The 56,374-nt window shown below is 41.8% G+C and overlaps 1 protein-coding gene and 1 long non-coding RNA gene across 4 annotated transcripts; one reads left to right on the top strand and one right to left on the bottom strand.

The window, feature by feature from the left end:
• Nucleotides 1-561: 561 nt before the first annotated feature.
• Nucleotides 562-19,310, bottom strand: nabp1a (nucleic acid binding protein 1a). 3 transcript variants are annotated; one of them, XM_052029740.1, is made up of 6 exons: nucleotides 18,582-19,310; nucleotides 18,102-18,240; nucleotides 12,169-12,240; nucleotides 9,650-9,734; nucleotides 9,445-9,511; nucleotides 562-2,728 (listed from the first exon to the last, which is right to left on the bottom strand). In XM_052029740.1, the coding sequence occupies exons 1-6, from the start codon at nucleotides 18,670-18,672 to the stop codon at nucleotides 2,700-2,702; spliced, it is 483 nt and encodes a 160-aa protein (XP_051885700.1). In that variant the 5' UTR covers nucleotides 18,673-19,310; the 3' UTR covers nucleotides 562-2,699. The 3 variants fall into 3 exon arrangements, with proteins under 3 accessions (XP_051885700.1, XP_051885698.1, XP_051885699.1); XM_052029738.1 differs by lacking the exon at nucleotides 562-2,728 and adding an exon at nucleotides 4,435-6,717; XM_052029739.1 differs by lacking the exons at nucleotides 562-2,728; nucleotides 9,445-9,511 and adding an exon at nucleotides 4,435-6,717.
• A 106-nt stretch (nucleotides 19,311-19,416) lies between these two features.
• On the top strand, nucleotides 19,417-52,601 carry LOC127574053 (uncharacterized). Its single transcript, XR_007956858.1, has 4 exons — nucleotides 19,417-19,441; nucleotides 40,436-40,525; nucleotides 42,085-42,255; nucleotides 48,863-52,601. It is a non-coding gene; the product is annotated as an uncharacterized LOC127574053 (long non-coding RNA).
• The last annotated feature ends 3,773 nt before the right edge of the window (nucleotides 52,602-56,374 follow it).

The following is a 56,374-nucleotide window of genomic DNA, read 5'->3' as shown; positions in this document are numbered from 1 at the left end:
ATATTGTGGGCAGTTCTGGTCACCATACTAAAGAAAGTGATTAAGCTACAGGGAGTGCAGAAGAGATTCACAAGGATGTTGCTGGGACTGTAGGGCTTGAGTTATGAGGAGAGAATGGATAGGCTGGGACTATTTTCCCTTGAGACCAAGGGGTGACCTTATAGAGGTCTGTAAAATCTGAGGGGTATAGACAAGTTAAATAGCCGCAGTCTTTTTCCCAGGGTAGGGGAGTCGAAAACTAGAGGCCATATGTTTAAGGTGAGATGGGAAAGATTTAAAGGGGACCTGAAGGGCAAGTCTTTTGCACAGAGGGTGGTGGGTATATGGAACAAGCTGCCAGAGGAAGTGGTGGAGGTGGGTACAATTACAACATTTAAAAGACATTTGAACAGGTTCGTGGATAGGAAAGGATTAGGGGGATGAGGGCCAAATGCAGGCAAATGGGACTGGCTCAGGAAGGTACCTTGGTCGGCATGGACGAGTTGAGCCGAAAGCCTGCTTCCGCGCTGTATGACTCTGTAATCAGACAACTTTATTTGTACTTGGAGAACACGATTTACTTTTATTGATCGAAAGCATAAGGGTTTCAGTGAATTAAAGTCTATATGTCTGCAAACTCGAACTCTGCGGAAGAAAATATTTCAGATACGAAATACTGTGGATGGTGGAATTTCAAAAACCTAAAAAAAATACATAAAAACAGAACGGTGGAAATACCCGTCCGGGGGCATCTGTGGAGAAACATTTCGGATTGCTGATCCTTCATCAGAACTGGGGAAAGGCGAGGGACCTTAACGATGGCTGAAAGTTTTGAAGAAAGGTTTCCAGTTCTGATGAACAGTCTTCAGCCCGAAACGTGAGCATTGTACCTCTTTCCACAGAGTGCCTGACTTTATCTCCCAGGTTTCCCACATCCATGGCACTTTATTTGGCAGCAGCCCCTGGTTAACCTGGGGAGAGTGGAATGTTAAGTGCAAAACTTTTGGATGCCATTGGTATCAATACACCGGGGACTGATAATATAAGCAATGTTTCTGGCCCTGGCGGCAGCAACTGTTCCCAGCAGAAAACGTTTTGTTTTAATACGTTTCTTGTCCTGCGCATTATCACTGTTTAAGAACTCTTGTATGCAGCTGTCAAGTCTTGAATTGAGACGGAATGAGTCAGTTGCAATGCAAAGTATTTGGCGGCTTGCTGCCCTCCAGCGATGTGTAACAAATCAACAGCATCGCCCAGACTGTACTCAATCCGCACTCCTTTCATTTTAGGGGAAAGCAGCCCCGCCTCGAATTCTCCATGAATTAATCACGCCGGGAGAAATGTCGTATTTCATTTAACGGACTCTCTTATCCCATGGGAAGTTATTAGGAGAGTCCCAAGGACCCCAACGGGGAAAACGGTTACGTTTGACTCCTACCTAGAAAGGTTAATGCGGTGCGCGGGGTTAAGCTTGTTACTTGCGCCGATGTGAAGCCCATATTGTGTGTGTAGTGCAAAATTCGGTTCCATCCAAAGTACTTCCTTGAATATTGAGCCCTTCAAGTAAAAACGCCCGAGGGGCTTGCCACCATGGAGAGCTGGGTAGCAGTCAGAAAAAAAGCTTTATCGTATAGACAAGTATGGTGTCAAACAAAATGAGTTTGAGAGAGTGGCAGAGAGGGGGAAGGATGGGTCGGGAGGATCAGGCGCTGACCTCTCAATTAGATCCTTTGCACTGTAATTTTACGTCCCTTTCTTAACTCCATGTCCTATAACCTTTACCTGATTAACAAAAACACTTGGAAATAGATCCCAATGAATCCTCTTCCATTGGTGAAGCGATTATTACCCTCAAAATAAGATGTTATTTCAAAACTGGCCTGTCCTGTCAAATCAGAGCTAATTATCCAGCCCCTTAGAAGTTAGTTCATTGAAGTCATTAGATTAACATATCGCCAATGAAAGCGACGTCATGCATGAACAAAGGACTAGAAGAAAAATAGAGATCCCCTCTCTCATTGGTTTAGAATGACTCCTAGGGTACGTACAGATTTCTTCATACACTTGCAGTCCATTGGTTTAATCTTAGCAAGACTGGATATATGGCCTGTACAGACTACATAAATTATATCAACATGCCTTACCCCCTTCCTCATTACAGCCTCCACCAGGCAACTCTACACTCCTCCAAATCTGATCTATTATGCATCTCTGAATGCGGGAAACCGGCCTCCGGCTACCTCACTCCTGGGTTGTGGAATATGCTCCGCACCCACACCTCACCACGTCACACCTCTCCCTTTGATGTGTGCCCTTTCCTGTGATACTGTGCCTTTTCCTTATGTGTCCCTTTTCCTGTGATACTGTGCCTTTTCCTGTGATATTATAATCTACCCCACCACCTCCTTCAGCCGTATTTTGGCTCATAGCATCGCGGGACAATCTATCACAAAGATGCTCCAGTAATGCAAGTGTGCGTGTGTATAAAGATCCAGTTTCTGACAGAATAACATGTTAGTTGTTGTGGACTGTAAAAATATTGCCACTATAAAGGAGCATGAACCGGCAATAAAATCATCAGCCTTGAGTTCAGCTTGTCACATCTTGAACACCAGGTTGAAAAGTTGTACTCTACTTTAAGAATGATGAAGCAGCGTGCCTGCCGATCCATCAAACATATTTTGGATGAACTGTGCCTCGTGTTTAAGGAATAACGGTCTCTATAGCAATTTCTTAATAGCACGTCCAACTGTAAAGAAGAAAAACACAGGTTAAATATTCCAGAAGGAAACACAAGGCGACAGTAAACAGTTTGTATGCTGGACAAGCAGTGAGATGCACGGCACATGCAGTGTGGCTCCTGTATTCAGTGCATTACTGTAGCTGCAACGTTATTTACAGGAATTGCCACACCTGGACCACAAGGTAACTTCCGCAATTGCCTTGTCGGGGGAAACTAATGAAAGCTGAGAAACAATAGCCTGCCATTAGCCTGAGCCAGTTGTCATCTTTCGGTGTGAAGACTGCCCCGCATCCATGTACTATTATTAAGGACATTTCCAGCATTTACTAGTTATGTTTGAAATTGACATCTTTTTTAAATAAAAAAAAATAAGAGCTGCTATTCTGTGTCTGATAACTTGGTCAGATAATTGTTGGGAGAAATTCCTGCATTAATTTATCTGCAAAGTTGCTGCATACATTGTGCACAGAGGCTGGAGAAGGGAGAGTCACTTACACATCCACAAATCACTTGGGGATTTCATTGTTGTGGGGGGGGGGAGAAGAGAAGGCAGGGGTAAAGCAAAGATGGGCTGGCAAAGAAAACTTACATCATGTGTTCATGTATCCTTTCAAGGTCACTTTCTCCGAGTGCATTCCTTTCCCCATTAATAGCCCAACACCAAAAGGTTCTAGAGAAACAAAGGACTGCAGATGCTGGAACTTAGATGAAAAACACGAGGATCCTGACCTGAAATGTTGATCACCTGCTTTTCTCCACAGCTGCTGCCTGGCCTGCTGAGTTCCTCCAGTACTAAAAAGGTTCTTATGCAAACTAAAAACCTAAAGTGTGCAAAAAGGGTTTTCATTTCTTGTAGAAGACAGGGAGTTGAACGTTTAAATTTATACTCTGGGCAGTAGAGTCTTCACTGTTTTAAATATTTAAGTATTTTCCCCTAATTCACTGCATCATCCAGCACACCCTACCTCACTCTCTGCCTTCCCCCTTCCCAGGTTATTAGATACCACAGTACACCAATGGATCTATCAATGAAAAGTATTCATAAGATCAAGTACAGAAACAAAATGCAATCAGTCTTCAATCTTTTTCAAAACGCACGATGGAAATATCATGCCAGAGGGCAGCAGTTCTGGTAGCTACAGCCATCAGCTGCTGTAATGGGTTCCAAGGGTGAACGAAAGCACTCAGCCATCTAATAGATGACAAAAACTTAGTTTGGGTATGAAAATCAACTTAAACAGTACAGGCCCTTCTGCCCATGATGTTGTGCTGACGTTTTATCCTGCTCTAAGATCCACCTAACCCTTCCCTCCCAAATAGCCCTCCACTTCTCTACCATTCATATGATCATTAGATTCAGGAGCATTCAAATAGAGTTCAGCAGTTTGTGGCGAGAGCCCCACTGCACTCATTCATGTTTTTACTGCTCTGTTACATCAAGAATATGAATAAGCGAAGTGTTCCAAATGACTCTTCAGCTTAAGCAACATTTTGAGGATTGCCTGTTCAGTTGTACATGGCATAGTAATTAACATTTATCTTGTAGCATTTAAGCCAATGATTTGTACAAATGATTTTGCTAATTCCTAGGAAAAGCATCTCCAAGGTACACAACAGTAAACTTTGCCTGTTGCCCCAGTGAGATGCAAGGACTTGGCCTTGGCACCCATTCAAATGGAGAGCAGGTTTCAGCCATGACAAGAATGCTCTCAGCAGATTGACTGTGGAATGAAGGGTAATTTAGAGGGGCAAATCCTAATTTGTTACTGCACAAAGAACCAAGCTGCTGCTGGCATTGCCAAATAATGTACATGGAGAAGTCACTTGAGTGAGGCACCAAATATAATGCTGTCAGGTAGAAATAGAAAAACAAATTTATCTCCCCATGTTCCTACAGAAGCTAATTTGATAACTCCAAACCGACTGATCACAATTCAGGTACTTGGACTGGTTTCTTTAAAACTAACTTTGGCATAATATAGATATTAAGAATGAGGCAGGTACCAAAATTTAAATCTATGTCTATCTGCCAGGCAGTTAAGTTTTTTTTTGATACTTGGGGTTTGAATTTTCATTCCTGGTTAGTTTAAACAGTTTATGGCAAATATTCATATTGCTCTATTTGCAGTACTTAGTGGACTAAAATCACTAAATTTAAGCTAAATTGAGCCAAATAAAGCTAGATCCATTATTCCAATTTCAACCTCACTAGTTTTTCCATGTTCCACAGAAGCTGATTTATTCCAGCATTGCAATAGTCTTTCACTGTTCTAGATTTATTATTTGATACTAATCTGAGGTAAGAGTTTGCACATCATAATAGGCACTTCTGGGTTAATTAAAAAAAACAAGCAAACTATTTGTACTTTGTGTTGTCTGTGTACCTTTGCAGAGGTAGGTATATTTTAGTTTCAGCTCCTTCTTGGTGGTGTTCCTCAGCCAATGAAATATCTTTGGACTGTAGTCACAGTTGTGTTGTGGGCAAATAGAGCTGAGGTGCATTCAAACTTTCAGACAATGAAAACAATGGTCAACTGAAATGCTGGACAGAACGCTACAAAGACAAGTATGCTACTCTCCAATTGGTGCTCTACATTCAGTGGAGACAGGAGCTTCAGTTTAACTGAAAGACAACAGCTCTCAGAGGAGCTTTCAGTACAGTAGTACTGATAGTGTTAGCTTGCAAAGATGCAGAGCAGGGTTTGAACACCATTCACATTCAAATGAATCAGAACAGTTTTTTTTCCAAACAAAAAAATCTTTGAACTTTAAGGGGTAAAGCACAAGTTACCTCGACTACTTTTTCTGCTTTGTATACAGAGATTGGCACTTGTATATAAACACATACATCTGACTTGTGTAATACCACTTACACACATCAGGCAGTAACATTTATTGCACAAGTATGTTTAAATGTCCTTGATGTATGCAGAGCCAAAATGTCAGCCTGTATTGGTGTGTATACATTTATTGCAGCCAAGTGGTGCACTGCTTTTGTTCAGAACTCCAGCTGATTGTTTTTAAAGAGCACTGATATTTTCACTTCATTACCCCAAGCCCTGGTACATTAGGGGCTTATGTTATGGGACAGTGGCAGATTTGAGCCATATTGTGCTTGTGTGGACATTTCTCAATGTATTTTACAGGCTGTTCAATTAAGCCTGGCAGGATGCACCTTCCAATCATCATGCATTCTGTTGGCACAAGTCATTGCTTAGACAAGTTCAGGGTCATTCACTTCCTCCAAGGGATACAAGTTGCATCATATTGCCACACTGGCAATGGCGTCTAGATTAAACCCAAACTCTTCAATCTGTACAGTTCATTGCCAATAAACTTTCCACTGTCACCTGCCAATGCCATAGCAACCTGAAGGAATAAATCTTTTGTATAAATTTAGTACTTGTTCAAGATTCAATCCATCAATACTGCTGATCACAGTATAGGTGACATAATACCCTTCACTGCACACTATCGTAATTTAATTGCATTTTATTGATATTTTAAACCTAAAATTAACTTTTTCCCCCTGCTGCTCTCAACACAAGCACCTCTACTTTGGCAACTCATTTCCAGACCACGAAGGTATGAAGTCCTGTGCAGCTCCAATACTGCAAGACACTTCAATAGTTAAAGAGTCAGATGTTCTGCAGTTCAAACCCCCACCTCAAACGATGGAGAGTTAAAACAAACACACAAACAAGTTATATAAAAAAATAAAAGTGCATCAAGTGGGTTCAAGTAGGGTGCAGAAGTGAACAAGGTTGTATATACATATGGCACAGGTCATCTTTTAAATGCTCTGCGTGGGTCTCTTCCATTGCTAACAGTGGCGACAGCTGTAGATCCTTGAGCTAGAGTCATCTGTGGCTGAGCTATTGGTCCCCGTCCATTGTTTCTTCCACCACCTGCAAAGTTAGGATTCTGTTGCTGCTGGTGGCTATTGCTTGATGGGGGATGTCCCCCCAGCAATGGCGCACTTTGTGGGCCATTCCCTAAACAAAAATGATTGAAACCTTTGACATTAATGTTTTTCTATATCAAGCAAAATACTGTAGATTAAACCATTCAAGTCACATTAAGATTTACAAGCTTTAAGTAAAAACTATAAAATGCACATTGCATTCAGCTTGGTCACAAGCCATACCAATTAATTCTTAAAATGAAATGCAAATCATTTACGACCAGTTTAACATTAAGTTAGGAAGCAACAGCAAGAAAGTGTTCACTCATTTGAGTAGCTAACCACATTTAACCGAATGAAATGTGGTATAAAACTAACATTACACAGTTTAAAACCATAGGTGAATAAATTACCTGCCATAGCTCACCCGCTTCAAGTTAAACAAATTGGTGAGCAGGAAACCCAAGATGCAAGGATTTTCCAAAAGGGGCCAGTGATTCACTAGCAATAATATGGCACAGAATCTGAATATTGGTTTGGTGGTGAGCAATGCTTTACAAAACATGGTAAAAGTATGAGGGGTCCCTAAGTACAACCATACATTCAATTGTTCTGCGTGGCCAATACTGTCAGTTTGAATCAAGTAAATTTACAGACGTTTCTACTTGAGTTTAACAGAGACCCAGTCCTAGGACTTGGTTTGCCTCCCAACTCCCATTTAAGAGAAATTGCCACATTTTTGCTCACCACACCCCCCCCCCCCCCACCACCTTCTGCAACAGGAAAACTAAAGATTGCTCAATTCTGCTTGCTTTGGCATTTTCAAAAATGATCAACCTTGCTATTTTCATCAAGGATCATTTGCTCAACTCCTTCAAAATAGTCAAAAAACATTTACTGAAATGCTAGGTTAGTCTTCAATCTACTGAGCAGTGAATTCTGACCAGACTCCAAGATTCAAGTGGGTGGAACCAGTCTGAAGCCTCAAAATAATCAGTCGACATTACCATGCAACAAAAATTGTGGTAGAATTTCCAGTTATTCCTGCTGTGATTTTGGTGGAAGCCAAAGAAATTATTTGCCTTTGGGCCTTCTGCAAGGTTTACAATAGGAGCCTGGAACAACTCTGCAGCTCTATCATTCAAAATTTAACTGAGTTCTGGAGGCAGAGTGCAAAGTGGAAACAGGAATGAGATTTTAAAGATATGCATTTTATACAGTGGCTTTGTCAATGTCCCAAAGGACTCTACAACTAATCAAATACTTGTGTTGTAATGTAGGAAATGGCACCAATTTATAGGTACAGGAACATGCATCAAATTTCCACACCATGATTTGGCAACAATGTCATTCTTGCTTATTATGTCACAGGAAGGCATTTAACCCATTGGGCCTGTACCAGCTCACAGCAGAGCAATCCTCAGTCTCCTTCCCCTTCATTTCCCCACAGCCTTGCAGTTTATTCCCAACACCCCTTTGATTCTTGCGCCACCTACATTAAGGGATAATTTATAGTCAGTAATTAACATACAAGCACACCTTTGAGATGTAGGAGCAAATTAGAGCACATCCAGCAGAAACCCACACAATCACAGGGAAAACATGCAAACTCCACAGAAACTGTACTCAGGGTCAGGTTTGATGCTAGGTCCCATGAGCTGTGAGATGACAGCACTAAATGTTGTGCTGCCATGCCATCTTTCACTCAGCCTATCCTCTCTGATTACATGACAGCTTGAGTAAAATCAGTTACCAACACACTGGAGCAAAGCAGCCATAACTACTCTGATCCCTCTACCCTCAAAAGAACCTATTAGCACAGAATGCTATTTGACCATTCTTTGACAAGGTTGCCCAATTAAACCTATGCTTTGTAAAATTTAGTCTTCAAAGAGCTCTAAACAATTCCTACAGATCCTAACAATCCTCAGTGCTCCAAATCATAATCATTTAATGAAGTTTCTCATCTACACTAATTCTTCAGCCAATTGCTAATTACTCCAGCTATTTGCCAGATGCACACTCTTTAGTAACGGCACCAATTCTGAAGACCCCTCTTTAACCTTCTCAGCTGCAAGGATAACCACCCTGGCATCTTCGATTTCTCTCCATAATTGAATTTCCCCATCCCCAGCAACTTCCAAGTGTTCCCTTGATGGCCTTCTTCAGGTGTGATGGCACGAACTGTGGACAGCACTCCAGCTGAGGTCTGGCATAGTTTTTGTAATGAACATGCTCTATGCTTTACCACTACATCCAACGCATTACTCTCATCAACTCTCCAATACAAAGAATTCCATTTAGTCAGATAAAATTTGCCTTAAAACATTTTTTGGCTGATCCCATATTTCTGTGAGGAGTAATTTTGGCCTGGATGTGTCTTTAGTAGTTTTGTTTTCTCCAGTACTAAAGATTTATTTGGCATGTTCTTGCACCCACAGCAGGGTTTATGAAGTTTTGTACTGCCACCCAGCACTATCTTCAGGATCTGAGTTAGGACAGATGAAGTATTTAAGCTGAGAATGTCTAATCATTAAAACTGAATCATACTGGTCTCAATTCAGAAAGCCCTTTCCTGACAGCTCAATATTGACAGTGAACAAAATAGGTATTATAGTTAAGCAGAAGATGGAATAATTTGTTAGAAAAAGCCACGTTAAAAAAGCACACTTTGTTTAGCCCAGGTGTATCTTTTGGGCAAACAAAATAATTCAATGCAAATGACCAGTTTTCCTGTATAAACTCTCATACAGTGAACAGTTACCAAATGGAATTGCAAGCACAAGGGAAACAAGATTGATCTGCATTACCAGCTTACCTGTTTGCATTTGTCCATTTGTAGCCAGCTGACTAGGAGGAGAATTGTTTCTATGTTCACTTTGTGCCTTGATAAAACAGTTAAATATCAAATGATAGAACCACATGTCAATGAGGAATAAAACCTCCATAGCAAAATAAATTGAATTAAACAAGTTAAGATCATGGCAATATGACATGCTATCAGCTGTCCCAACAACACTTACAACTTTGTTTGTTTGGTTCATCTGGTTGAGGTAATCTGGATTTGGTTCACTAAAGTTGGGTACTTCTGAATATACCATACAAAACCTAACAGCAAAGAGAAAATATTAAAATGTTAAACACTGCTCATTTGAACACCTTTAACATTTATTGCATAAAGAATTAGGGAAGTGCAAGGAATCGCAAAGCCATTACCACCACTCCAGAGCCCTATCTGGAATAACAAAAGCAGCTAATTGTCAACTCCATGCTCAGGTTAGACATACTCTCACTAATATAGCTAGGTATACACAACCCTCCCTGCCATTGAGGATATCTTCAAGAGGCAGTGTGCCTCAGGGCAGCAGCATCCATCATTAAGGACCCTCACCACCCAGGACATGCCCTCTTCATGTTACTACCATCAGGGAGGAAGTACAGGAGCCTGAAGACCTACACTCAACGTTCCAGGAACACCTTTCTCTCCATTGGATTTCTGAATGGTCCATGAAAACTACCTCATTTTTCCTCTTTTGCACTATTTTTAAGTTATTTTTGTGTCTTTATGTTTTGCACTGTAATGCAGCCACAAAGCAAATTTTACAACATATGTCAGTGATAATAAACCTGATTCAGGTACATTTAACTTGCACACTGCTGTCCACTTCTCATTTGCTCCCCTAGTACCATGACTAGTTCTTCTTGCCTCACTCCATACAGAATAGCAAGTTTGTTCCACAACTGTTACATGCAAATAGAAATGCCTGTTTCATAACAAAGTGATATTAAATGCAGAAGCATAACATTAAAATGTTTCATTTTATATCAAGGCCATAAAAAAGTTCTCCAACTACCAAAACTTGTTTCACAGAAGAAAAAGTGGACGAGATGAAATCATATTCCCAATGAAAGTCAAATTCCATTATTTATCAGTCAAGCTCTTGGTTGCTTCCAAAGAACTTTCAGCCTGTAATGTTATCTCGTCACCACCTGGGGGCAGGGTAAGCAAGTGTATAGGTGATGTATTACATAGGTCCACCAGCAGATGATGCACTTTAAAAAAAAGTCTCAGTGACATTTGGAATTTGAAGTCACAAATGAAGACAAAATTAGAATTAATGTCAGGAATCAGAGTCTGTGCCCACTGCTTTTTCAAAAAAAAAAATGACCTAGAGTTGGTCAGGAAAACCACAATTCCAAAATTTCCAGATGACAAAATCCTGGTAGTATGAGCTGCAGGGAAGATGGTGATTAATTGCAGCAGAATAATAAACAGGCTGGTGAAGTGAGCAGTTCATGGCAGGCGAAGTTAGTACAGAGAAATGTGAGCTGATGCATTTTGGTAGGAAGGATGACGAGAAGCCCTATGCTCCCTATCTATAGAAGGATGCTCTATTAAAAGGGGTGCAGGACAGAAGGACCTAGGGTATAGGTGCACAAATCATTGGAGGTGGCAAGGCCAGTTGATAGAGTGGTTTAAAGCACCATACGTGACTCTGGGCTTTATCAAGAGGTAAAGAGTACAAATGCAGGGAAGTCGCATTGAACCTTTATAAAACTATCGTTCAGCCTCAACTGGAGTATTATGTCCAATTCTCGTCACATAACTAAAGGAAATGACATGAAGTTATTGGAGGAAATCCAGTAGTGATTAATAAGAATGATCTGAGATGACAGACTACAGTTACAAGGGCAGAATAGGGAGGCAGGGACTTCCCAAAGGATGAGGGGAAATCTGAGAAGAATGTAATATGATAAGGAACCTGCACAGAGTGGATAGTGGGAGACTGTTCCTTTTGGTGGAGCTGTAGGGGAACTAGAGGTCACAGATATAAAAGGAGGATAGAAGTGCGACTGGGATCTGGAATGCTCTGTCTACGGATTTGATGGGAGACAGGCTCTGTGGCGGCTTCAAGAGGGAATGGGCAAGATACATGGCATGTCATATCCAAGGAAGAAAAAACCGCAAGGCCACAGAGAAGGCCTAGGGGGTGGAACTAGTAAGTTGTCCTGACAAAGAGCAAGCATGGGCTGAATGGCCTCCTTCCATGCTGAAATTATTGTTATTCTGCACTTTGTGCTTCCCTGGGATGATAAAGGTACACATTCAAACTCCTGCTTGTGGCTGATGTATTAATAGATCTCTATTCATTGCCTGGAACACTTAACTTTAAATCTCACAGGAAATGAACTAGTGATCAAGCTCATTTCCTTCTGTAAAAAAGAAAAATCACAGCAACCTTCATCAGCAGGAGGGCTGTGGGCACAGATGCACTGAAACATCCCTTAAAGTATCATTTTCTTATCCCAGTTTTTTTTTCCTTCTTTTGTGAATGACACCATATCTATTAGGATATGACCTCACAGGAACTAGATATCTTCTGACATTTTGCCCAAGTGGTTATTATGCAGGTCATAATTAGGCTATTAAACTGGAGTACGTCACAAGGTTGATACTGTTCACATTATTCTCAAGGGTGCACCGGAGTAGTGCTCCTGAAACCATTTCCCTGGGAGTTCCACGTTGTGTCATCATACTTACTCTCCAATTTTTTGAAGATCGCCTCCTCTCCCTGTATATAGCGTCAGGCAATTTTTCCACATTGAAGCATAACTGCAAAAGGTCATGGAGCAGGTCAATGAATTAATTACATGATTCTGCATTCAATAAAGCAATTGATGTTTCTTATGAAAATGTGTGTGGTCCAAGTACAGAAGTTGTACTGGGAGAAAAGATACCTCATTTTGACTACTGGTTGTAATGCACCAAAACTAGTACCAAAACGAGGCATTTTTACCTTTCTGTACATTAGTTATATAACCACGCTGTTACCTTATGCTGCCACATGATGGCAGGATAATCTAGTCCAACGATTCTAAGCAACCAATGCCACCTCACATAACAGGCCTGGTCTTGCACTCAAAAATTTCCTTCAGAATACAACTTGCCACATAATTGCCACACTCAGATTCATTTTTAACTTGGTATTTTCTGTTTGTGGGGGCAGCAAGCCTAAACCTCACTAAGTACAGGCGATAGTTAACAGCAACATCTACTTTTTAACTCAAGTAGCCTTTGGCTTTCACACCATGGCTAAGCAGTACATTATTCATGTGGAGGCAATTTAAATCAAGACACACGCACCCTTTATCATGGATTCTCTAGCCGTACAGAATAGAGTCCTTATTTTGAAATATTCTCAAGTCAGCCTACCTATTTAACACAATTTAAAGATTTGATTCCCATTTTCAAACCTACATGCAAGTTTACAAGCCTGTTCAAGCACCTTAAACATTTTAGTCTTTTGAACAGTGCTCCCTATGAAGCAATACAAATTTGAGCAAAACACAGGAGAGATTTAAAAAAAAACCCATTTCCAATGACTTACTGAAGGGACCACTGAAAACTACCATGGGCAGTCAATATGTTAACATACAGATCGAGAGAAGGATGCAAGTGCTGGCAACAGGGAACATAATTTTTGATATTCAGTGTGGTAAAGAACAGATTAGGACATCTTGTTCCTGGAAACATAGAACATAAAACACAAATAAGCAAATGAGACAGATTAAAGGAAATGGATAAACATTTAAGGGAAAAAAGATACAGGAACAGGTCAAGGTTTAGAATAAACAAGTTCTGGTTAAGGAAATTGCCATAACTTAGTTTGGGCCACATGCCATGTTGCAATTTCTACAAAATCTCTCCTTATACTTCTCCTTTAGAAAGTACGTAGAGAACAGTCCCAAAGCATCCTTCAGCAATTGAGTCACTAGGCAATTCAATCAAGGGTCGGAATCAAGTCCCATCTTGTCATCCAATTATGGCACACACCTTCTAAGTTTGAAGTTCCAAGCAAATCTCATCACATGTTAAAAAAAAAGATATCAAAATGAAGCAGCTTGCTTTCCCCTTTTAATTCTGCAGTTTTAGTCATTCAGTCAAACTGGAGAAGTTATTGCCACTTCATTTCAGGAGAGTTAAGAATTTTTTTTGTACTATATATGGTAGTCTCGCTCCGTGCCAGAATTAGAGTAAACTGCCAAATAGTTAAACTGCTTGATTTAGAACTCAATGCCAGACCATATTGGGAACAAATGACGCAAATTAGATTCATACCCAAGGATTGTTAAATGCAACAAAATTAGGTCATTGTAGCACTGTGGTTATATTAGTGGACTAGTATCCAGGAGGCCAGGACTGGTGATCCACAGAAGTTCAAACTCCACCATGGCAGCCAGGTCACAAGAAAAATACTAACATCAGTAATAGTTAACACAAATCCCCTGGATTGATGCAAACACCTGAGGTTTATGCATAAACTTCAGGGAAGCCTGGCATCCTTTGCTGCCCAACCCATCTGAGACCCAGAGCCCCTGTAATGGGGTTAATTCTTATGATTTAGCAAGCCACTCAACTCAAGGAAAATTAACCAATCTGCCGGCTTTGCCATGAACTCCTGCACCCTAGGAATAAACAAAAACGTTAAGAGTCCAATACAAACTGCAAATCGTGTACTAATCAGCCACGTTGGCTCTCTTTGCGCACATGACCTTAAATCTCATCACCCACTGAGTTCTTCCCAGATCTCCTCCTCCCCCCCCCCCCATTAATCTATCCACAATTAGGCCATAGACTTTAATAGATATACCAAAACTAACAGTTCAAATCAACGATAATCACCTCATTGACTACTTATAGTGGAATTTCACTTTAGGATAAACATGGTGCCTGGCATTGAGTTCTAAATCAATTAGATTCTCTCCAACCCACCCCCCACATGCATCGCTGCAAGTAAGGAATATCAATTTCCATTGACAACCGGTAAAATTAAACTGCACGTCAAAAGAAAATCAATCATGTGGGATTTAAGTGAGAGAAACAAAAGTATTCTTCATCCATTTTATCGCATGTAGAAACCAGAAAGCAAAGCTGCTAAAAGTGCATTAATGTGTCAAATTGCAAAGCAGCAAGAGGAAACAATGTGACTTGCAATACATGAAGTAAACCACACTCTCAACAAGTGACGTCAGAAAGAATTATTTCCTGCTTCTCCCACTTAGCTTCATAGTGAGACTGGCTTCCCCTTCATTCAGGCCAAGAGTGGAAAAAACAATTCTATTCACCATTCTGCAGATTGGATATAGGAAAACATTTGAACCGGCAAGCTTTCAGAGGACAATTACTGACGAGGAAGCCCCTTTCCTGAGGAATCTGAAGTAAACAGTAAATATATTGGCACTAGAACAGTGGAACTAGTTGATAGCTCCAATTTCTGACCGACTGATGTGCCTTATTCATGATAGTGAAGGATAAACCTCCATTCACAAGAAACAGGCCACACAATCAAAAATGTTACTGACATACATAAAACAAGGGCAGACACAGGTCCATCAGCTTATCCTGCCTAACCATGATGCTTTGTATCACAGTAAAAACTTCCTATCTGAAAGTCATGTGATTTGAGTAGCAAAGTAGTGAAGGGCAAGGAAGGAGAATTAACAGTCAGCAATGTTGTTCAAATGGCAGTCTCTGGAACAATACACCAGTGATCCCACCATCATTTCCAAAAAGCTATTTCTACAAAAAAAACAAACGACTGAACTAAACATTCTATTTAGAAAGCTCTCTCAGAATTGATGACTGCTGCCTTCCTATCTTTATGCAAATAGCTCAAATTCATCCGCCAATATTTTGTGCTAGAAAGGCATGCTGTTATGAAACCAGTCAGGACAGGTATCCTGACAAATCAGTCTTAAACGTGCATTCAACTTTAAGAGGCAACAAACTTAACTTGCAAGTCAACACATCCAGTGTTGAAAATAAACCAGAGTGCAGATGAACTTCTGAAAATTTTTCTGCACTTTCATGTAGCAGCAGAATATCCAACTATATATTCAGATCCTAGTTTGGATATTTGTAACAGATTCATTGGAAAATTTATCCCAATAGAACGAAACAGATTTATATTTCAGCATCTACTCATTCAGGACAGGTTTTCAGGTTCTTCAGTTTGCTTAAACAATAAACCATAGTAATAAATGTTGAAGTACCATAAATCACAGAAATCCCTGTGTCCAGAGGATGAACAATACAGCACAGTCTCCTCCACTCAACCATGGATGGTCCTATTTGAAAGAAATGCTTAATTGGACATTTTCAAAATTAGATTTGCTTTGAGTTATAGGAATAGTTGATTCAGTAGTTAAGTGTATATTATTTCATTTCTAGATCCTGGGCTTGAATTGAAATCAATGGTCCACTGAAAGTCTCCTCTTCACTACAAATGTGAAATGAGTTTGTATTCTCAACACAACTATCAACAATCTAGCAGTTCTATAAGCTGACAAAGTAAGTTACATGAAGGTGAACACAGGAGCTTTAATCAGTTTAAGCACAATTCTGAATATCCACCATTCTAACTCCAGATGCACGTTTTTCTTTCATGCAGGAAGATTTGCAGGAAATTTGAACAGAAAGAGGAGAAAGTCAGGAAATGAGAGCAGGCACAAATATTACAGGAACCAGAAGGCAAGATTTATTTTAGAAGGTGAGGAGGAGCTCAAGAATTCAGAATGTAGACTGTCTAGATAGGGTAAAGAAAGAAACAAGTAGATCAGTTACAGGAGAAGGTATATGCTGACATACAAGGACTGATGAGGCCAGATAAAAATTGGATGGCTTCCATCTAGGCAAGAGAAGTTCTAGTCCATCGAAGATTGATACATGGACAGACATCAGTATGAAGACTAAGGGTCCAAATTCTGCTAGAAAAATAATGGGCAAGGCACACTGATGATGTGCACTTGACTAACAAAGTCAAGCTCAGGTGCACCACAATTCTCTTTGACATGCCTTGCTATTCCATTCAATTCCAGTCTACCAGCCTGCATTACAGCAAGAACTTGCTGCAGGCAGTTTGAGTTGGTACATACCAACCAAAAAAAAACATTCAATGATAACATACGGCTAACATCTCAGACACAAATAAGTGACACACAAGTTCCATTACATTGTAAGTTTTAACATAGCAACTTTAAAGACTATAAATCTCTACTTCTGTCAAATTTGATACATTCATTTCCAATTAAATCCAATTGGTTATTTGTTACCCACAAAACTGCAGATGCCCCTTTGCACATGCTCACTGGACAAGTTCTGCACTATTCCGTTCCATAGTTGAAGAAGATCCGTAGATGTCCCATACCAGCAAGATTTGGGCCACTAAGTCAGAGATTCATGGGGAGGTAAAGTTATATCGGCTTACACTTAGAGCCCATTTCTAATATATGCAGGTACCAAAGACACCATAAATAGGGGTCTTACAGCACACTTAGAGGCGATCACACAATGGTAAGTGAGAAATAGCAATCATTATCTGGGATGTATTAAGGATAGGCTGGTGATTGGCAATTAGACGACACAAGTCACACCTCAGATACTAGAGCAGGAGTTAAACCAAAGGAATTCAGTGAACTGGTGCAGTGTTCATGGAGGTAGATGGTGTATTCCAAAATTTTTTATGGAATGTGAATATCTTGAGCAATGCAAGAATTTATTATTCAATCTCAATAGCAATGGTGCTGAGTTACCTCCTTGAAACACTGGCAAAGGTACTCCCAGTACAGTTTGGTAGAGCATTCAAGGATTTACTTCCAGTGACAATGAAGGAATAACAATGCATTTCCATGTCAAGATGGTGTGCAACATGGACAGAATTCAAGGGGAAAAAAGTTTGGATGAGCAATTGGAAGCCAATATGAATTTGAAAAGATCTTACAGGCTACTACTGTTCAGCACTTCAGATGTCTCAGCAATATCATTCAGTGGTTAACTGAACAATTGAACCAAGTTGACTAAACTCACCCCACTGACCAAAGTACAAATCACCTTCAAGATCAGGAGTCAGGGGCATTTCTGTTCATTAACGTACAAATGAATGCCTATGCTGAGACAGTCAGTCTGCGAACACTCACATGATCCTCGTAATCAGTTGTAGAAAGCGGATCAGGGTAACAAAACAGGTCGACAGAGCCCAGCTGTATGCTATCAGCAACCTCACCTCTAAATTTAAGTATTACCAGTAATTTAAATAAGACGGTAGAAGTGAGTGATCAGGTGGCCAAATTCCAACCGTTTCCAAAACCATTTTCTTTAGATTTAAAAAAAACATGAAGGCCATTCTAACCATGAATTTTGCATGAATCCTGTCACTCAGATGTGATTTCTCAACCTGACACCTCACCCCATTCCACACCGATGAGCCAACAGCACCTTTATTAAGCAGGGCAGGATTTATCAATGATGTGATTGCCATTTTAAAAATTGCACTTTTTGAGTTCCCCCAAGGTTACTATTGCGATTTACCCTCCCAGTATACGACTGGGTTTTTTTTTGTAATTCACATCCTAACGAAATTGGCTAGCTGATATTACTCAGGTTCACGTTATGTCAGCGGACCATATTCGACGTACCCTCTTGTCAAGCGAATGATATCCCCGGGCTGTATTAGACCTCCAACCTCATCCCAAACTGAAATAGTGATGCTGCCAGTTTTATCGGCTACTTTGCACGACCTCACTTCATGTCCATCTTTAGTTTTGGTAACTCGACCTGCACAGAGTGAATAAAAACAAACTATAATTAGTTCCAGCAGCGCACATTGATAAATCTGCAGAGAAGTGGATACACTTAACTGCACCAGAAGTAAAACTCACAATTAAAGAAAATTGAAGGTGTCGCTTTCACAAGAAGCTGACCTGCGCCTCACTAGCACTATAAAAAAGGGCTTTTAAACTGCCTTGGGTCACTTCCAAGTGACTTAAAAAAAACCTCCATGACCATGGTGCTTTGGGTCTTTAAAGAAACTTTCATTATATTATTTGATTGTCATTATTCAAAACGATTAAAATAACTTACTCTTGTTTCAGGGCTGGAGCCCCTACCTAACTTACCTATTTCCAGAACAATAAAGACGACATTTAAATTTTTCATTCCTGGCTTAATGTCTTTTACAAATGCGTATGTGTCGTTGGCCATGCTCATGGTGCTTGGGAGAATTTTCGGACGGGTACCGCAAAACAAAGCATCACTCGGGAGAGGGAAGAGAAAGCGAGCGCGGGCGCCCGGCAAGCTGGCCGAAGCCCCGGCTCGCTGAGCAGCAGAGGCGGCGGCGGCGGCTGCTGCTGCTGCTGCTGCTACCGCTACCGCCTCGCTTCTCCCAGCAAAGGGAGAAACAAAACTTCCGCAGATTAAAAGTCCCCTTTGGTGACACTTCCACTTAATGTTCCCCCCTTGACTCTCAACCCAGTGAGTTCCGAAAAAAAAAATTCAAAGTCAGAGATTTGTATTTTCAAAAGCGAACACTAAACCTCTCGCTGCTTTTTTTCTTCCCCCATTAACTCCCACGCTAAGGTTTTTTTTTGTTGCAGTGATGAAGCAAACTCTCGCCCACAAATATAGGGGTGTATTATACACTTCAAACTCTCTTCTCCGTACTGTCAGCAACTTATTTTTAATTAACTGGTTAACGTGGGATAAGTCCCCGTGGTCAGAATTAGAATCGGGGGGTTATTGAGTGCCCGGCTCCTGCTGTCTACTGCCTACTGCCTTTAAAAAAATCTGCCTACTGATCCTCCGTACCCTACCCGTCCCCGCTCACACAAAAGCCCACACTACGCAAACATGCGCTCCCCACGCTTTTTATAGCCCCCTGCGCCCATTTGCGGCTGTCGTGCAACGTGCTCCACACTCCCCCCCCCCTCCCCCCCGCCCACCCCGTCGCAGTGACGTCTCCAACCTCGGGAAAGGAGAGGTGAGAGATCTTTGTAAGCATTTATATTCTCGCGGCTTCGATTGAACCGGCATCACTTTATTTTTGTGTGTGTATTTTACTGAAGAAATAAAACCACCTTCAGAAATGAATTTTGTTTCTCGCCTCCTCTGAAAGCAGAGAAAAAATTGTATCAACAGCTGCTCGTTACGTGGAAGGCAAAGGAGGTCGCTGATTGGCGGCTGGCGTGTCCGGATGTTCGAAGCCATTGTCGGTGGATTCCAGGGGCATTGGGTGACGTTCCGGGGCTCGACACGTACCTGGGTGGCGACATGTGGCTTCCCTCTGGCTACATGTCCCAGGGTCCGGTATTGCCCCGTCGGAGGTGTGGGGCGGTGGGGCTTCTGCCGACGGGTGGGAGAATTTCCATTGGAATTGGCGTCCACCAGCTGGGAAAATAATCAAACGGCGAGGCGGACAAAGGCGTTCTCTGCACCGTCATCAGAAAAGATCCCACTTCTGACTTCCACTCTTTTTTAACCAGGATCGTTAGCTTTTATCACGATAATAAGTAGCAAATATTATAAAAAGTATAAAATAAGCTTAAGTAGTACTTATAGGTAGTAAATAACCTACTGAATATTGAAAGACCTGGATAGAGTGGACATGGAGAGGATATTTCCAGTAGTGGGGGTGTCTCAGACCAGAGGGCACAGCTTCAGAATGGGAGGACGTCCCTTTAGAACAGAGAAGAGGAGGAATTTCATTAGCCAGAGGGTGGTGAATCTGTTGCCACAGACGGCTGTGGAGGCCAAGTTATTGAGTACACTTAAAGGGGAGGTTGCTAGGTTCTTGTTTAGTAAGGGCACCAAAGGTTACAGGGCGAAGGTAGGAGAATGGGGTTGAGAGGGAAAAATAAATCAGCCATGATCAAATGGCAGAGCAGACTCGATGGGCCGAATGGCCTAATTCTTATCCTGTGTCTTAAGGTCTAAATTTGGATAGTTGTTGGTTCCACAAAGTCATGGACGAATACAGCATGGAAACAGGCCCTTTGGCCCCACTCGTCCATGCCAACCAGGGTGCCCACCTACGCTAGTCCCATTGGCTTGCATTTGACCCATATCCCTTTAAACCTTTCCTATCCATGCACTTACCTAAATGTCCCTTAAATCTTGTTACTGTATCTCCCTCAACAACTTTCTCTGGCAGTTTGTTCCACATACCATCTTCTGTGTGAGGAAGAAGTTGCCCCTCTCACCTTAAACCTGTACCCTCTAGTTTTTGGTTCCCTTTCCCTGAGGGAAAAAATCCAAGAGCTTGATCTAAACAAGCTGAAGCAGAGTCTTAAAGGAAGAGAGGGAGCAGTGAGTAAGAAGGTTCAAACAACGCAGAGCCTAAGACCAGCTTGTTGACAGCAAAACGAAAAGATCAAATTGCTCAGACTGGTGATTTTTTTTTCACTTTTGAAGTTTATGAACAATCTTCATTCACTGATTTCCTTATTTTCAGAGTCTTTAGGATGAATTTTCTTTCGACCTCCACCAGCTGACTACCCTGTAAATAAGACATTGAGGCAGATGAACTGTGTTGGGTCACTGCCACTTGACCTGGGGATTCCTGAGAGTTATGCAGCCCAGAAGAGAGCAGGCAGGGGACATGGGCTTCAAACTCATTTTGGGCTTAGTACAAGGTAGATTCCTTGGCCTGTTGGGTGCTCAGTTTCACAAAGCCCTTTGGGAATGTCACCCAATGAAGCCTAGAGTTTAGCACCATGACTACCTTAGAATGGGTTCTGGAAGCAATGCAAAAGATAGCAGCAGCAAATTTATTTAATGAGGTCAAGCCATTTCCTGAAGGGCACCTTAAGACCTTCTACCAGCCCAGTTTTCCACTTGCTTTGATATATTTTCTTTTCATGACCTTGAGACATTCTGAATCATGTTATAAGCAATAAAGTAGTTTACAAATGTAATCCCAGGTACACAATTACTGTAGCATAATGGTTAAGCTACTGGTCTAATAACCAGAGTACTGGAACATTGATTCAGGGACTTGTGTTCCAATCTCACCACATCAGTTGGGGAATTAAAATTTGAGTAAATGAAGCTGGAATTTGGAGAGAAAAAAGCTAGTCTTATTAACGATGACAAGGAAACCACTGCAGTGACATGCCAAAAAAAACAATGTGGTTCGCTGATGTCCTCCTTCAGAGGAGGAAATTGGACAGCCATACCCAGTCCAGCCTATATGTGATTGCAGACCCACCAAATGTGGTTGACTCTTAATTGCCTCCTCAGTTCGAGACACGAGGGATGGACTATAGTGACAGCATTGCCGGTGACATCCACATCCTGTAAATAAATAAAATTGTATTATTGGAAAGATAATAGTCAAATTGTGCATGAGATACATTAATCATAGAGAGCAATGACCATTTAATCTGATTTTAAGGGACATTTATTTGGACACCAAAGAGAATATTAATCAAAAAGAAATAGACCTAAGAAGCTATACAGGATCTCATTTGAATGACACATTTCAGACTGCGTCATACTCCCTCAATACTGATCTGAAATGTCAATCCTTTGCTTGTTGCTCAAGTCTCAGGAGTGGGATTTGATCCCACGCTTTCCAACTCAAATGTGAGATGCTGCGAGTGAGGTAGGGTTGACATTTGTCTCTCAGTAACCTTCAAGATTAGTCATAGAGTCATACAGCATGGAAACAGGCCCTTCGGCCCAACTCATCCATGCTAACTGTGTTGCCCAGCGAGCTAGTCTCATCTGCCTGCGTTTGCCCCATAGCCCTCTAAACCTCTCCTATCCACGTATTTGTCCAGATGTTTTTTAAATGTTGCTAATGTGCCCGCCTCAAGCACTATTTCTGGTAGCTCATTCCAAATACACACCACCCTTTGCATGAAGAAGCTGCTCCTGATGTCCCTTTTAAATCTCTCGCCTCTGATCTTAAACCTATGTCCTCTTGTTTTTAGCACCCCCTCCCTGGGAAAAAGACTATGTGCTTTCACCCTGTCTATGCGCTAATGGTCTTTTATACCTTTATCAAGTCACCCCTCAATCTTCTACGTTCCAGGAATAAAATCCTTGTCTATGCAACCTCTCCTTGTAGCTCAGGCCCCCAACATCCTGGTAAATCTTTTCTGTACTCTTTCTAGTTTAATAACATCTTTGCTATACCAGGGTGACCAAAACTCTACACAGTACTCTCAAGTGTGGCCTCACCAACATCTTATATAACTGCAGCATAACTTCCCAACTCCTGTACTCAATGTCCTGACTGATGAAAACCAGCATGCCAAATGCCTTCTTCACCATCCAGTCCACCTGTGATGCCACTTTCAGCAAACTGGGCACATGCACTCCCAGGTCCCTCTGTTCCATAACACTTCCCAGGGTCCTACCCTGGTTTGATCTCCCAAAATGCTATAGCTCACTTTTATCTGGATTGAAAGCCATTTGCCAATCCTCAGCACACATACCTAGCTGATCAAGATCCCCCTGTAATTTTTCCCACTGTCTACATCACCACCTATTTTGGAAAATCTGCAAACTTACTAATCATGCATTGTACATTCACATCCAAATAATTTATATAAATTACAAACAACAAAGGTCCCAGCACCGACCCCTGTGACACACCACTGGACCCAGGCCTCCAGTCTGAGAAACAACCCTCGACCACCACCCTCTGCTTCCTACCACTGAGCCAATTATGAATCCAATTTGCTATCTCCCCCTGGATCCCATGGGATCTAACCTTCCACACCAGCCTGCCATGAGGGACCTTGTCAAAGGCCTTGCTAAAGTCCATATAGACAACATCCACTGCCCTACCCTCATCTGCTCTTTTGGTTACTTCCTCAAGGAACTCCAAGAGATTTGTTACACATGACTTCCCATGCACAAGCTGTGCTTACTGTCCCGAATCAGACCCTGTCTCCTCAAGTGTTGGTATATCCTGTCTAGACTGTCCTGACCAGCACTTGGGAATGTAGCTATGCATTTTGTTTTTGTTTCTATTTCCAGCGTTGCATGCCACAGGCATGTAGTCTCTCGCAGATTATCCTGCGTCAGGTTATGGTAATGGTTTAGAGCAGGAAGTAGGGGTATTCCTGGAACCTTGTCAGGAACAGTGAAGAGGAGGCCCAGGACACTTACTTTGATATTTTTTGCTGATGTGAATGATTTAGTAAGTGCAATTTAGCCAGATTTTTTTCTGTTTGAGCAAGAGATATGGAAGTCACTATCAGGGTCCGCATTTAATTTCCCACTCTAATTGCCCGGGAGCTCACCACTAAGAGCACTATGCGCTACATTCCTTGTGGGGATTGTATCACACAGTGCTCTGAGTAGTCAGCTCCTGGTTTTTAATCCTGCAGCAATGAAAAAATTGCAATATATTTGCAAAACAGGATGGTGTGTGGCTTAGACGGGAACTTACAGGTACTGTTGTTCCCATGCAGTTGCCGACCCATCCTTTTATGATGTGGAGATAACACATTTGGAAGGCACTGTCAAAGGAGCCTTGCAAAGTTGCTGCTTTGCATCTTGAAGACATGGTGGTAGAAATGGTGGTAGAAAGAGTGAATGCTTAAGGTTTTGAATGTAGTGCCAATCAAGCAGGCTGCTTTGTACTGGATGTTGTCAATCTCCTTGAATGCAATTGGAACTGCCTTCATAAATCAAGTGGACTGTATTCTAATGGTTCCAAGCATATGCTTTATAGTGATGCAAAGACCTAAAGGAGCCTTTGGCTGGTGACAGGTTTCTGTGCATGAGGGAATCGTAGGAGGAATTCCAGATACTTTATCCATTCAACACTTTAGGCTGAAGATTACAAATGCTAAAGATTTATATTTCGCTGTCTTTTGCTGGAGTCTGCCATCACTAAGGATTGGAATGTTCATGGAGATGACTCCTCCTGTTAATTGCTGCTGGGGATCATCTTTCACTACCAGAAGTAACAGGACGTGGTTAAACTGGAAAGAGTCCAGAGGATGTTGCCAGGACTAGCAGGCCTGAGTTATAGGGAGAGGTTGGCCAGGCTAGGTCTTTATTCCTTGGAACGTAGGAGAATGAGGGGCGACCTTACAGAAGTGTTTAAAATTATGAGAGGCATAGATAAGGTGGATGGTTGCAGCCTTATCCCCAGGGTAGGGGAGTCCAAAACTAAGGGTCATAGGTTTAAGGTGAGAGGGGAAAGATTTAAAAGGGACCTGAGGGGCAACTTTTTCACGCAGAGGGTGGTGAGTATATGGAACAAGCTGCCAGAGGAAATGGTTGCGGCAGGTACAATAATATCATTTAAGAAGCACTTGGGTAGGTACATGGAGGGGCGGGGCTTGGAGGGATATGAGCTGAACACAGGAAATTGGGACTAGCTGGGTGGGCACCGTGGTTGGCATGGACTCGTTGGGCTGAAGGGCCTGTATCCGTGCTGTATTACTCTGTGACTGCAGTGCTTTGCTGTGATTCATGCCTTTGTTTTATGGGTGGGGAACTGCTGTGGTTATATTGCCAAACCAATAATCCCCAAGCTTTGACAAATGATGCAAGAACATGAGTTCACATTCCACACTGGCAGCTGGGAAGTTTAAATTCAGTTAATTAAGTGAATATGGAATAAAATATATTATCATTAATGTTGACCATTACCATTGGCTGAAAAGGGGCTTGACTAGCCAGTGAAATAGCTTTTCCAATTTTGGCATGTCACCAGATGTTAATTAAAAGATCTTCATGCTGTTTGTGCTGACTTTCTTTTGTTGAATGTGGCCCTGAGGTTGTTTCAGGTTGGTCTTTTGGTTTTAATTCTGCATTGTGCCGTAGTGGTTCATTACAAGTGGTGTGCTGGATGTTTTAAAGGCTATTCTTATCGGTCTGGAAAGACCATACTTCCTCTTCCCCTTTCCAGATCCTCTCACTACTCCATGATGAAATCCCGAGGGTAGAGATAATCACACTATTTCCAATTATAAGCCACCATCTTCAGTTCCCTGTCCCATTTATTGCCACTTTTTACACCCACCAAGTATTGGGAGGTGAAGGCAAACAAGGCTGCAGATGCTGGAATCTGGAATAAAAAAAGCAGAATGCTGGAAGAAGAACTTAGCAGGTCAAACAGCATCTGCGGAGGCAAAAGGTGTGAGCTGGCGTTTCGGGTTGAGACCCTGCATCAAGACTGAGAGGGAAGAGGAGAGATTGCTAGTTTACAGCAGTACGAGGGGAGGTAGGATAGAGGCTGGTAAGTGATGGGTGCAACCAGATGGGGAGGAGGAGGACGGGCAGGAGGATGATGGGCAGATGGAACCAGAAAATGGAGGGGGGGGGGGGTGTGGTGGTGAGGTGTACAAAGGGAGAAGAAAACTAGATGCATGGGTGTAAAGAGAACACCAGGGGTGCGGGTTACCTGAAATTGGGTTGCAAGCTACCCAAACAGAATATGAGATGTTGTCCTTCCAGTTTGCATTTGGCCTCTCCGTAGCAATGGAGAAGGAGGACAGACAGCTCCGTGTGGGAGTGGAAAGCAGGGTTAAAATGTCATGCGACTGGAAGTGCACGATGGCCATTGCGAACAGAGCACAGGTGCTCAGCAAACCAGTTGCCTCGTCTACGCTTGGTTTCACCAGTATAGAGGAGGCTACATCATAAGCACTGAATGAGGTAGACCCGCTTGAAAGAGGTGCAAGTGAACCTCTGCCTCACCTGGAAGGGCTGTTTAGGTCCCTGGATGGTGGTGAGCGAGGAGGAGGAGGAGGAGGTGAACAACTCCTCTATTGCAGGGGAAAGTGCAGGGCGATGGGGAGGGATGAGAGCACCAGGGAGTTATGAACAGAGTGATCCCTGCAAAAAGATGGAGACAGGGTAAGATGTGACTGGTGGCAGGATCACATGAAGCTGGTGGAAATGGAGGAAGCTGGTGGAGTGAAAGCTGAGGACCAAGGGAACTCTATTGCATTAGGAGCTAATAGTCGATTTTCCTCTGCAGTTGAAGCTATCAGCTCAGTAATTGAAATCTCCAATTCCTCCTCAGCTATCTTCCCTTGATTCCACTACACTTTGTAGTTTGTCTCCCTATCTTCATCAGATTATCTTTAGGAGCTCCTTCTTTTACTCCCTCAGCTACCCTCCTGATCTAGCTCCTCATATCATATATCATAGTGTTTGGTAACATTTCCAAGTGATATGCAAACCTGTTGTTTCTCATTTTCTGCCATTGTCCATTAAAAATTCCTCATTGGGCTAGTTCATCATTTCCAACATGTTCACCATCTTCAAAATCTCTTCTTGTCCAAGTATCCCAAATGTGATATCATCATGCCCATCTTTCCCAGACTCTTTTTAAAATCCCTTCTTAATTCTGATAAAAGGTTATTGACCTGAAACATTAACTGTTTCTCTCTCCACAAATGCTGTTGAATATCTCCATCATTTTCAGATTTTATTTTAGATTTCCAACTAGTGCATTTTTTTTGCTTTTCAATTTCCCTTTAAATTTGGTATTTTTATACAATTTAAATAGCAACTTATTTTGCAAAATTTTCATATAATCTCTGTTTACTCAACAACTTTCGGTATGGCCCATCGTTCTGTGTTCCTCCAACTATACTCTTGTATGGAAGATAGTTGCAACCTTGACTCATCGTGGTTTGACTCCAACCTGCTCCAGTATAACCACAACATATTCTGTCAATACTTCTTACCTCTACAACATGTTCTGAGATTACATCATTGGACCCTTTTTGCCAAAATCCTTTTCAACAACATTATCCATAAGGCCACACATTGGGTGATAAAATACAACTGTTGGAGTCTTGCTACCATTGATATGCCTGATCTTGCGCCAACAAAATATGGGCATGATTGAAACCTTATTCAGCTTCCCCTGACAATTCCACAAGTTACTGTCTGATCACCTTCTCCTTGCACAAACCAAATCTGATGATTCGTAATTTTGTGTCCCATTTAATCTTGACTGCAGCTGTTTGTTTTTCTAAACCCCACAGCACATCCATTACCAAACCTGCATGTTTCCACTTCTATAAAGATGCCTTTGTCTCCTTGCTAGCCTGAACCCTGTTGAGACTCATCCATGCCCATACTACTTCAACTTGATTTCTCCACAGTCTCTCCTTGATGGTGTTCCAAGCTCCAACCCACACAAAGAGCAATTCATCCAAATCTCTGTTGCTCTTCACTATCCCACGCCAAGCCCCATTTCTTAGAAACTTCATGTGGCATTAATTTTAAATCCTCATTCTCATTAGACTTTGCTTTTCGACCTTACCTCTGCTGCAACCATGGACAGATGGAAGTATAATGGCAGAATCTAGGACTTCGAAATAATTTACATCTATGCAACATTATCCACATGTCCTTCCACCACTAATGCCACTTCGTCTGAGCAGGAGGAGAGGGAGTAGAATTTGTCTTTGGGTCTTAGCATTAAATGCACATGAAAGTATTGGCTGTCAATTGTGCTGACTTCCCTACATACCCTTCCATTTTGAAATCTGTGCAGAGTTGAATAAAACTAGCAGTCAATATCTTAACAAAGGTTTAGAAATTGCAACTAAAAACAAATTTCTCTCCTTAGGTCTTGAATCCCCAATGTGCAATACCAAGGAATCTATTGATATAATAGATAATTCCAAAATATTGCATCTAATACAGTTTAACTTTCCTATGTTCCTGAACATCATCAAAAGACTAACATAATTTCTAATTTCAGTTCTTGAAATATCACCACAGCACAAATGACGTTTGATGTCAATAATAACCCACAAGAAGCTTCAGAGATAAACTGAGTGAGTTCATGTTAGCATGTAAAAAAACTTCTTTGTGAAAAGGGAACTGAGTATATTTTTCATAGTAAGTGAAAATGAACAAAAAAAAACCTGCAAACACTGGAAATCTGAAATAGAACATTACAGCACTGGACAGGCCATTTGGCTCATGATGTTGTGCCGATCTTGATGCCAATTTATACTAAATATCCTCTTCCTGTGTATCATCCGTATCCTCCATTCCCTTCATATTCATGTGTCTATCTCAAAGCCTCTTAAACTCCACCAAACCACCTGCTTCCGCTACTACCCCTGGTAAACCATTCCAGGCACCTACCACTCTCTGCGTAAAAAAAATTGCCCTTCACGTCACCTTTAAACTTCCTACCTCCAACCTTAAAAGCATGTCCTCTGGTGTTTGACATTTCTACCCTGGGGAAAAGATTCTGACTGTCTACCCCATCTATGCCTCTCATAATTTTAAAAAGCTCTACCAGGTCTCCCCTCAGCCTCCAGCGCTCGAGGGAGAATAACCTAAGTTTGTCCAACCTTTCCTTATAGCTCATACCCTCTAATCCAAGCAGCATCCTGATAAACCTCTTCTGCACCCTCTCCACAGACTCCACATCCTTCCTATAATGGGGCAACCAGAACTGCATGCAATACTCCAAGTACGATCTGACTTAAGTTGTATATAGCTGCAGCATGACTTTCTTACTCTTATACTCAACACCCCTACCAATGAAGGCAAGCATGCCATACACCTTCTTTACCACCTTATCCATTTGTGTGGACACTTTCAGTGAACTATAGACCTGGACCATAAGTTCCCTCTGTACCTCAATGCTATTAAGGGGCCTACCATTAACTGTATACTATCTCCTTTCATTTGACATCCCAAAGTGCAACACCTCACACTTGCCCAGATTAAACTCCATCTGCCTCTTCTCTCCCCATATCTGTAACTGACCTATATCCCGCTGTATTCTCTGATAGTCCTTTACACTGTCCACAACTGCACCAACCTGCACCAATCTGCAAACTTACTAATCCACCCATCTACATTTTCATCCAAATCATTGATATATATCACAAACAACCTTGTGGAACACCACTGGTCACGGACCTCCAGCCAGAATAACAGCCTTCCACCCCTACTCTGTCTTCTATGGGCAAGCCAGTTCTGAATCCAAACTTGCAATTCACCCTGGATCCCATGCATCTTTGTCTTCTTAATCAAACTACCAAGAAGGGACCTTATCAAATGCCTTACTAAAGTCCACGTAGATAATGTCCACTGCCTTACCCTCATCAAGCTCCTTTGAAATAAAAACTGCAAGTACTGGAAACACTCAGCAAGTCAGGCAGCATCTGTGGAAAGAGAAACAGTCAATGTATCAGGTCTGAGATCCTTGGTCAGAACTGGGAAAGAGAGAAAACAAGTTGGTTTTCAGTGGCTGAGAAGGTGGGAAGGAGGCAGAGATCAATGAAACTAAAGGAATGCCTCTGATAGGGTGAGACTAAATGACTTAATGTAGCCTTTAGATGTCTATTATGCTTCTTTGTGTTATGTGTTGCTAATGGAAGGTTGGGGGATATTTCCCTCCAGCCAGTCTATACTAATGGAAAGAAAAACTGAGTCAAAATGATGACATCAGAAATAGCCAGTTCTGATGCTGACAGAAAGAAAGAATTATATGAAAACAGATAATGCTGAAAAAACACAGTTGGTCAGCAGCATATGTGGAAAGAGAAACAGTTAATGTTTCAGGTCCTAGACCCTTCATCAGAAAATAAGAGAGTTGCATAAAAGTTGGAGAATTTAACGTTGAGTCCAAAAGGCTGCAACTTGTCCAGCAGGAAAATTGTGTGCTGTTCCTCAGGCTTGCATTGGGCCTTGTAACAGTGCAGAAAGCAACAGACAGATAGATCAGAGTGGTAGTAGGATGGGAATAAAAGTGAAAGCAACAAGAAGCTCGGGGGTCACTCTTGCAAATTGAATGCAGGTGCTCTGCAAAGCAATCACTAGATCTGCATTTGGTTTCTCTAATGTAGAAGAGACCACATTGGAACACAGATTTCAGTTCACTGGATATTTTTCACAGTGTTAGTTTTGATCTCAACTGTTGATAAGTTATGGATATGTGAGGTGTGAAGAGGCGAGGGGGCAGGAGAAAATAACTGGATATGAACAAGAACAATTTGTCATTCTGAGTTCTTCCAACTTTTACAAAAAACCCCAAGGGTATAAACCTTCTCATGATTCATTGATCTCCTGATCTATATTGTCAATTGTGCCTTCAGCCCACTAGAATTTATACTGTGGAAACCCCTTCCTAGTCTCCTTTGCAATGATCCTTCCCATTCCTCTTGTTTGGCCTACGTCTTTGACCAACCTTAGACGATGGGTCAGCGTTCACTTTTTTTCCTGTGAGTCTCTATTAAGAAACTTCTTATTTCATGTCAAAGGCCAAGAAAATAATATTGTGTGTCAATCAGAAAAATACATTTACAAAGGAGTACTTCTTGGAAAGACTCCAAAATTAGAGGAACTATCTTTCTAGCTCACTTGATAAGTGTAATTTATAATCCTTAATGAGTTAGATCCTTAACATGGAGGACGTCAGCTGATATCTGTGGGGTGGTAGTAGAAGTTTGATAATTTGTTTCAGCAAACATCGACCAGGAAAGAAGTTGTTAGATTTGATTGTTGATGTTCACACAACCTCATTTTGATGTTTTTTTATGGATCCTCACGAGTCTCTTATATGTGTTTAGTACAGACTTCAATTTAACCATTGGTACAGACAACAAGAACAGTCATTGGCATTTTAAGACAGAGATTCTGATACAGAATGAATTCAGATGGGCAACATGGGAGCAGTTACTGCTTCTATATTGGGTGTAAACAATAACCATAAGGAAATTTGATGGGACACACATTGACATAAGAGCAGGAAAGGGGGTAGTTGACTCCTGGGAGGGGTGTGGAAATGTCAACACCACATCCCAGTCAATCTAACATCATTATCTCTATTCTAGGTGACATTTTTCTCATGTGTTATATACTGTACTCTAGTTATCAATTTCTTTCACAACACTCAATACCAGCATTGACATATAATATAGTTACAGTTATTCTGATTTATCTTGTGTGTAAACATTATTCAAATTATCTCTATCTGGGCAAATGACCGGGAAGGCCATAATCAAATAAGGTAAAGACAAGAAACAAGAATAATCATTAACTGTCCCTGTCTTGTGGTGAATTACCTCCTTTCAGCTTGGCTGGCATTAGGACCACTAAGAAAATGTTAAATTATCTACTGCATTCCTCAGATCTTTGCCATACAGGTGGTCAGGGATATGGCACAAGGTAACATCAATTGAAGAATAGCACCTTCAATTTTTTTTTCTTCTTCAATGTCACACTTTTGTAACATAACCAAATTATGTTATTAAATTCTGAAATGGGTAAAGTAGTGTGTGCATTTCTGGTGACCGCACTATGTGGAGTTCCGGTCACCACACTGTAGAAGGGATGTGATTGCAGAGGAGATTCACTAGGATGTTGCATGGGGTGGAGAATTTCAGCTGTGAGGAGAAACTCAATAGGCTGGGTTTGTTTTCCCTAAAGTGGAGGAGGCTGATGAGCGACCTGATGGAGTCAAAGTTGAGTTTATTGTCATATGCACAAGTACATGTATGCACAGGTACAATGAAAAACTTACTTGCAGCAGCATCACAGGCACATAGAATCATATAAGCAGCATTCACAAGAAAAACATATTTTAAACATAAATTATACACAATTTTTACAAGAAAGACCACAAATAGAACAAAAAAAAGGTATGTTTCTTCGTAGAAGAGCTGTCTAAAACTAGAGAGCATAGGTTTAAAGTAAGAAGTGTGAGGTTTAGAGGGAATCTGAGGAAGAATTTTTTCACCCAGAAGATGGTTGGAATCTGGAACACACTGACTGAGGCGGTGGTGGAAGCAGAGACTCTCACAACATTTAAGAAGTATCCAGACAAGCACTTGAATCACCAATGCAAAGAAAGTTACGGGCCAAATGCTAGAAAATTGGATTAGTACGGATGGGTATTTGATGGGTCAGTATGGGGAAAAGTGGGCCGGAGAGCCTGTTTCTATGCTGTATGACCCTATGACTAGGTTGTGAGTAGAGGCAAGTATATCACCAATGGAGCCAAGCTGCCATTTAAAACTATGAATTAGAGAGAGAACCAAATTCAGAGAACCATAAACACAAAGGGTGTCATGTTGCCTTTTGTGCTTTTGTGAGCCTCACCATCTCTCTCCATCTCTGCACCACTTGACCTGCTTATCTAATCTCCCCCTAAAGAGACTGTAAGAGGACAGTGGCTCATGAGAGACCAGAAGTTAGGCTAACCAAGTTTAGCTGAAGTGCATGTGACTGTGACGTAAATGTTGACCTTTTATCTCTATTCTAATTTGTTTCTGAACATGTTTCATTTTAACTCATTATTTCTAGGAACTTAACTTAGCTTTTACTTGTAGTTTTTTACTTCATCCCTTAACTATGAACTAGCTTGATGTGTTAATAGATAAGAAACAGGTTACAAAAACTTCTGAGTGGCTTTCAAAAAGGAATTGGATAAGAAATTGCATTGCTGCAGAAAAAGTCGAAATGGGACCAACTGGATTTGTTCTTAGAAAATGTCTTCATTGGACAAATGGCCTCTTCCTGTGCTGACTTGACTCAATGATTCACCTGAAGTTAAGGTGTTTAAGATTTGGCTTCAGTTGGAGTCAGTGTTGGATGGCGTTACACCAGAGCTCTTTTTATAAGATGAATATTTGCATCAGCTGGTTAGAGGAGGTTGATTCTTGTGAGGGTTTGGTGTTAGTGGTTCAGTGAAGCTCAGTGTCTGGAAAGGGAAAGAGTTCACATATTTTTTAGGCAGTCAAACAATTTCCAAGGCAAGAGAAGATAATCCTGAGGAGATTGTCAAAAATAACTTCAGTGTCCTTAAAGGAAAATCAATAGAGCTCTGGGTTAAACATTAAACCATCATGGCAGGAGTATTGTGGGAGGTTTTAATTTGCATATGGACTGGAAAAATGACTTTTCTAATTCCCATGTAAATTGAAATCTCCCACGATACTTCTCCCATGATTGTCTAACTTTTAACCCAAAATTAGCCAAGATGAGGAGCTCAGAGAATGTCAATGGAATGTTATAGACAAGTATTTTTTGAACCAACTGGGCTATACTAGATCTGATATTGTGCAAAATGACAGGATTAATTGATAACCACATAGGTAGCAGCAATCATAACATGTTTAGATTTCACATTATTTAGTTTGAAAGAGAGAAGAATGGGTTTGAGACCAATAGTTTTAAACTTAATTAAAGGCGGGCTGCCCCCAGAACACTACACAAAAGATGTATTTCACTGTGTGTTTCGATGTACATGTGACTAATAAAGATATCTTATCTCTTATTATGAGAGCATGATACCAAAATAGTTAAAGGCATAATCAAACTTAAAGGAAAAACACATAATTGTACAAAGATGTATGACAGGTCAGAAGATTGGATGGAAAAGATGGAATCAGATTAAAAAAGAGCAAAGGATGATTAAAAGGTTAATAAGGAGAAATTAGAGTATGATACAAAGCTAGCTGAAATGTAAAAGCAGATGAGAAGAGTTTCTAAAGATATTTAAAAAAAAAGAGTTAACAAGGTTAGCATTGGTCCTATAGAAAGGGAGTCTGGGGAATTAATAATGAAAAGCAAGAAGATAGCGGATGAATTAAACAGGTATTTTGCATTAGTCCCCACCAGGGAGAATAACAAACAATATCCCACAAACAGCTGTAAATCAGGAATTGAATGGGGGGGAGGGGAACTAGGAATAATTACAATCACTAGGAAAGTAGCACTAAGCAGATTGTTGGAGCTTCATCCTCGGTTCTTAAAGAAATGGCTGGTGAGATAGTTGCATTGGTTTTAATTTTCTAAAATTCCTTAGATTTGGGGAAGGTTCCATTAAATTCATGAAACTAGTGAATATCAAAAAGGGAGGGAAAATTTACAGGCTGTTTTTTCTTAACATCTGTCATAGGGAAAATGTTAGAAGCTATTATTACAGATGTTATAGCAGGACATTTAGAAAAAAATCAAGGTAATCAGACAAAGCTAATATGATCTTGTGAAGGAAAAATCATATTTGACCAATTTATTGGAGTTCTCTGAGGAAGTAATATGTGTTGTGGATAAAGAGGATCCAGTCGATGTAATATACTTGAACTTCCAGATGGTATTTAATAGAATGCCGCGTCAAGGTTTTTATGGATGATAAAAGTTCATAGTGAAGGATGTAACGTATTGGCATGGATAGAAGATTAGCTGGCAAACAGGAAACAGAGTCAGCATAAATGGGTCTCTTTCTGTTTGGCAAAATTTGATGAGTCATCTGCCACAGGGATGGGTGCTGAGGCCTGAACTTTTTACAGTTTACATAAATGACTTGGATGAAGTTACCAAAGATATGATTACTATATTTACGGATCAAACAAAGGTAGGTAGGAAAGTAAGTTGAAAAGAGTGCACAAGAGAGCTATAAAGTAAGTTGTAAAGTGCATATAAGAAGACTATATAAAAAATATGGAATGTTTAGACGAATGGGGAGATATCTAGCAACGGAGCATAAGATAGGAAAATGTGAAATCGTCAATTTTGAAAAGGAAAATAATACATAAAGCATTTTATCTAAATGATAAGAGACTGCATAGCTCTGAGATGTACAATGATTTGAATTTGCAAAAGCCTAGTATAACAAGGTTTACGATTTTTGATAACTGGAATGGGCAGGTTATCTTAAAAGGAAAATTAGACAGGCGAGGCTTGTATCCATTGGAGTCTAGAAGAGTGAGAGGCAACGATTGAAATACATAAGATCCTGAGGGATCTTGACAAAGTGGCTGTGGAGTGGATGTTTCCTCTTGTGGGAGGGTCTAGAACTAGAGGCCTGTTACTGTTCAAAAAAGATTTGAGGCAAAATTAGGACACTAGGAACTCTCATCCTCTAAGGGTGGTGGCAACAGAGTCTGAATATTTTTAAGGTGGAGGTAGAAAGCATTAAGATGAAAGGATATGGGATTAGGTGGGAATCCAATGTAGAAATTACAATTAGTTCAGCCATGATTTGAATGAATGATGGAAGATCAAATCATGGCTGAACTAATTTTAACTTCTACACTGCATTCCCACCTAATCCCATATCCTGATTTGCAGATACGCATGTATGGGGAAAATCTAAGCCAGAGAAGTAAAACTGGGTAGAAATGAAGCAGTAAGATGAGATGAAACAAAAATGAAGTACTTGCAGAGTGTCAAGAAAATGAGATTAGCTATGAGACAGTGGCTGTTGTGAAATAGGACAGAGTAAGAAAGAAAGAGAAAATGAAATGAGGATTAATATTATTAACATAAAGGAATTTAAAACAAAATTAGAAAATGACGAGCATTAGGACACAAGATGATGTAGTTAAAATGGAGAGATTGTGGTGACTGCAATGGAGGTGTTTGTGACAGTTGGCAAGGACTGGCAGCTTAAAATTCCTGCCTGCTATATTTTCAGGAGGTATAGGGAGGGAAAGAACTGGAGCATTAAAATGCTGTGGATAATGTCTGCCTTCGGGAGTTACAGAAAGGCAAAGTCCATGTAGACAGAGTTCTGAGTTAGGAAAGGAAATGGCCCAGTTTTTGTGCATCCGTTCCACCACTGATGTCACTGGTGTTTTCTTGATGATTGGTACAGTGGAAGGGAGGACATTGCTGCCTGCTGATGGCAGGGAAGGAGGGGTAGAGGGATCAGGGCCCGGCTATATAGTCACAGGATGGGGCCAGTGACAGCAGCAGCAAACAATGATCGTTGAGTGGGAAGAAACATCGCTTCTGCTATGATGAATAGTCGGGGAGACAGGAGATTGGGGTTTTGTGGCCTGGGCCTCAGGGTATTACAGGCTCAGGGGGTGGGAGATTGGGTGGTCAGGACCTGAGTCTCGAGGGATTGTGGGGTCAGGTGAATGGGAGGGAGATTGGAGAAGGGGATATGGGGGGAAAACACACAGATCAGCTCAATGCAGCCATTGACGATTAAACCCCAAAAAAATGCAAGCTAAATGAGGGACTTACCTGATCAGAGTCTGAATCTCTTCGGAGACAATGTGGCCCAAGTCCCCTGGCTGTGTTCCAAAAGGAGTACTAGATGGGAAAAATATCATCCCAAGAGATGAGCAAGAATCATGCATTCTCTCTTGTTCCTTTTCCACTTCATCATCAAGTTCCCACCATCAGGCAGGCTAGTGTAGCAGTTAGCTTGACGCTATTACAGCGCCAGCGACCCAGGTTCAATTCTAGCTGCTGTCTGTAAGGAGTTTGTATGTTCTCCCCGTGTCTGCGTCAATTTCCTCCGGGTGCGCTCTGGCTTCCTCCCGCATTCCAAAGACATACGGGTTAGGAAGTTGTGGGCATGCTATGTCGGCGCCAGAAGCGCGGCGACACCTGCAGGCTGCCTCCAGAACACTCTATGCAAAAAAGATGCATTTCACTGTATGCTTTGATGTACATGTGACTAATAAAGATATCTTATCAGTTATTGTAGAGAACATTGTCTCATGGAGGACATCAAGCAAAGAGGAGTCAGCTAAGAGCAGGTGATGTGATTTAGTAGATAAACCCTGCACTGCGGATTTTAGAACACAATCCTGGCAATGACAGTGATGACAGAGGGTCGAAGCAGAAATTTTAGCCAGCAAGGCAGCCAGGTGAGCGGCGAGCCCACCTGAGTGCAGCAGTGGGAGTTGGCTTTCCAACTTGAGAGATATTCCTAGACCTCCCCTTCCCCACAACCACCCCCCCTCCAACACCACCACCATGCTTCTTCTCTTCTTCCCTTTCCTAGCCTTTTTTTCTCTCTCTTCTTACCTTTGACCCATCCCCCAGTGGGTCTGCTCTCCCCTCTTCCCCCGCACCTGCCTATCACTATCTCTTACCTGCATCTACCTATCATCACCTTGTGCCCACCATGCCTCCCCTATTTTGTCCACCTATCGCTGCTCTGCTTTTACCTATTGGGCTCCCCCTTTTCCTATCTTCAGTCCTGAAGAAGGGTTCTGACCCGAAACGTTGACTGCCTGCTTTTCTCTACGATACTGCCTGGCCTGCTGAGTTCCTCCAGCATCATTGTGTTTCTCATTGAGAGATATTCCTTCAGGTTTCATGACGTCACCTCAGCCCCACGTCTTGCCTTTGATGGACCAACATTTCAACCTTGGTAGAGCCCTGACTTCCCACACTGATACTTTTACCTGGTCCTGAAATTCTTTGGGCCATGGGTCCTCATCACAGCTCTCACCTACATAACAATTTTAAGCAATTAAAAGATTCTATTGCTTGAGCTCATGCACTATGAGTGGTGAGGGTGACTGGTGCCAGTGGAGATGAAGCCCAGAAGGCAATAAGAATCGGTTCAAAGGAAAGTCGAGGCCATAGTTTTAGTTTCAAGAAAACCCATGAATTTACAATCATTAAAAAAATGGTAATGGAGCAAAGCCAGGTAATTGGAATCGAGTTGCACATCATCCATGATCTGAATCAATAGCAGAGCAGGCTTGAGGGGCAAAAAGGGCTTTTCCTGTTCCCAATGATCCTAAAAATATTATGTGAAGTCTGGTAGGTTCATTTTGAAAATGATAATTATTTTGGGATTAATTGAATGATTAAAGAGTGAGGGATTTATATGCTGAATTTACTGCAAATAATTGGTTTGCTACCACTGCATCATTTTATTTCTCTTGTGTCAGGAAGCAGTAGGTCAGAAAACATCAATTTTCAGCTGCTGATGTTGTTTACTTTTTATATTCCCTCCCTGTTCCTCTCACTTCCTGAGGGCTCAGCTGTCTGCCGGGTTAACCAGCTGAACACTGTGAAAATACAGTCTTGGGTCCTATCTTCACTAATCCACGGAGTAATCTTGATTGGTCACTGCTATTAGCAACCCAAAGCTGACAGCAAGAATATTGGTTTTCCAGTGTTATCTGCCACTCATTACCACCATGTTATATGTGAACATAGGAATCATTAGAAAACATTTTTTTTTATTGACAGGTACATGAATAGGAAAGGCTAAACACAGGCAAATGGGACTAGCTCAGTTAGGCAACTTGGTTGGCATGGACGAGTTGGGCCAGAGGGCCTGCTTTCCATGCTGTATAGCTCTATGACTTTATTGTTTTTTTATAACACCCAAAATAATATGAACACAACAGTAATTTGCTTAAATAATACATTCTGATTCTACTTTATAACATTCAAGGTTGGAAATGCACATGAGTATAAAGCTTTCACAAACAAAAAAACCCAAACGCAGAACGATGCAAGGTATTTGATTATCAAGGGGTTAATAAAAACTTTAACTGCATGCAAATGAACACCTGAAGGGAGCATCACATTGTACGGTCTCTCTAACCAAGCTCATCCATTCTTGTTGAATATATGACTGATAAAAAGGAAGCAATGTTTACTGGACGGAAGGTAATGGGTCACAACCAATGTGTGGACTGCCACAGGTGTTTCCAGCATAACAGCCTTAGGTCAATAACAATAATATCGTTAACATGTATAGCATGCATAATTTTAAGGAGCCCTTCACTCTACAAAGTAATGCATCTTGATAAGCATTTCCTGTTATGTAGCTTTTCATTTCTTACAAGAACTCCACCAAATTTTCTTGATTAAAACAGAAAATGCTGGAAATATTCAGCAGGCTAGGCAGCATCAGTGGAGATAGTGATGAAGTTAACATTTTAGGTTGACAATCTCTCATTAGAACTGAGGAAAGTCAGACATATGTTGTAAATTGCAGAGAGGGGAGGGGAGCGGATGGGGAGAGGGAACAAGCACTGTTTAAGATAGGGTGGAGACCGAGAGAATGACACAAATGATGGTGTGCCCACTGAGAAAAGATTGGTGAAGGCTTTTTAATCACAGTTGATCTGCCTGCAGAAAATATAAATAGAAGAAAGTGAAGGAAAACACTGGGAGAGAAGGAAAGAGTGTTGCTGGAACTAAAAGAAGTAAACCACTGCAGATACGGGACACCTGAAACAGAAGCAGAAGATGCTGTAAGCACTCAGCCGATCAGACGGCATCTGTGGAGAGAGAAACAAAGTTAATGTTTCAGGTTGATGATCTTTCATCAGAAGTGGAGAGTTCAGAAAGGCTAGTTATCTGAAATTTTTGAATTCAGTGCTGAGTCCCCAGGGTTGTTGTGTAGCATGGTTCCTGTAGAATAAAAGGTCATGTAGCAGATGGAGTGAGATAATTTCATCAGCTGTAAGTAAAGCAAGATAGGTTTTTGAATGTCACTGAAATTAGATTATTACCTTCTAACACACTGTTATTTGTTACTTAAAAATGGATATTTTGATGTCATTCTTATTTGTTTTATTTATTCCTGGGATTGGGGCATCACTGGCAAGCCCTGCATTTAATATTCATCCCTAATTAACTAAAGGTAATGGTGAGCTGTCCTCTTGAACCGCTGCAGTTCTTATTTTGAAGCACTTATGTTATGTACTTAACAATGTAAGGGGTTCCAGGATATGGGCCCAGCAACAAAGGTTGTTGTGTAACTTGGAGAGGAACTTGCCAATGTTCATATGAACTTAGGAAGCAAGTGCAAGTGCAGGAGCAGGCTCGAGCCCCCCTTATCGCAAAAATAAATTTTAAAGAGTCTTAGTCTTTTCCTGGCATTTGTGTGGCACTAATGTTATTTGCCACTTATCAGCCCATGCCTGAATGTTGATAGCATCTTGCTGCATGCAGGGAAAGATTGATTCATTAACTGAGGAGTTGTAAAGAGTACTGAACACTGTGCAATTATCAGCAAATATCCCGACTCCTGAAGAAAGGGAGGTCATTGATGGTTAGACCTAGACACTATTCTTTTGTATTCCTGCAGCAATTGATGATTGACCTCCAACAACCCTCACCAACTTCTTTTGAGTTAGGTAAGACTCCAGCAAGTGGAGGGTGTTCTGATTGATTCTTATTGACTTCAATTTTAATAGCCTCCTGGTGGATTTCTTCCTTCCCCAAAGGACATTAGTGAAGCAGCTGGTCTTTATGACGATGCCATAGATTCATGTACACTAATCATGGTGTTTCTTTCCAGATCTACTTCATCCCGATTTCACTCAGTTACTTGAATTTAAATTTTCTAGATGTCATGGTGGGATTTGAATTCATATCTTTGGATCAATAGGTGAGGCCTCCAGATACTGGTACAATAAATTAACCACTGTGCTCTTGTACTGCAGCTTGTTTCAGAGATGTGATAAGGATATAAGATATAGTTCCATCTTTCATTATTTTGTTAAAAACATTAGCATTACAAAATCTCTGTATTTTCTATCACTTGTCTAACTCTGATTTAGAATTACACCTTATATACCCAGTCATAACTGAGCATAAAATTGTAAATGTAAGAATGGAAGAAAATATAATGAAAAACTTTTAATTGAAAATCAGCATTCTTCCCAATGACAATTTGGATAAGTTCTTCACAGATCTCCTAGAGATTGAATTTGAATTATTCCTTTTCTCCACATCCTTTTTATACAGGATGTTCTGTCTAATGGGTGCTGTATGCTGTTACTGGGTAACATAACAATGTACCTTGTTATTGTTGGTGTCAGAAGTGCACACATCAACATCCACCAATCAATGATGATTTTTGAAAAAAGCTAAGTACTAATTAGGGGAGCTGATTGGATGGCTGGAAGCCACTGTTGATTGGAGTCCAGTAGGTATAGTTTAAAAGAATAGAGTTGGCCTTTCAGGGTGATGTCAGGAAGCACTTCTTTTTGGAGTAGTGTAAAAATATGGAGGAGATGGAACTCTCTTCTGCAAATAGTCACCACAAAAAAAAGGAAGTTGGCAAAAAAGGTTTTTAAATTATCCAAGAGGATGATTTACACTCTGATTCATGTGTAAAAACTTTACTACAGGGTTCCCAACAACAGAGATCATTGCTGCCACATGATTGTCAGTAGGAGGTAGAGCCTTAATGAACCTCCGTCCATGAAGCAGCAGAAAAAGTCACCATGAAGGTCAAGGGGAGGTGGAGTGTGGGGGGGGTGGTGGGGGAGGATGTGGGGAGTGCAGATACATTCAGTCTATCTGGCTATCCCTGCAACCCACATGATGTTGTGGTTAGCATAACACTATTACAGCTCCAGCGACCCAGGTTCAATTCCAGCCACCGTCTGTAAGGAGTTTGTACATTCTCCCCGTGTCTGCATGGGTTTCTTCTGGGTACTCCAGTTTCCTCCCACATTCCAAAAGACGTACGGGTTAGGATGTTGTGGGCATGCTATGTCGGTGCCGGAAGCGTGGCGACACTTGAGGGCTGTCCCCAGAACACTCTAAGCAAAAGATGCATTTCACTGTGTGTTTTGATGTACATGTGACTAATGAAGATATCTTAAAGAGACCGAATCCTACACTGTGTCTGGCCCCACACCACCGTGGGGCACGAGGTCGTCACGCTGACACAGACCACAGCATGTATCTGCGTGGTGAATTAGGTAAAAGGGCTGCTGTAAGTTATGGGGCACCCAGCAACACTTCTGGAACTATGCTGATAAATAAAAACAAAGCTGACAGCTGCAGGGAGCAATAAATTGATGAAACTCTTTACATTAGGGACCCTTTAATTCATGTTTCCTTGCTGATCTGCTGTGGGGTTTGGTCTTGTTTTCTTGTATGTTATAAATGCAGATCCTAAGTCAGAACTATAACAGCCAATTTCCGTCTTTACAGGTAAAATTTGGTGCTGCACACCATATGACATCGTTAACTGCGTGACTGAGGACAGACAAACGTCAACTGCACAAAGGAGAATAGCACCCAGAAGTGTTTGTGCTAATTATCCCGATGTCACTAGTCAACCCTGAAATGAGAAAAATGGGTCCAATTTCTAGGATCCAATAGGTGATTGCCAGTTTTCAGTCTGAGATTTATAGATGTTTTTAACCAAAGGTAGTAAGGAGGAGGGAACTGGAATGAGGCAGAGAGATTTTGGGGTGGGGAAAACACAGGGATATGGAATTAGGTCATAGATCAGCCACAGTCTCACTGGACTGTGGAACAGGCTTAAGGAACCAGGTAGTCTATTACTGTTCTAATATTCAGTATATATCGAGAAGTTGGTAAAAGGACGGTGAGCTGCCTTAGCCATTCTCCAGCTATGTCCTAAAGGAATTTTCACACATTCTATTGTTTGTGAGACTCCAGATGACCTGGACCTTGCCTCTGGGGAACTAACCAATATACTGATGGAGGGTGGCAGGGTTGCTAAAATAGGAAGGGGCAAGGCCATGAAGGGATTTAAAAGCAAGCCTAAGAATTTTTAAATAGAAGCAATAGTTAACTGGAAGCCAGTGTAAATAATGGGGGTAGTGGAGGAATGGTTAGGATGGCAGAGTTAGGATGATATCAATTTACAAAGAAGGAAATTAGAGATCCAATAAAGAATGCATTGGGACAGTTAAAATGTAGAGGTAACAAAGGTTGGTTAAGTATTTTAGACTTAAAAATAGAATGCCTATTGACATCACTGTTGACAGATCGCACTGAATTATGCAGTCATCTCCACAGCTTGTGTCTAGGGCTGTCACTATGTGCAGCCTTAGTAAAAATCTCTGGATGGACTTCAGCATAGTACAAATCTGGTAGAAAAACTCATTAATCACTGAACAGGCTCCCCGAGGTGATACAGAATAGATTTATTAGACCAAGCAAACCAGAAGGATTTCAGTTGCAAGGTCAGACTGAAGATGCCGAGGTTTATTCCTTGAAGGGGAAGATTTGATAGGTGTGATGGAGTTAGTAGGGGTGAGTAAGTGGAATCTGTTCCAATAGAGATGAGTCAAGGACTGGGGAACACAGGTTTACAAAAACTCTAGGGGTTAAAGATAAATCTAAGGGTGGATGTGAAGAATTTAGTTTTTATTTAGAAAGTAGTTATGATCTGACACTCACTGCCTAAAAAGATGATGAAAACAGCATCAATCAATACCTTCAGAAGGGAATTAAATAGACATAGAACATAGAACAATGCAGCACAGGAACAGGCCCCTCAGCCCACCATGATGCCAATTTAAACTGCACATCTGCCTGCACATGGTCTATATCCCTCCATTCCCTGCCTATTCATGTCTCTGTCTAAATGCCTCTTAAATGTTACTATCATATCTACTTCCACCACCTTCCCTGGCAGCTTGTTCCAGGCACCTACTGCTCTCTGAGTAAAAAAAATTACCACATAAATCTACTTTAAACTTTTCCCCCTCTCAACTTAAAGCTTTGCCCTCTAGTATTTGACATTTCTATCCTGTGAAAAAGACTCTGATTATCTATACAGTCTATGCCTCCTAATTTTATAAACTTCTATCAGGATTGTCCTTAGCCTAAAACATTCCAGAGAAAACAATCTAACTTTGTCCAACCTTTCCTTACATATAAAGTCCTCTAATCCAGGCAACATCATGGTAAACCTCTTCTACACCCTCTCCAAAGCCTCCACATCCTTCCTGTAATGCGGTGACCAGAACTACATACAATACTCCAAATGTGGCCTAACCATTTATACAGCTGCAGTATGACTTCCCAACTGTTATACTCAACACCCCAACCAATGAAGGCAAGTATGCTGTGCCTTCTTTACCACCCTAACTACTTGTGTTGACACTCTCAGACAGCTATGAACTTGCACCCCCAAATCCCTCTGTACATCAATGCTCCTTGGGGTCCTGCCATTTCCTGTTTGCTTTCCTCTTGCATTTGGCCTCCCAAAGTGCAACACCTCACACTTGTCTGGATTAAACTCCATCTCCCATTTCTCTGCCCACATCTCCAACTGTTCTACATCCCGCTGAATCCTTTGACAACCTTCCTCACTGTCCACAACTCCACCAACTTTTTGTGTCACCTGCAAACTTACTAATCAGCCCACCCACATTAATTGGGAGAGAATTTGCAGGGCTGTGAGGAAAGCAATAGGGAATGAGACTGATGGGGTAGTTCCACTAGGTGCTGGCATAGACTCGATGGGCTGAATAGCCTCCTGTTGCGCTCTATTAACTCTATGGTTCTATGAATTATATGGGCAGGTACGGTAGTGTAGCAGTTAGCGTAATGCTTTACAGCGCCAGCGACCTGGGTTCAATTCCGGCCACTGTCTGTAAGGAGTTTGTATGTTCTCCTCGTATCTGCGTGAGTTTCCTCCGGGCGGTCCGGTTTCCTCCCACATTCCAAAGACGTACGGGTTAGGAAGTTGTGGGCATGCCATGTTGGCGCCGGAAGCACAGAGACACTTGCGGGCTGCCCCCAGAACACTCTATGCAAAATATACATTTCACTGTGTGTTTCCATGTACATGGGACTAATAAAGATATCTTGTCTTAAAACCAAATCAACACAATAAGTAGGAAACTGGCTCATTTCCCTCCCTCCTTCAACAGTTTGGAGCCTGCAGCCCATTGGCTGCACTGAGGTAAGTCATGAGTTCAAAGTTCATTGCTCATGTGCAAGCCCATAAGGGAGCCCACAGATTCCAGCAGCTACTCCACCAAAATCATGTTCACTCTGTGCATAAATTAAAAATCCCCCCCTCAAAAGGGCCCTTCCTCCCTCTTCCCCCACTCCTGTCCTCTCACACACATGCACACACTTCTTCATTAAAAGACCTGTGGAAATAGAAAACACCAGGCAGCTAGAAATAACAAAATTATGAATTATACCAGCAAATGTTTACTCAACAGGATAAAAGGTGTCTGGAGGATAATCAAAGCCTTTCCATCTTTGGAGACAACCCCTCCATGAAAGGGTATAATTAAACGTACAGTTCCACCTGCAATAACATTCTTGTTTTTGATGTGCATGGTTTTAAAAATGATGGCGTACTGCACAGAAATGCACACACACACCATTTGGAAATATAAATACAGGCAAGACAGTTCTTAGTTCAATGGATATCCCAGTATCTGTGGAAATCTCAAGATTTGCACAAAGCTATTAAGGATGTCAGCATTACCCTTAAAGAATGTTACTCAATATGGCCTTTGCATTGCTGATATTCCCAGGGGAATAGGGGTTTAGGAAATTAAAAAGAAAGGTTGAGAAAGAGAACAAGAAATTGGGAAACAGTAGAGTGAAACAACTGAATAACAGGAAAAGGAATATGTAGTGTCATGGCTCGGAAAAGGCCAGTGATACCCAGCTGTGGTACAGCCAATGAGTGGAATTCGTCCCCTAATAGCCCATTCAAAGTTCATTGCTTGTGTGCTAGCCCATAAGGGAGATCAGAAGTAACCTTGATCACATCCTTCCTTGATGTCCAATGACATACATTTCCAGCAGGTGTCAATACAGAGTGGAAGCCTGACCCAGTCTCCTCTCTCTGACTGAAGCTGGTGCCAGTTCCTCTGCCAGAGATAATACATAAGTCATGTCAGGAAACAGACGTGGCTTTCAGCAACTCACTTGGCCAGGAGGAAGAGAAGCAAGAGTTCTTTCAGCTGATAATATTAGAAAATGTTTTGTTCTGTGTCAAAAATAGAATTCTCAAGAATAAATAATTTGGTGTAAATTTCTAAATTTCACAAAAATTGATCTTATTAAAACATAGATTCTGAGGGGGATTGAGAGGCTGCATACTGAGAAGATGTTTGCCTTTGTGAGGGTACCTACAAACAGGGGGCATAGTTTTCAGAGTAAGGGATCGCCCAATTCAGACAGAGGGGAGGAGGAATTTCTTCTCCCACAGCATAACAAATCTCTGAAATCTACCCCAAAGAGCTGAGGAGGCAGATTCATTGTAAATATTCAAGGTAGAGACTGTCAGATGTTTAAACTACCAGAGTGTGAAGGGGTACAGAGAGAGAGCAGGAAAGTAGTGTTGAGGTCAAGAGTGTATCAGCCATGATCTTGGAGCAGGCTCCAGTGGCCAGCTGGCCTATTCCTGCTCTTGTTTCTTCTGTTCTTATGTAACAGGTAGCTCACTTACACATTGGGTCATTTCACTGTGCCTTTAAATATATGTAAGTATACTAGTTTAAATTTTAGTGTGTCAGGAAAAACACAAAGAAATGTTTGGAATCAGACAGCTATTATGTGCGCTTCCTTGAATCGAACTTGTACGCTCAATTGCTCATACATGCTCTGATCCCCACATTGAGAAGACCAAATACAGAATAGGTGACTGGTTTGCCCAGTATTTTGATCTGACTTTACCTCCGTGTTTCCTTGCTAATTTCTGGGCCATTTCCTTTCTGCCTTTGACTTCATAGACTGCTTGTGACTTAACACAAACTTCCTTCCCGTTTATTTCTGCCTTTGATCTCTGACCGTTAAGACAAAATCCAGCATGAGGTTCAGAGTTTTTGCATTTCCTCTCTCTCTTGGTCTGAAGAATGACATCAGTAGCTTTAACTATGCACCCAATTTGAAAATGTTTTATTGCTATTGCCACATGTATTCCCCAGGTTTATTACTTACAAAGTTTCATAGGTCCTTAAACATCCTACTTTGTTAGCAGTTTCAAAGATCTTTGAAATTTGTTACTGGGAGAGGCTTGAAGGCCTGGGATAGGCCACAATCAGGACTAATCGGAGTTGGGAGGTTATGGGCACCAGGGTAGTGGAGAGAACCAGGAAAATGAGAAAGTCTATCACGAAAACCAGCGCCCCCCCCCCACCCCACCCCCATGGACTCTGTCAACACTTCCTGTTGCCTTGGGAAAGCAGCCAACATAATGAGTCCTCCCACCCCAGTCATTCTCTCTTCTCCCCCCTCCCATCAGGCAGAAGATACAAAAGCTTGAGAACACGTACCACCAGGGTCAAGGACAGCTTCTATCCCACTGTTATATGACCCTTAAACAAACCTCTTATATGATAAAGATGAACTCTTGATTTCCCAATCTACCTAGTCATGGCCCTTGCAATTTATTTGTACACCTGCACTGCACTTTCTCTGTAACTGCAACACTATATTCTGCATTCTGTTTTTTTCCCCTTTTGTACTACTTCAATGATTTATGTTTGGAATGATCTATCTGGATGGCATGCAAACAAAAGCACTTCACTGTATCTCAGTACATGTGATAATAATAATAAACCAATTACCAAGAATGAACACGACTAAGAGAGAAGAAAGTGAGTAAAGTGAAGGGTGGGTAATTACTAGGGCAAAGGTCCTTCTGTGGACTTGCTTCTTTGTCCCACTTCACACCGTAGTGTCCCTGGAGACACTGCCATCAGCAGTCCCGCGCTAACCTTTCTCATTGCTGAAGGAATGCCGCAGCAGTTCTTCTCAGGGCTGGAGAGTAAGGGGAGGTGAAGAGGGTGGAGAGCCGAGGGTAGAGGGGAAAAAAAAGGAGGAAGGAAGCACAAGCCCGGCATCGAAGCCAAAATTACACTCACTTGGTTCTGATGGGCAGGCCATGTTATTCACATGCCAGGCACCAACCTCCTGAAACAGACATTCCGTTACAAGCTCAGTCACAGCAAGAGGTTACCAGGTGAACAGAGGAGATGATTCCAGCATGTTCTCAAAGCCTCCTTGTATGACATCCTCACAGGTTTGTGAGAATCGCTGGCCCATTGATGCTCAAAATGGAGAAGCACCTTTCAGGATGGCACTGAGAACCCCGAGTCCATTTGTCGAGGGCACAAAGAAGCCCAGCCGTAAATGGTGGAAGGAGTGCACCACCTCCCAAATGTTACCCACCCACTGTGATGTGGAGGGTGTTTGTGTGCATCCATGACTGTCGGCAGAGTTGGTGGGCTTCGTCCTAGCCTCATCAACCTTCTCAGAACCAACAGAATTAGAATGGGACTGAGTGCTCCTTGATTCCAGGGGAACACTGAAGAGAGGGAAATCATTTCTCACTGCATTTTATATATCTTTTTTGGATGTGTGAATGCTTCATCCCTAATTGCCCTTGAGGAGGTGCTGATGAGTCATCTTCTTGAACCATTGCATTCCTTCTGGTGAATGTACTCCCACAGCACTGTGGGTTGAGGGCTCCAGGATTAAATCCAGGGGTGATGCAGAATCAGTCTGAGACGATTGTCATTCAGCAGTCACAACCAGTACAACCCTATTTCAAGGCCAGGATGGTATGCCACTTGGAGAGGAACCTGCAGGTGGTGGTGTTCTCATTCACCTGTTGCCCTTGTGCTCTTGGAGGTAGGGGAGCTGGCTTTTGGGACATCAAGCCGCTTGAGAATTGTTGGCGGATCAAAGGAAGCAGCAAGTGTGCTATCACTCTGCAGTATTGTACTTTGTAGACAATGGGAAGACTTCAGAATCAGAAGCCGAATCATTTGCCACAGGATAACCAATCTTTGACCTGTTCTTATAGCTACAGAACTTATGAGGCTGGTCTATTTGAGCTACAAGTCGATGGCAACCTCCAGGATGTTGACAATGGAGGATTCAATGCTAATAATGCAATTGAGTATCACAGTAAGATAGTTAGGCTCTCTTGTAGGTGGTCATTTTTGTGATGTCAATCTCACTTGTCACTTTTCAGCCCAACGTGAACTTACTGCATGCAGGCATGAGCCACTTCATTTGCTGAGGAGTAGCAGGTGGAACTGAACATTGTGCAATCAAGAACAAACATTATTATAGGAGGAAGGTCATTGACAATGCAGCTGGAGATGATTGGATCCAGGACATTCTTCAGAGGACCTCCTACAGTGACAGCCTGCAGCTGGGATGATTGACCTCCAACAACTGCAGCTATGTTTGTTTGTTTGAGGTATGACTCCGCCATTGGACTGATTTCCCTTTGATCACGATTGACTTCAGTTTTACCAGGGCACTGTAATGCCACACTCAGTCAAATGCTGGCTCAATGTCAGAGACAGTCAGCCCTACCTCACCTCCAGTACTTGGCTCTTTGGTCCATATTTGGTCCCAGGCAGTGATGAGATCTGGAGCTGAGAAGTCCTGGGAAAACTCAAACTGAGTATTGGTGAATCTGATTTTTGTATATTTCTCTTTTTCCTGTTTTCAGGTCTGGTCCATTCCGGAAGGGGAAACATTTCTGTCCTCTTCTCAGATGGTAACTGGTCTAATGAGTGTTTCCAGCCTTGTCTGTTTTTGTTCCATGTTTCCAACAGTTGTAGTATGTAAAGACACTAATTATGTTCACATCTGGTGTATACAGCAAAACAGAGCCTGACTAAACCCACTCACCACACCCAACACGTTCCAGATGGAGCTGAATGTACAGCAAAAACCTTATCCAGACATGAATACTCCATGGGCTCAGTATGAAAAGGAGACACAAAGACTACAGATGCTGGAATCTAGAGCAACAAACTATCTACTGGAGGAACTCAGCAGGTTGAGCAGAATCTGTGTTGGGGAGGGGGTTGTTGAGGGGGAAGGAATTGTCAACATTTTGGGTCGAAACCCTGCATCAGGGTCCTGCTCGACCTGCTGAGTTCCTGCAGCAGATTGCTAGCTCAGTGTGAGGGTGCATTACAATATCCAGTCACATAGGTGACTGAAGTTCATGAGAGTTGAATTTGGCATGAGAGAAGTCTGCTTCAGTGTGTGTCTGTGTATCTGTGTCTCTATATGTGTGTGTGTGAGAGAGAGGAAAAAAAGAGATGGTGTATGGTGGTGTGTGTGGTGGGGAGGGGAATGGGTGTTGGGGACTGTGCACCTCTTTCAGTTTTTGGCAGACTGTTGTGGTGTGGAGGGTGTTTGTGTGAAGTGTGTAGTGGTTGTGTGTGTGTTTGTGTATGGGGTTTGTGTGTATATTTGGGGGGTTTTGTGTGTGGATGTATGTATAGGGGTTTGTAGTGAGTTCTACGAGTATGTGTAGAGTGAATTAGAGTGGTTTAGAAAGAATGGATCAGACAGGGCTCTGGAGAGTTACAAGGTAGCCAGGAGGGAGCTTAAGAATGGACTTAGGAGAGCTAGAAGGGGGCATGAAAAGGCCTTGGCAAGTAGGATTAAGGAAAACCCCAAGGCATTCTACACGTATGTGAAGAATAGGAGGATGACTAGAGTGAGGGTAGAACAGATCAGGGATAAAAGAGGAAACATGTGCTTGGTCAGAAGAGGTAGGGGAGGTCCTTAATGAATACTTTGCTTCAGTATTCACCAGTGAGAGAGACCTTGAAGTTTGTGAGGATGCTAGGGCATGTCAATGTAAGGAAAGAGGATGTGCTGGAACTTTTGAAAAACATTAGGATGGATAAATCACTGGGGCCGGATGGGATATATCCAAGGTTATTATGAGAAGTGAGGGAAGGAATTGTTGCGCCTTTGCCAATGATGTTTGCGTCCTCACTGGCCACAGGAGTCGTGCCAGATGATTGGAGGGTGGCAATTGTTGTTCCTTTGTTTAAGAAAGGGAGTAGGGAAAACCCTGGGAATTACAGGCCAGTGAGTCTTACTTCAGTGGTCGGCAAATTACTGGAGAAGGTTCTTAGAGACAGGATTTATGGGCACTTGGAGAAGCATAGTCTGATTAGAGACAGTCAGCATGGCTTTGTGCCTCACGAGCCTGATTGAATTCTTTGAGGATGTGACAAAACACATTGATGAAGGTAGAACAGTGGATGTGGTGTACATGGATTGTAGTAAGGCATTTAATAAGGTTCCTCATGGAAGGCTCATTCAGAAGGTCAGGAGATATGGGATCCAGTGAAACTTGGCTGTGTGGATTCAGAATTAGCTCGCCCATAGAAGACAGAGGGTGGTGGTTGATGGAACATATTCTGCCTGGAGGTTGGTGGTCAGTGGTGTTCCGCAGGGATCTGTTCTGGGACCCCTGGTCTTTGTGATTTTTATCAATGACTTGGATGAGGATGTGGAAGGGTGGATTAATAAGTTTGCTGATGATACAAAGGTTGGTGGTGTTGTAGATAGTGTAGAAGGTTGCTGCAGATTACAACAGGATATTGATAGAATGCAGACTTGGGCTGAGAAGTGGCAGATGGAGTTCAACCCGGAAAGCTGTGAAGTGATACACTTCGGGAGATCGAATTTGAAGGCAGAATACAAGGTTAATGGCAGGACTCTTAGCAGCATGGAGGAACAGAGAGATCTTGGGGTCCACATCCATAGATCCCTCAAGGTTGCGTGCAGGTTGATAGGGTTGTGAAGAAGGTGTATGGTGTGTTGGCCTTCATTAGTCGGGTATTGAGTTCAAGAGCCACGAGGTAATGTTGTAGTTCTATAGAACTCTGGTTAGACCACACTTGGAATATTGTGTTCAGTTCTAGTTGCCTCATTATAAGAAGGATGTGAAAGCTTTAGAGAGGGTGCAGAAGAGATTTACCAGGATGCTGTCTGGATTGGAGAGCATGTCTTATGAGGATAGGTTGAGTGAGTTAAGGCTTTTCTCTTTGGAGAGAAGGAGGCTGAGAGGTGACTTGATAAAGGTTTACAAGATGATAAGAAGCATAGATCTAGTGGACAGTCGGGGACCTTTTCCCAGGGTGAAAATGGCTAACACGAGGGAGCATAATTTTAAGGTGATTGGAGGAAGGTATAAGGGGGATGTCAGAGGTAGGTTCTTTACACAAAGAGTGGTGGGTGCATGGAACACACTGCCAGCTGAGGTTGTGGGGGCAGATACATTAGGGACATTTAAGAGACTCTTAGAAAGCCATATGAATGATAGAGAAATGGAGGGGTATGTGGGAGGGAAGCGTTAGATAGATCTTAGAGCAGGATAAAATGTCAGCACAACATCGTGGGCCGAAGAGCCTGTACTGTGCTGTAATGTTCTATGTTCTATGAATTGGGTATAAGTGAGTGCCAAAGTGTGTGTGTAAGGAAGTGGTAGAGTGGTATGTGTGTTTGGGGTGGTAGAGTGGTATGTGTATTTGTGTATGGAGGGCTGTTAGTGTGTGTTTATGGGTTGTGTTTTGTTGTGGGGGTGGCAGCCAGTGACAAGTGATCTAGTAATTAAGCTATAAGACAATAATTTGTTAACAAAGTCAAAATAATTAATGACAACAGTTTATATCTAGTGAAATGCTTGAAATAATTTGTAGAATTGCCGATCTTTTTACTATTTAAAACATTGTCAGTTTGAAATGCAGTAGCTAGTCCCCGTGAAATTGTCTGCATTTTGCTTTGAAACATTAATGACTGAATTCTGGTTTCCCACTAGAAGCTGATAATTTTCACCACTCCCTGTTAATTGACTCTGTAAAACAAATTCTAGCCTGTCCTGCCATTTTATTGCATAGTGTTATCTGCATGTTAGGAAATAGATACTTAATTAATAGGTTTTAAGATGTAACTTCATAAGCAAGCAATTTCATTGTAATTTATAATACAATAATACAATGTAATTTCATTGTTCTTATGTTTTTTTAATTTCAAGAATAAAACTTATTTATAAAAAATATATACAAGAAATACAAAAACAGTTCATAGTGTTGTCCAGTCTATACATTCATCATGTTGAAGACACAAGAGACTGCAAATACTGGAATCTAGAACAAAAAAAATACCGCTGGAGGAATTCAGTGGGTTAAGCAGCATCTGTGGAGGCAAAAGACAGTTGACGTTTCTGATTGAGACCCTGCAACAAGACTGAGAGTGGGAAGGAAAGATAGCCGATATAAAGAGGTGAAGAGGGAAAGGGGAGGCAGGAGCTGGTAAATGATAGGTGGAACCAGATGTAATGGGGGATGGTGGGCAGGTGGAGCCAGGTGGGGAGGGGAGGTTAAGAAAGGTCGGTTGGTGATAGGTGGAAACAGGTAAAGAAAAAAAACAAAAAAATATGGGCAGATGGGGGAGGGGGAGAGGAAAGTAGGGACAGAGGCCGGAAGGTGAGAAGTGGAAACATGTAAGGGAGGGATGATGGGCAGGTAGAACTTTATAGCATTCATCCTGTTATCAGGTCTATACACTTGTAGTGTCATAAATTTAATGCATTCTATGTCCAAAGCATCAATGCCACTCATGTGGCCTCTTTAAACAATACACACAGGACCCAGTTCCTCCAATGCCTAGTGGTGATAGGACCTTAGATTGCAGTCCTTCCCCACAAAGCCTTTGCATTGGCTGCACCAATCTTCAGTGTGTCCCTAAGCATGTAATCCTGCAGCCTAGAATGTGCCAGGTGGCAGCATTCCTTTACAGACATCTCATTGTACTGGGAGACCAACTAGTTTCAGGCAGACCAAAGAGCATCCTTTACCAGGTTGATGATTTGCATCCTTTTCAAGATGTTTGCAAATGCACAGTCCACAAAGAGTTAGGCAATTGTGAAATATCTTGTCTGATGGCACTGTGAGGGCACCCTCACCGTTTGGACCACAAGAAGCCTTACTCTCAAGGTGAACCAGGATCAAGCTATAAACACTGTCCTTGCCAACACAGAATGAGTACAATTAAAAACCGCCTCTATAATGAATGCAGTCTCCAGGAAGGGTTGACCCTCTTGTCAGATATCTCCAAATAAAGTGGGCGATGGCACTGCAGTGGACCTGCAGCATCTGAGTAGGGGGAGACCAGGAGGGAGAAGGAGCATGATGAAGAGCCAGGTCTCCTGCTCTTGATTGACACTGAGTGATCTATACACCTCACCCACACTCCCCTCAACCTCATCCCTGCTGAAAGATCATTTATCCCATTTTTGAGCTTGCCACTCAGTGAGGAACAGGTCGACATTGACTGTGATCCACCCCATCTTGCTGACCCTATCATTGCTTTGAGCTGTGAGAGGATATGTTCAGTGGAAGAAGTTTCCATAAGTGAGAGTGAACTCAAATGCAGACCGAACTCCTCCCCATTTAGATTGGGTATTCTAATTCTGGACATATGAGGCCTGGCTCTCATTGAAATGGAAGAAGCAAACAGGCCAACCAAGATGTCCCAGGACAACCAGCTGGGTCCTGAATGACACAATATAGACCAGCAGCAAGTGAAGTTCTAGTACAGGAAGTTCACAATAATAGGGCATGGGGTGCGGAGACCCTGTTATTTTTTTGTTGGACATTGAGAAGTAATCCTTGACCCTAAAAATATTTTAAAGCTTATCTTTTTTGTTCCTATTTAGCTGCATCTCCAGTAAAGTTGGTTTGCAGTGTGCACAGCACATACTCCATCCAATTGTCTCCAGAGGGCCAGGCACTTGAAACAACTGGAGTGGGTGAGGCTTTCAGCTACCACCAATAGACATCCTTATCATTAGCAGCAGCTGAAGTTAGAGGGTTACCTTCAGAATCATGTTTATTATCACTGACTTGTACATCGTGAAATTTGTTGTTTCATGGCAGCAGTGCAAAGACATGAAATTACTATAGATTACAAAATAAATGAATAGTGCAAAAAAAAAGGAAGAACGAATGTAGTGTTCATGGGTTCATGGACTGTTCAGAAATCTGATGGCAGAGAGGAAGAAGCTGTTCCTAAATTGTTGAGTGTGGGTCTTCAGCCTCCTGTACCTTCTCCCCAGTGGTAGTAACGAGAAGAGGGCATGTCTGGGATGGTGAGGGTCCTTGGTGATGGATGTCGCCTTCTTGAGGCACCTCCTCTTGAAGATGTCCTCAATGGTGGACAATTGAGTTTGTGCCCGTGATGGAGCTGGCTGAGTCTACAACCCTCTGCAGCTTCTTGTGATCCTGTGCATTGGAGCCTCCATACCAGGCGGTGATGCAACCAGTCAGAATGCTCTCCACGTTACATCTATAGATATTTGCAAGAATCTTTGGTGACATACCAAATCTCCTCAAACTTCTAACGAAGTAGAGCTGCTGGTGTGCCTTATTTGTTATTGCATCAATGTGTTGGGCCCAGGATAGATCCTCTGAGATGTTGACGCCCTGGAACTTGAAGCTGCTCACCCTTTCCACCACTGACCCCTTAATGAGGACTGGTGTGTGTTCTCCCGACTTCCCCTTCCTGAAGACCACAATCAATTCCTCGGTCTTGCTGACATTGAGTGCAAGGTTATTGCTGCGACACCACTCAACCAGCCGACCTATCTCACTCCTGTACGCTTCCTCATCGCCATCTGAGATTCTACCAACAACAGTAGTGTCATCAGCGAATTTATGAGGCTGTTAGCCTTGTTAATACTGATTCAGCCAATTTAAACATACTCCAATATAGGAAGGGTGATGTGAGAGGTATTGGAGAGCTGCAGAGAGGGTCTGAGGAGGAAGAACGAAAGAATAAAGATAAAACTGAAAGTAGTTCTGAGGCAATTTAGCACCAGTCAGCATGCAATCATAAGTGTTGAATTCATCTCGTTATTGCTACACTCTGTGAGGTTCTTAATCTTAAATCTTTTTCATAGATGCACAACAATATAAAAATAGGAAGCCTTGACTTATAGGCAAACTCTGGCACTTAATAGAACAATAATTATACCCATCTTAACCATGTCCCCTGCGTGAATGTGCCTGTTACAGCACGTTTTAACCAATGGTTGTCAAGGTAACAAATGTACCCAGCAGTTTGTAGCAGTGCAACTGTTTCCATTTGAGACTGTGGACCTTCATTAAGAGTATTGCATAGTAGGATATAGATAGAGCTCAACAATAATGGGTGCAAATGGAACAAGTTAACAAACAGGGTATGCCGATTAACTAGTTCATTTGCTGGAGCGAGCCCCCTGACTCTGATAGGCAGCCTGTAATTACAGCTCGGGGATAATTAAACACCATTTGTTGGACTCCTAAGGCGAAAGCTATCATTTGATTGTAGAGCTTACTGTAATCAGCTCACTACTGCCACTTGCAAATAATCTAAGAAGCGCAAGTCAAATACCCATTTTGTGTCCTCTTGTCCAAATTGGATTACCAGTCGTAGGAAGCAGATAATAACTAATGTTCTGACAATTTGTGCAATGTGATGCAATTACTGGTGTATCCTCCAGGGGAGCTTCTCAATGTTATTACCTCCAATCACCTTCCTAAAGAACAATTCAGGCCAAGTGTCACGGATTTAAACGAGGTTCTGAAATAAAAGAATGTATGCCATATAAAATCATACACAGATAGAGAAAAGCACATTTACTTCATATGCAACAAAATAAATATTTTGAGCAAAATGT

The sequence above is a fragment of the Pristis pectinata genome, chromosome 1 (genome assembly GCF_009764475.1).
Source record: "Pristis pectinata isolate sPriPec2 chromosome 1, sPriPec2.1.pri, whole genome shotgun sequence".
Classification (NCBI taxonomy): Eukaryota; Metazoa; Chordata; class Chondrichthyes; order Rhinopristiformes; family Pristidae; genus Pristis; species Pristis pectinata.
This window is presented reverse-complemented; position numbering and strand designations above follow the sequence as displayed.

Bases quoted from the DNA above. Each gene is read 5' to 3' on its own strand.
- nabp1a (XM_052029738.1), bottom strand. From the start codon at position 18,672: ATGAGCATGGCCAACGACACATACGCATTTGTAAAAGACATTAAGCCA. The intron at 9,735-12,168 runs GTAAGTATGATG...CTTTGCTGTTAG, and splicing joins GATCTTCAAAAAATTGGAGA to GTTTTGTATGGTATATTCAG. The intron at 9,512-9,649 runs GTAAGTGTTGTT...TGTTTTATCAAG, and splicing joins TGAACCAAACAAACAAAGTT to GCACAAAGTGAACATAGAAA.